Source organism: Bombina bombina, chromosome 5, assembly GCF_027579735.1.
Source record: "Bombina bombina isolate aBomBom1 chromosome 5, aBomBom1.pri, whole genome shotgun sequence".
Classification (NCBI taxonomy): Eukaryota; Metazoa; Chordata; class Amphibia; order Anura; family Bombinatoridae; genus Bombina; species Bombina bombina.
This window is the reverse complement of record NC_069503.1, coordinates 765,129,852-765,201,940: the sequence shown is the minus strand read 5'-3', so window position 1 is coordinate 765,201,940 and position 72,089 is coordinate 765,129,852.

The following is a 72,089-nucleotide window of genomic DNA, read 5'->3' as shown; positions in this document are numbered from 1 at the left end:
AAACGCACACGTGTGAAGGAAACTGACTGCTATTATTTAACACAGTCAAAAAGGTGTGTTTTTTTTTAAATCTACACTACTGTTACACCAGATATGAGTTGCACTGGGGTGACACTGTGCCCTGGCAGGCAGGCACTGAAACGCACACGTGTGAAGGAAACTGACTGCTATTATTTAACACAGTCAAAAAGGTGTGGTTTTTTTTAAATCTACACTACTGTTACACCAGATATGAGTTGCACTGGGGTGACACTGTGCCCTGGCAGGCAGGCAGGCAGGCACTGAAACGCACACGTGTGAAGGAAACTGACTGCTATTATTTAACACAGTCAAAAAGGTGTGGTTTTTTTTAAATCTACACTACTGTTACACCAGATATGAGTTGCACTGGGGTGACACTGTGCCCTGGCAGGCATGCAGGCAGGCACTGAAACGCACACGTGTGAAGGAAACTGACTGCTATTATTTAACACAGTCGAAAAAGTGTTTTTTTTTTTTTAAATCTACACTATTGTTACACAAGATATGAGTTGCACTGGGGTGACACTGTGCCCTGGCAGGCAGTCACTGAAACGCACACGTGTGAAGGAAACTGACTGCTATTATTTAACACAGTCAAAAAAGTGTTGTTTTTTTAAATCTACACTACTGTTACACCAGATATGAGTTGCACTGTGGTGACACTGTGCCCTGGCAGGCAGGCACTGAAACGCACACGTGTGAAGGAAACTGACTGCTATTATTTAACACAGTCAAAAAAGTTTTTTTTTTTTTTAAATCTACACTACTGTTACACCAGATATGAGTTGCTCTGGGGTGACACTGTGCCCTGGCAGGCACTGAAACGCACACGTGTGAAGGAAACTGACTGCTATTATTTAACACAGTCAAAAAAGTGTTTTTTTTTTTTTTTTTTTTTTAAATCTACACTACTGTTACACCAGATATGAGTGGTGGCACTGGGCTAGTGGGCACAGTATACGCTGTGAGCCTGACACACACGCTGGCAGGCAGGCAGAACACAGAAAAAAAAAAAAAAGCAGACTGATGTTCTAGCCCTAAAAAGGGCTTTTTGGGGTGCTGTCCTTACAGCAGAGATCAGATGATGAGTCCTTCAGGACTGTAGTGGACACTGAATACACTAGCCTAGCTATCGATTTCCCTATTAAATCAGCAGCAGCTACACTGTCCCTCCTCTCACTAAGAATGCAGCTTCCGAATGAATCTAAAATGGATGCTGTCCAGAAGGTAGGAGGGTCTGGGAGGGAGGGTCTGCTGCTGATTGGCTGGAATGTGTCTGCTGATTGTGAGGTACAGGGTCAAAGTATTACTCAATGATGACGAATAGGGGGCGGATCGAACATCGCATATGTTCACCCGCCGCGGCGAACACAAACAAGCAATGTTCGCCGGCAACTATTCGCCGGCGAACTATTCGCGACATCACTAAATATAAGTTGAATAAACTAGATAAACAGGCAGACTTAAGGAGAATAAAGCTCCAGCTTGGTGGTATAGGATACAAATATAAATATGTGTCAGTATAGTTCAGATGATACATACAAAATATACCCAGCCTATCTAAAACAAGATAGTCCTTAAATATTCACTTATGGAAAATTATACATCTCAGAAAATGTGGATTACTAAGTATTGCACATATTATAGTATGACTATAACCATAGACATACCAATAGTTGGTAAATACCCCCAAATATATAAGTAAAAGTATACATCACTACATTCTGATAATCCACATTTATTGACTATAAATCAAGTACATAATGATTACCATGGTAGAACAATAAATAAGAACCAAATGATGTGTGAATGGATTAAATAAAACCTGTTGATTAAAGTTATTTATGTTATCTCTTATTATAATAAGGCTATTGAGTTTAAAAATCCATTAGGTTTCCTGTCTACAAAGGATGGAGAACTTATCTCCCCCCCCCCCACCGGCGGTCTTTTAACTTGCTCTATCGCCTTCCATTTGAATGTATTTACATTTTTATTGTGAATCTCCAAAAAATGCCTGGGAAATGCAGAGCATGCCCTTTCACCCGAATTTTAAGATAAGTGTTCTCTGATGTGGGTAACCACCTCTCTGGTGGTCCTCCCTACATACACATTCTGGCACTTTGTACACTCTACTAGGTAAATAACAAAAGTGCTTTTCCAATTAACACAGCCCTTGGTAGGGAATTCTTCCCCTGATTGATTAAATGTGAATGTATTTCAGACCTGTACAAGTTTACATGAGATACAAGTCCTTCTGCCACACCTATAGGTGCCATTGCAGTGTAACCACAAGCACCCAGAGGAGTTATCTTTTAAAAGAATAGGAGATAACATATTCCCCAATGTGGCATTTCTCTTTGCAGTAAATGCACAGCCCTTTACCACATTCTGTCTTAGCTTTTTATCTCCCATCAATATGGGCAAGTTTTTGCTTATAATCTTGCAAATTTGATCATACTGGTTGGAAAAACAGGTCACAAATCTGGGTTGGGATTGGTCAATAGTCCTACTCGTCTGCGAACCCCTGGACACACGTTTATCATAGAATCCCTATTCATGTGTTATCCTTCAGTATAGGCTCTATTTACAGCTCTTCACGTATAATCTCTGTCTCTCAGTCTGCGGCTCAGATTTCTACTCACCTCCTGAAAAGAGCTATTCAGGGTACAGTTACATTTTGCCCTCATAAATTGATGCTGGGCTATGCCCCGAAAGACATGCTCGGGATGACTGCTCTGAGCATATAGTAAACTGTTCCCTGCAATAGGTTTCCTGAAGAGAATAGAAATCACCTTGCCAGCCGACGTCACATCCCTAAGGGACACATCAAAGAAGTTAGTACTCTTTTTATGCCATTCATATGCGAATTGAATGTCCAAATTGTTTAGATTCAGATTCCTCACAAAGCACTCTGCTTCTGTTAGGTCAGAGGACCAGACGATAAGCAGGTCATCAATGAACCTAACATATTTTACAATGTGTGTTGAGGGGGTACCACTACCTCCATAGACGTGGCACCTCTCCCACCAATCGATGAACAGGTTGGCGTAGGATGGGGCAAATTTTGCCCCCATTGCTGTGCCACATCTCTGGAGGTAGTAGCGTCCCTGAAACATGAAACAATTATGTTCCAACAGAAACTTGACAGTTTGGGTTAAAGTAAAATTAGTATACAGGTCAAGAAAATATCTAATTGCCGTTAGGCCATGTTCATGGGGGATAGAGGAGTACAATGAGACAACGTCTATCGTAAGTCAGCTATAGTCCTACCTCCATTCAATATCTTCCATGACCTGTAGTGTCTGGGTGGTGTCCCTAACATAGCTGGGCAGCTTAGGTACGAGTGGCTGTAGACAGGAGTCTACCTATTAAGTTAGGGGTTCCGGCAGAGAGCCAATGCCAGCCACTATTGGTCTCCCTTTCACATTGATGATACTTTTGTGCACCTTGGGGAGGTGGTGGAAGATCGGGTAACTGGATTAGTGACCAAAATATGGTCTGCAGTCTGGGAATCCATCAGTCCCTCCTCCACCGCCTCATTCACAAGATGCCTAAGCTCCCTTGAAAACTTCATGGTTGGATCACCTGACATCATAGCATAAGTGTCTGTATCACTCAATTATCTAGTTGCTTCATCAATATAACTGGCTCTGTCCATAACAACCACATTGCCGCCATTATCGGACTGCTTGATCACAATGTGGCTATTGTCACGCAAGGCAGTTAAAGCTTCCTTTTCCTTAATCATCAGATTTTGAGTTCCACCATGTGTGGTTCTTGATATCTCTGTTAGATCTTCTTCAACCCACTGGTGAAAAACCTCAAGTGATTTTCCTCTAGCTTGGATAGGGTAAAAGGTAGATTTAGACCTTAAAGTTGGTTTCGTTGTTTCTGAAATACGTTCAAAACTAGAGGCAAATCTATCTTCATCAGAGGCATCCACCTCTGAATCAGAAAATGTAACTTTCTTCGGGGATTCAGACGGGGGTCCTGTGATCTCAGTATGTTACTCCTTTTGTGGTGTCTTCTGTTATTGTGTTTAACCCCAGTAAAATTTTCCTGGGTTCCTGAATTAAACCAGGACTTATTTCTTTGGCGCCGACGCCATACATAGACAACACTATGGGGCATATTTTTCAAGCTCCTTATGGAGCTTGAGGCCCCTTGTTTCTGAGGCTGCGGAAAGAAATCAACTCGATTGGATATGATCATGTTGATTGACACCCCCTGCTAGCGGCCAATTGGCTGTCTGCAGAGGGCAACATTACACCAGCAGTTCACAAGAATGCGTATGCTGTTTGCATTTATCAATGTGTAGCAATGTGCAGCGGACATGATACGTTACTTCGTATCATGTCCGCTCGCACATTGATACATATGCCCCCAAGGGAGTAATCTTTTTGGTCTCTCAAAAACTTTGTATGCTTAATTTGAATCACTAATTTCTTAGACTCCTCTATATTTTTGTTTTGCCATCTCATTGAGTATTTGTATCTGAACTGTATGTATATATATATATATATATATATATATATAAAACACACAGAGAAAACCCAGCACTCACTTACAAGCTCTCAGCTAAGATTTAAAAGCAAAAATGGAAAGGTTAGTCACCGCATCTGGCCAAATGGGACAAGCTCAGGTACCACGTCAAGGTCCTCTCCAATACCTGAGACCCTAAAACAGCCACACAATGCAAGCTGAGCATGTTGCAGGGCTGAGCATGTTGCAGGGTCATGGGATGTGTACCCGGTCCGGTATGAGAGTGCAGTTCCCTTCCGTGTTTTGTATATGTCTAGGGTGATTACATATTCCTGTGCACCCTTTTTTTGTTTTCAGTTTGTTTGGATTTGAAAGCTTGCATTGTGTGGCTGTTTTAGGGTCTCAGGTATTGGAGAGGACCTTGACGTGGTACCTGAGCTTGTCCCATTTGGCCAGATGCGGTGACTAACCTTTCCATTTTTGCTTTTAAATCTTAGCTGAGAGCTTGTAAGTGAGTGCTGGGTTTTCTCTGTGTGTTGTATTAATTTGTTTTGTAATTTTCCCTATGGTTCTTGCACCCAGACCTGTCTGGGGTTAACTGCTTGTGGCTCTGGGGACAGCACAGCTTCCTGTGAGTGCCAGTGGCACCCAGGGCTGAGCATGTTGCAGGGTCATGGGATGTGTACCCGGTCCGGTATGAGAGTGCAGTTCCCTTCCGTGTTTTGTATATGTCTAGGGTGATTACATATTCCTGTGCACCCTTTTTTTGTTTTCAGTTTGTTTGGATTTGAAAGCTTGCATTGTGTGGCTGTTTTAGGGTCTCAGGTATTGGAGAGGACCTTGACGTGGTACCTGAGCTTGTCCCATTTGGCCAGATGCGGTGACTAACCTTTCCATTTTTGCTTTTAAATCTTAGCTGAGAGCTTGTAAGTGAGTGCTGGGTTTTCTCTGTGTGTTGTATTAATTTGTTTTGTAATTGTCCCTATGGTTCTTGCACCCAGACCTGTCTGGGGTTAACTGCTTGTGGCTCTGGGGACAGCACAGCTTCCTGTGAGTGCCAGTGGCACCCAGGGCTGAGCATGTTGCAGGGTCATGGGATGTGTACCCGGTCCGGTATGAGAGTGCAGTTCCCTTCCGTGTTTTGTATATGTCTAGGGTGATTACATATTCCTGTGCACCCTTTTTTTGTTTTCAGTTTGTTTGGATTTGAAAGCTTGCATTGTGTGGCTGTTTTAGGGTCTCAGGTATTGGAGAGGACCTTGACGTGGTACCTGAGCTTGTCCCATTTGGCCAGATGCGGTGACTAACCTTTCCATTTTTGCTTTTAAATCTTAGCTGAGAGCTTGTAAGTGAGTGCTGGGTTTTCTCTGTGTGTTGTATTAATTTGTTTTGTAATTGTCCCTATGGTTCTTGCACCCAGACCTGTCTGGGGTTAACTGCTTGTGGCTCTGGGGACAGCACAGCTTCCTGTGAGTGCCAGTGGCACCCAGGGCTGAGCATGTTGCAGGGTCATGGGATGTGTACCCGGTCCGGTATGAGAGTGCAGCTCCCTTCCGTGTTTTGTATATGTCTAGGGTGATTACATATTCCTGTGCACCCTTTTTTGTTTTCAGTTTGTTTGGATTTGAAAGCTTGCATTGTGTGGCTGTTTTAGGGTCTCAGGTATTGGAGAGGACCTTGACGTGGTACCTGAGCTTGTCCCATTTGGCCAGATGCGGTGACTAACCTTTCCATTTTTGCTTTTAAATCTTAGCTGAGAGCTTGTAAGTGAGTGCTGGGTTTTCTCTGTGTGTTGTATTAATTTGTTTTGTAATTTTCCCTATGGTTCTTGCACCCAGACCTGTCTGGGGTTAACTGCTTGTGGCTCTGGGGACAGCACAGCTTCCTGTGAGTGCCAGTGGTACCCAGGGCTGAGCATGTTGCAGGGTCATGGGATGTGTACCCGGTCCGGTATGAGAGTGCAGTTCCCTTCCGTGTTTTGTATATGTCTAGGGTGATTACATATTCCTGTGCACCCTTTTTTTGTTTTCAGTTTGTTTGGATTTGAAAGCTTGCATTGTGTGGCTGTTTTAGGGTCTCAGGTATTGGAGAGGACCTTGACGTGGTACCTGAGCTTGTCCCATTTGGCCAGATGCGGTGACTAACCTTTCCATTTTTGCTTTTAAATCTTAGCTGAGAGCTTGTAAGTGAGTGCTGGGTTTTCTCTGTGTGTTGTATTAATTTGTTTTGTAATTTTCCCTATGGTTCTTGCACCCAGACCTGTCTGGGGTTAACTGCTTGTGGCTCTGGGGACAGCACAGCTTCCTGTGAGTGCCAGTGGCACCCAGGGCTGAGCATGTTGCAGGGTCATAGGATGTGTACCCGGTCCGGTATGAGAGTGCAGTTCCCTTCCGTGTTTTGTATATATATATATATATATATATATATATATATACCGGCTTATATTTTCCACACTACCCTGTTCATCTATTGTATGATATTTCTCAGAAAGCAAGTTTGCCTTTTCAAATCTTCAACAAATAGATATAAGGACTCCAATCTGCCCCGCCACATGCCAAACACGTCACACCTAACAGTATTCTTGATACTCAACACAAGTATAGATGACCTGTTTCTCAAATTCACGCATACATAAATTTGGGTATACCAGGACCACATTGGAGCCCATTGCTGTCCCTTTCTTCTGTAAATAGAATGTATTCTGAACAAAAAATATTTAAGCTATAGTGCTATGCCTAAAAGATCCTGAATGAATGTGCACTGTAGTAAAGCTCTCCTCTTTTTTTATAATTTCAATCACAGAAAATGTAGCAAGATCTTTTGTTATTACTTTGCTATTTAATGCTTTCTCTATAACCCGTCAGCAAATAAGACCTCCAGATGCAAACCCCTTGTCATTGGTAGGTACCGATTTCACTTGCCCACCTATTAAACTGTGTAATCAGGATCACCCAATTATACAGAGTACAGATACTAATATGGATATAGACACCAGGACACTTGTTATTAATATCTCACAATATATACTCACAATGGCTGAACTTAATGTCTTAAGCAAAGGACTTTCCTATTGCCTTTCAAAGATATTAGATGCATTTTATGTTGATAAAGATCTATACCATTTATTCCGGTCTTTACATTTAAATACTGTCGCAGTTATCTGATGGGGTATATATCAAATCTTGGATAAGGATCTAATTAATAAGATTGAAAATGAGATTACATTGGTTGTACAGAATGCATTAAATAAATAAGTAATAACAAAAGCTCTTGCTACATTTTTTATTATGAAGTATCCAATTATGCCAGTGCTCTTTATGCTGTGCAAGGTACCAAAAAACCTGAGGTAACCCCACAGGGAGGTCAGTTGTTAAAGGCACTGGATCTGTCTTTGTAAACATAGTCACTTTCCTTGATAAAGTCCTTATCTCTTAGTCACAAAACAGATATTTTATATAAATGATATGGGGGATTTCCTGAAATATATCAGGGGCTATGAATGTGATACTGATTTATTTAATTTACTCTTGATGTGGTGAGTTTGTACACCTCTATCCCTCATGAGGTAGGTATACGATATGTGACTGAAATAATGAAAAAAGAGGAGAGGTTTACTACACAACAATGCACATTCATTGAGGATCTTTTAGGCATAGTATTACATCTTAATTATATTTGTTTCAAGACATGCACTATCTACAGAAAAAAAGAGACAGCAATGGGCTCCAATGTGGCTCTGGCATATGCCAATTTATGAATGAGTCAACTTGATAAACAGGTCATCTATACTTGTGTTGAGTATCAAGAACACTATAATGTGTGGCTTTGTTTTGTTGATGATGTGTTTGGCGTGTGGCAGGGTGCATTGGAGTCCTTATATCTATTTGTAGAAGTTTTGAACAGGCAAACTAGCTTTCAGAGATTCACACTTTCTACATCTATCAAACAAGTGAGTTTTTTAGACTCACTAGTGTATAAAAATGGTTCTAGTTTAATAACGGATCTCTATAGTAAACCTACAGATCATAATACTCTTCTACATTATGAGAGGTTTCACACAAATAGGGTATTTGATTCTATCCCCAAAAGTCAATTTATGAGTACTTTAAGAGTGTAAAAGAGGAAGAAAGATGCACTACTAGGTTAGGTCAAATGTCTACTAAATTTGTAAACCCCGTGCAATCTTCTGGGCTCTCCAGAGTTGACCCAACCACAGAAACAAATCTTTCTGAGATTCCAGATTCAGACAATGTCGCGGTTTTGGCTTATGTCAATAATCAGGAAGGAAATCAAAGTTCCTTAGTGATGAGGGAAGTTTCCTGCATCATCAGTTGGGCAGAGCGCCATCATTGCAGGATCCACATTTGGGTGTGAACAATTGAGTGGCAGTCTTTCTCAGTCTCCAGTCTCTCCAGCCAGGGGCCTCTAAATCAAAAAGCTTTCAACCAGATTGTGGAATTTGGGGTCTGCCAGAGATGGATTTTAACTTGAATCACAAATTGCCTCAGTTTTATGCCCTGTCTCCGGGACACTCAGGTGAGTCTGATAGATGCTCTAGAGGTATTTTGGTTGTTCAACTTGATTTAAATTTTTTCTTTGTGTTGATATCCAGAGTGATAGCCCAAATCAAGTAGGAACAATCCTTAGCAATTCTAGTTACTCTGTCATGGCCTCACAGGATTTGGTTTGCAGATCTGGTACAGATGTCCTCATGCCCACCTTGGAGGCTACCTCTAAGAAAGGATCTTCTGTCTCAAGGCCCTGCCCTCTCTTTTATCAATTTGACAAATTAATTATTGATTTAGGCTAGGAAACCTGTTACCAGATGTATTTATTGTAATGTCTGGAAAACTTTTTTTGCGGGGTGTTCTCACACAGGTTATCGTTATTTTAGAATTCCTAGAGTTCTTGAGTTCCTGCAGGAAGGTTTAGATAAGCGTTTATCATCCAGTTCTCGGAAGTTTAAGATTTTGATTCTTTCTGTTTTGTTTCATAAGAACATTTCTAAAATTCCTGACTTTCAGACCTTTGTTCAATTTCTTATCAGAATTAAACCAGCTATTTGTCCAGTTTTTCCTCCTTGGAATCTTAATTTGGTTTGAGGGTTCTTCAAACTCCTTTTGTGCCAATTTCATCAGGATAAGGCTGTTTTTTGCACTAGCCCACTCTTTCTTTTTGTTCAGGTGGCTGCAGTAATTGTTTTGCACTTCTTTGCCCCGCTTTATTTTTCTTGCTTTTCTGTTTTCCTCATCTACTTGGCTATATGCATGACTGTGGATCATGGGAAGCTAGAGGGATTTAAAGCAATGGTGTGTTGGAGTGTCTTTTGCCTCCTCCTAGTGGTCACAAGGGGAATATTTCCACATGTGATAACTCACAGATTCTGACATCACGAAAGAAATGTATTTATCGGGTAAACATAATTTGTTTAACGTTTTAAAATCATAAGTAATACTTTTTCTGAATAAAATATGTTTTTCTTATTCAAACTGTATAATCAATATACACATTTAAATGTATTCCCATTTTTTTAAAATGAAATTCACTATTATATTGCACATGTAACAAATATTTATTATGAAATTTTCAGGATTCAAATTATATTATAAAAAGCATTCTTTAGAGGGAAGACCATATTATGTAAGGTAACAGATAGGTGTAAGAAGAGACATGAAATACAAAAGCACATATAACTATAGGTGCTTGCAATAGTTGACAACAAAATAGGATATTAAAATAGATTTACTATTTTTTTTTAAGATTGCAAAGCCTAATGCACTAACTGCATTCTAAGCATTCAAGCAGGAAATATTATAATCCATATTGATTTATACAGAGCATTAGAACGTCATTATAAGCATACAAAAAGAGAACAATACCATTTTTTTATTTATGAATGTTTGAAAACCTAATTGTTCATTTGAGTCTTCATGACCCTGATTTAGTTAATTGGCAATAAGCATACACGAGAACAAACTATTTTCTCAAAAACTTAAATTTGTAAAAAAAAATGTATATAAAATGCAAAAGGTTTTTAATAGTTTGAAATAGGTTCAAATTCAATTGCCACAAAAAGTCATTCAATAAATTTACCATGAGGATTGGGATTAAATGCAATAGAGTGGTTATAAGCAAATTAGGTTTTCCTCTCTCTCTTTCCCTTTTTCTCCCTCTGTTTCTCTATTTCCCTGTTCCAAAACATGTTTTATAGTAATGCCAAAAGGGTCCACTGCCCAATTTGTAAATATTGTAAATTTATAACACTAATAATATACTAGCACTCACTATTGTTGCAGTAGTTTGGGTAATATAAATGATAATGCCAAACTTGCTATTTCACATCTCAAAAACTCAAAATATACCAAAAAGATTTTAATTGGGATTATAATTAATTTTAGTCCCAGGTTATTTGCCTAATTTCAGTATTTTATTGTATAATTTATATTTAATGCATATAATATGGCTGCCCTTAACTGTATAGTCAAAATATTGTTACCTCTTTATAATTAGTTTGTAATGAAAAAAGTTTGGTTAACAGAAACCTGTTCTTTTGCTCCTACTTTTAATCTTTCTATTTTGATGATCTTATTCTGAGCCGTGCAGACATCATTACAGCAGAGGTCAGTGTGCAAGAAGAGCTATTAGCAAGAGTGCACTGCTATTGGTGCTGTGGGTATTCATAGGGGGATATTTATCAAAGCTTCAACTGATAATACGCTTGAATCCCGCTTTGAATTTGATCCGCCATAGTTAACAAAGCATAAAGATCATCAAATGTTGAAATGTGTGACGTAATATACGCTCCCGCGCTCTCAATTTGTTGCAGATCGATGCTTGCGTCATCCCAGATGTTTCAAATTCACATTCGACTCTATTTGACCCTTTTCCCAATTTATCAAACATTCAACAGGTACGCTCGCGTCTATTCCGACGCAGGGCTCCTAACGTTCAAACCACCATCCTTGAGGCCGCGGATGCCATAGAAATCAATGGGTGTCTGAAAACACAGAAAGGTTATGTTCGTTGCTGCAAGACGATGAAGCATATTAGATAATAAAAGTAAATTAGAAACTTTATTAAAATTCTATACTCTTTCTAAATCAAACAATATTATTGCTCCAAATTTGGTGCAAAGTATTGCTTCAATTTTGATGCACTAGTAGATATAGGGATAAAAATGAAATACATTACTACTTATGGACTATGTTAAATCTTTGTCTATCATTACAAAGCAAGGGGATAATATTATTGCTCCAAACCTCGTGCATTAGTAGATATAGAGATAAAAATCAAATACAGGTGGCCCTCGTTTTACAACGGTTCAATTTACACCGTTTCAGAATAACAACTTTTTTTCCAGTCATGTGACTGCTATTGAAAAGCATTGAGAAGCAGTGCATTTATTAAAATAGCCAGTAGGTGGAGTTGTCCTCTTGTGTTGCAGCAAAGCCAAGCAAGCTGAAATTAATCAATTTAACCAGACCTGAGCTATCGAGCAGATTTCAAAGGAACAAGATCTTCCTGTCTATAAATCAGTCCAGATTGAAATGCATAGAAAGAACTGTTTGCAGAAAAATACAAGTGAAGTCTGTGTTGTGTGATTATTTTATTAGGTTTATAATGCTGTTTAGCAAATGTTTTTGTTCATTTAACTTAGTTTAATTATATATTCTGTGTTGTGTGATTATTTTATTAGGTTTATAATGCTGTTTAGCATTTAAAGTTTCAAAGCTTTAAAAATAATGTATTAAGTGTTACTTATGACAATTTTGAGAGGGGCCTGGAACCTAACTCCCTCACTTCCCATTGACTTACATTATAAACTGGGTTTCAATTTACAACTATTTCGATTTACAACCATTCCTTCTGGAACCTAACCCCGGCGTAAACTGAGGGCTAGCTGTAAATACATAACATAATATAGCTAACTTCCTTTTTTATTTTTTTATTTTTTTATTTTTGGATAAATCTATATGCACCATGTCTAAGGCATGTAATACAAGTCCCTCTCTCCACTTCACACAAAGTTTGACACAACACTTTAAGCACCAAATATGACGCAATACTTCTAGACAACCCACACACTAGTGAATTTTTCCACCACTTTTGATTGGGATATGCATAATCACATGATTTATGACATCAGCCCAAATATGACGCAATACTCCTAGACAACCCACACACTCCCAATACTCCTAGACAATCCACACACTAGTGAATTTTTCCACAACTTTTGATTGGGATATGCATAATCACATGATTTATGACATCAGCCAATCAAATTTAAATATACATTTTATACTATCACTAACAAATCAAATTGCTCGATACTTGTGTTATTGATCACTCATCAGAACTTGTAAGTGCCATTTGTTACATTGTGTATTATACTTTGATAGTATGTATATGTGTAATTAGTATTAAAGATAAACATTGATGATGACATTTGGACACATGGGGTCAATTTACTAATGTGCGAGTGGACTTATCATGTCCGCTGCACAACGATAAATGCCGACAGCATATGCTGTCGGCATTTATCATTGCACCAGCAGTTCTTGTGAACTGCTGGTGCAATACTGTCCCCTGCAGATTTGCGGCCAATTGGCCGCTAGCAGTGGGTGTCAATCAACCTGATTGTATCCGATCGGGTTGATTTCTGTCCGCCGCCTCAGAGCAGGTGGACAGGTTATGGAGCAGTGGTAAGGAGCTTGATAAATTGACCCCATAGAGTGATATTTTAGAAAATGATTTTAAAAATTGAATGATGTTTGATTCAATATAATCTTAAGATGATAGCTCAAAGGGATAGCTACCTAACATTAAACTGTCATGAATCAGATACAGCAGAAATTTAAATCACCTCTTTACTGTCATGCTATATCCATTGTTTTTCTTCCTTCTCTTCAATTTAATTTTCATTAAGAAATGTCATCTTATATGCAGGCCATTTTGTATCACCTGTGTAGGGGGTGGTGTTTAAAAATACACTGCAATCAGAAAGGGTTACACAGGTGCAGAAAGAAAACTGGCCCAGCTATTAATATATCAATTGATTGCAAATAAACACATATGATACCCTAAAGACATGATTAGTTGTATAAATAAACACAGAGATATGAAAGACAATATTGTTTAGAACAAAAAAAAATAATTTTTTGACCTGTATATATGTTTGCAAAAGATTTCTGACAATACTCATCAGGGCCAGACTGGGACCAAAAATAGGCCCGGGCATTTTCAGGCAAAGCAACCCATGCCCCCACCCCGGCACTGTTTGTTATTTAACCATATACCAAACATAAGAAGTATAATGTGCTTGTTTAAAGGGACAGTCTACTCCAGAATTTTTATTATAAAAAGATAGCTATTCCCTTTATTACCCACTCCCCAGTTTTGCTAACGAGTGAAACACTTAAATGCTGTATAGTTATTTTAATCATATGTATTTTAAGTGTATTTTGTCCGACAGACTTTTGCATTTTAAGTGTTATTTTATCCTATATTCATGCACTTCTGTCTCTTGGAGAATGAGAGTATTCAATGTACTCACTGCTCCCTTATATTTTGATTCATATACAGTATATTATATTTATATTGAATTGCCCCCTCTTAAAGCTTGTAGTTAATAGGATGAACAGTGCTACGGTCATGTATCCATGGTAATGTATGAAATATAAAGCAATTTTAATGATCCTACCCAAAGCCTGTGGACCATTTTGATACTGTCAGACGTATTCACAACCATCTGAGTATGACACAACCATATGAGCAGGACACAAATATCTGAGCATGACACAATAAATGTAGTTTACTAGCAAGTAAAGCTTAGTAAGGACAGTGATAGTCTCTCAAGGAAGAGTACAGCAGGTGCTAGGCAGGGAGGGTGCTCTGGCTCACGGCTTACTCAGATTTACTTGATATAGAGATTACCACCATGGACCAGGCTGCAACATACCCCGGTGTCCTCCTTCCTTGAGAGACTGTCACTGCCCTTACTAAGCTTTACTTGCTAGCGCGGAGGCTATTTAATGAAATATTTGGCTTACATTTAGCACAGCAGGTTACCCAGGGTCCGTGGCCCAGCCGACGTCATCACAGTAACTACTGAAATTAGTCTCCAGTTATCAGTTAATAAATACCTAACAACATATGGTTTTTCACAGTTATTTTGTTACCCCAGCACCGGATGCACCCACCTGAGCTCACAGTAAGTAGTTTATAACACAGTGACGAGTGGAACAGACAAGAATGACTGAGAGTAGACAGAGCTTCCATCAGCGCTCCCACCGCATGCAAAGAGACTCGCTTTTAGCTAGCTTGCGTCACATGATTGACTAAGCTGGAGGACCCAATAGGATTTTTTTTTCTTTTAAAAATACTAAATAGTACAGCGGCGTGGGGGTCTGGGGCAAGGCGGAACAGACAGCAGCACTGCAGCCGCACCGCTCCGCACCGCAACACTGACAGTCACTGTGTGCTTGGCCTACTACAACTTAAGATAGAGCCACAGTGACAGCAGTCGGTGTCGTGAGTGTGGTATTGGTGTGCAAAGATATATGTACAAATTCTAGCATTAATAATCAATTTAAGAAATAAAAAACACGAGATAGGCATATCATGATTTCTAGAAATACAAATACACATTAACGTATGTGAAAATATCATATATCAGATTTTGTATAACAAATACATTGAAAATAACTTTCTATGAGATATTATAGTTTGTTCGGGTAAACATCTAGCTATTTCTTGGACATTAACAGATGAAAAATAAGATTAGCTTTAGAGAAATGTGCTTGTTCATGGACAGTAATGAAATGGTATTAAGAAAAAGCTGGAAAAAACAGAATATCCGCAACATCGATGACTCTTATTTCTCAACAGTCCGATGCTCATTGCGCTGTACTGGCTGAATTTTTTATAATTAAGGGCATCGTATGCAGATCCGCAGCAGCGATGTCTGGCGAGCGTATTGACACCAGTGAATGCACCGAGAGTGATGCTTTGATAAATATCCCCCATAATATCAAAGGGGAACTAAAGTTGATTGAAAGCCTTGGCGCAGTTTATATTTTGTGTTGAGAGTCTCTGGTCAGGAAATTTTAAATTATTTAATAAAAGGAATAGTGTATATGATTCAATGAAATTCATAATAAAAAGCAATATTTGTCTGCTCTAGAGGTTATTTTGGTCAACATTAAAGGAACAATAGATTTATGAATGTTATTATAGTAATAAATGGAAATTAATTTGCATGCAAATGATATCTGAGCTGCTACCACCTGTTGTCCTCATTCCCTTGCTGCTCATTATTTGTTTCACACATGACTAAGGACCTAATGAGGGTCTGAAACTTTGTTTTTTTGTGGACCATGGTACAATAAAGGTCAGTTTATGATATCTGCCAAGGCTGGAGTACCTTTTTCAAATTTACTGATACGGAGGGGGTGGCTGACTCCTTGCTCCTGTGCCTGATTGTTTGGTTGCTGTTCCCCACTCTCTGTCTTTCAATATTTGTTTCAGCCTTGCATAGAATTTAAAGTCCCACTGTCCACAAGCAAGGAGGTACAATTCCATATTTAGGGCTAGATTACGAGTGGTGCGCTAAATGTAGCGATACATAGAGTGAAAGGGGGTATTTAGTATCTCTTTGTGCATAACAGAAATAGCTTGCGTATTATGAGTTGAAAGAAAACATGTTCGCTTGAGCGCAATCTAATTTATTGAGAGTTGGGTTACCCTGACTTCAGAGCTCTGGTTAACTCTTACATGAGACAAAAAAGTTGCACACATCAAAAATACATTTAACAGTACAGTTATACTCATATTAGCACTGTCTGATAAACATTATATTAAAAAAAATGGCATTAAAAAGTTATAAGAGCTCTAAGTTATGAAAAAAGTGGTATGCAAAGGGTTTTAACATAGAGATACATACTGTACATAAAAATGTCTAAATATGTAAATGGGAGTAAATTGGAAAGTTGTTTAAAATTGCATGCTCTATCTGAATAAAATGTAATTTTGACTTGAGTGTCCCTTTAATAAGTGTTATTAAAAGGTGAAAAATACATTAAATTCACAAATAAAACATCAAATAATGTGTTAATAACGTGTTAATAATGTGTTTTCAATATAGTACAGGGTAAATTGAATTTTCAAATGACTTTTTTTGTTTGTTTTTTTGCATTTTCCATACTGTCCCAAAGTTTTCGGAATTGAGGTTTTAATATATACAGGTGAAACTCAAAAAATTAGAATATTGTGCAAAAGTTCATTTATTTCACTAATGCAACTTAAAAGGTGAAACTAATATATGAGCTAGACTCATTACATGCAAAGCAAGATAGTTCAAGCCGTGATTTGTCATAATTGTGATGATTATGGCTTACAGCTCATGAAAACCCTAAATCCACAATCTCAGAAAATTAGAATATTACATGCAATCAATAAAACAAGGATTGTACATACCTGTAGAACAATATCGGACCTCTGAAAAGTATAAGCATGCATACTGTATGTACTCAGTACTTGGTTTGGGCCCCTTTTGCAGCAATTACTGCCTCAATGTGGCATGGCATGGAAGCTATCAGCCTGTGGCACTGCTGAGGTGTTATGGAAGACCAGGATGCTTCAATAGCGGCCTTCAGCTGTTCTGCATTGTTCGGTCTCATGTCTCTCATCTTTTTCTTGGCAATGCCCCATAGATTCTCTATGGGGTTCAGGTCAGGCGAGTTTGCTGGCCAATCAAGCACAGTAATCCCACAGTCATTGAACCAGGTTTTGGTGCTTTTGGCAGTGTGGGCACGTGCCAAGTCCTGCTGGAATATGAAGTCAGCATCTCCATAGAGCTCGTCTGCCGAAGGAAGCATGAAGTGCTCCAAAATCTCCTTGTAGATGGCTGCGTTGACCCTGGACTTAATGAAGCACAGTGGACCAACACCAGCAGATGACATGGCTCCCCAAATCAACACAGACTGTGGAAACTTCACACTGGACTTCAAGCATCTTGCAGTGTGTGCCTCTCCATTCTTCCTCCATATTCTGGGTCCTTGGTTTCCAAATGAGATACAAAATTTGCTCTCATCAGAAAAGAAGACTTTGGACCACTGAGCAACAGACCAGGTCTGTTTTTCTTTAGCCCAGGTAAGACAATTCTGACGTTGTTTGTTGTTCAGGAGTGGCTTGACAAGAGGAATACGACATTTGAAGCCCATGTCCAGGATCCGTCTGTGTGTGGTGGCTCTTGTGAAAGTCCCCAACACTTTTGAATGGCCTTTTCCTGACAATCCTCTCCAGGCTGCGGCCATTCCTGCTGCTTGTGCACATTTTTCTTCCACACATTTCCCTTCCACATAACTTTCTATTAATGTGCTTTGATACAGCACTTTGGGAACATTCAACTTCTTTTGCAATTATATTTTGAGGCTTTCCCTCCTTATGGAGGGTGTCAATGATGGTTTTCTGCACAACTGTCAGGTCAGCAATCTTTCCCATGATTGTGATTCCTACTGAACCAGACTGAGAGACCATTTAAAGGCTCAGGAACCCTTTGCAGGTGTTATGGCTTAATTAGCTGATTAGAGTGGGACACTTTGAGCCTAGAATATTGCACCTTTTCACAATATTCTAATTTTCTGAGATTGTGGATTTGGGGTTTTCATGAGCTGTAAGCCATAATCATCACAATTATGTCAAATCACGGCTTGAAATATCTTGCGTTGCATGTAATGAGTCTATCTCATATATTAGTTTCACCTTTTAAGTTGCATTAGTGAAATAAATGAACTTTTGCACGATATTCTAATTTTTCGAGTTTCACCTGTAGAAGGACATTATATAAAGTGTTTCTGAGAGTGCTATACCATCACGGATTACTATATATATATATATATATATATATATATATATATATATATATATATATATATATATACACACATCGTATATATATATATATATATATATATACATATATATATATACATATATATATATATATATATAGGTACTGCATAGATATAAATTTTACCAAAATAATTAGATATATGTAGAAATATTTATTTAAGACTAAATAGAACATATTCTTCTATGTGAAGAACATTAAAATATGAAATATTCATAATTCATATCGGGTTTAGCGCACTTGAATAAATGTGATTAGGTTAGCGAGTGAGTATGGGTGTTGTTTTTTTTGCAATTTGTGCGCTCCATTACAAATGGCAAACTGCACTGTGTACAGGAAATCATCAGATAGATGCAGCAACCTTCACAGCTCCGGCTCCCACTGCAGCCACATTAAAAAAATCCATAATCTACAGCAAGGCTATCAGATATCTCAGAATTTGCCCAGACACCAAGGACCGTGACAAACACCTCATCACTCTGTCCCAATCAATCAAACAAAAAGGCTATGAAACAAGGATTTTACATAAAACATTGACTCAGCCCTCAATACCCCTTGTGAACACTTATTACAATACAGGGAGAAGATAAATATATCACGTATCCCACTAGTGGTCAAATACAAGCCTTCTCTGGAGGGAATATGAGAAATAATAAAAGTCTTACAGCCACCAGTTACAGAGGATCCCACACTCAAAAAATCTTTCCACAACCCTTAATCCTGGCATTCACACAACCACCTAACCTAAGACAGAAACGGGTGCACAGGAAACTACCCCTTGAGAAAGAGAACACTTAGAATGGAACCAAGTGCTGCAATAAACCCCTATGCAAACTATGTAAACACATTTGTGAAAGCAGCACAGCAAATCACAAGAGTAAATCCTATAACATTAAAGGGGCATATTGCGTGCAACACCACCCCCTGCCCGTGCACAGCCAATCACGCACCCAAGCACAAATTAGCACCTAAGAGGTGGAGAAGAGGTTAGAAAGCAATGGTCATCTCTTGTGAGAACCTGCAGTCGTGTGGGGGCAAACACCTTAATAAATCGAGCCTTATGTATAATGATATCTCTCCTCTGTCTTGTCTTCTTACACTGGATATTGTCAGCCTCTATACAACTTTCACCTCAACCCCCCCCCCATAATATTATGACACCACCTACTCTCCCTGCACTCAGACCTCTGTAACACTCTGTCCTTTTAACCATCCTGTGCTCAAGTATTGCTTGAGACTTGAGAAAGGGAGGAATATCCCGATAGCTTGTCTACTTATAATTATATAGTTAGTCCAATAAAAAAGTATCATTTTAATCACTGGACTAACATGGCTACTCCAATCAATGTATGTATATTTTATAAATGTATATATGAAAAATTAAGGTTTTTTTATTGAAATAAATGTTTTATCAGTGATTTAAAGGGATATGATATATGACAAGGTGTTGGACTGGATAGGACTCAAGGTGTATATGTATGTCTGTAACTGTATGCGTGTAGATATATGTGTGTATGAATAAATGTGTATGTGTTTGCATATGTATTTGCATGTATGTGTGCAGTGTTTTAAACTTATATCTCAATAGAAAAACTTCATCTTTTTTTTATCTTTCTTTTTTTTCATTGTTGGTAAGGTGAATCATAACACAAACACCTGAATATTATGCAGAATACAAAATGCTGTCATGAACATAAAATACAACATAATTACCATGTAACAAATAATGCAATAAATGTACAAAAAGAAAAAACAAGATTCTAGGTCTGAGCCACATTTTTTGATACCTTTTGCATATGACAGCTGCATTCAGCAAAATTATTAATATATATATACTTGAACAAAAGATTGCACTCACAGGACTTTTTTCAAAATAATCAAATCGCTTTAATGGAACTTTTCGGGGATGATATCCTCTTTATCAGCATAACATATTTGAAAAAAACACTCAATATATAGTGACAATACAAAATCAATTCTCATACCTGCTTATCGTGTCTGTGGCGCCAAACAATAGTGCCGGAACGCGGATTTGCGTTCAACTGTCCCGTGTAACCAGAAGTGTGTTTACATCACTTCCGGGTGTGTGTCATACAACATGTATATCGTATAATTTCTCAATCATCAAACATAAAAGGCAAAAAGAACAAAGAAAAAATAGCCTATACCTTGGCTTCATACTTGTGTATAACTAATTGTAGTGGTGATTCTATTTTCCCAAACGATTCTGTGTATTATCTTGTATAGGCTATTTTTTCTTTGTTCTTTTTTCCTTTGATGTTTGACAATTGAGAAATGATATGATATACACGTTGTATGACACACACCAGGAAGTGATGTAAACGCACTTCCTGTTACACGGGACAGTGGAACGCAAATCTGCGTTCCAGCACTATTGTTTGGTGCCACAGTCACAATAGGTAGGTATGAGATTTGATTTTGTATTGTCACTATATATTGAGTGTTTTTTTCACATATGTCATGCTGATGAAGGGGATATCATCCCTGAAAACATTCCATTAAAGCAATTTGATTATTTTGAAAAAAGTCCTGTGAGTGCAATCTTTTGTTCAAGTATAGCTCTGTATCATTGCACCCAGGCAGTTGGCCACAGGTGGGTCTGGCTGAAGAGTGGTTTAATATATATATATATATATATATATATATATATATTGTATTATTATTGGAATAAATCAACAATGAACAAATGCTGGAAGGATATTTTTATCTAGTATACATACAGGGAGTGCTGAATTATTAGGCAAATGAGTATTTTGACCACATCATCCTCTTTATGCATGTTGTCTTACTCCAAGCTGTATAGGCTCGAAAGCCTACTACCAATTAAGCATATTAGGTGATGTGCATCTCTGTAATGAGAAGGGGTGTGGTCTAATGACATCAACACCCTATATCAGGTGTGCATAATTATTAGGCAACTTCCATTCCTTTGGCAAAATGGGTCAAAAGAAAGACTTGACAGGCTCACAAAAGTCAAAAATAGTGAGATATCTTGCAGAGGGATGCAGCACTCTTAAAATTGCAAAGCTTCTGAAGCGTGATCATCGAACAATCAAGCATTTCATTCAAAATAGTCAACAGGGTCGCAAGAAGCATGTGGAAAAACCAAGGCGCAAAATAACTGCCCATGAACTGAGAAAAGTCAAGCGTGCAGCTGCCAAGATGCCACTTGCCACCAGTTTGGCCATATTTCAGAGCTGCAACATCACTGGAGTGCCCAAAAGCACAAGGTGTGCAATACTCAGAGACATGGCCAAGGTAAGAAAGGCTGAAAGACGACCACCACTGAACAAGACACACAAGCTGAAACGTCAAGACTGGGCCAAGAAATATCTCAAGACTTATTTTTCTAAGGTTTTATGGACTGATGAAATGAGAGTGAGTCTTGATGGGCCAGATGGATGGGCCCGTGGCTGGATTGGTAAAGGGCAGAGAGCTCCAGTCCGACTCAGACGCCAGCAAGGTGGAGGTGGAGTACTGGTTTGGGCTGGTATCATCAAAGATGAGCTTGTGGGGCCTTTTCGGGTTGAGGATGAAGTCAAGCTCAACTCCCAGTCCTACTGCCAGTTTCTGGAAGACACCTTCTTCAAGCAGTGGTACAGGAAGAAGTCTGCATCCTTCAAGAAAAACATGATTTTCATGCAGGACAATGCTCCATCACACGCGTCCAAGTACTCCACAGCGTGGCTGGCAAGAAAGGGTATAAAAGAAGAAAATCTAATGACATGGCCTCCTTGTTCACCTGATCTGAACCCCATTGAGAACCTGTGGTCCATCATCAAATGTGAGATTTACAAGGAGGGAAAACAGTACACCTCTCTGAACAGTGTCTGGGAGGCTGTGGATGCTGCTGCACGCAATGTTGATGGTGAACAGATCAAAACACTGACAGAATCCATGGATGGCAGGCTTTTGAGTGTCCTTGCAAAGAAAGGTGGCTATATTGGTCACTGATTTGTTTTTGTTTTGTTTTTGAATGTCAGAAATTTATATTTGTGAATGTTGAGATGTTATATTGGTTTCACTGGTAAAAATAAATAATTGAAATGGGTATATATTAGTTTTTTGTTAAGTTGCCTAATAATTATGCACAGTAATAGTCACCTGCACACACAGATATCCCCCTAAAATAGCTATAACTAAAAACAAACTAAAAACTACTTTCAAAACTATTCAGCTTTGATATTAATGAGTTTTTTGGGTTCATTGAGAACATGGTTGTTGTTCAATAATAAAATTAATCCTCAAAAATACAACTTGCCTAATAATTCTGCACTCCCTGTAGAATCTAGTATACATATACATTGTGTAGTGCTAATTATACAAAAGAGAGCAAACAAAATACATTACATAATCTAAAAACGTATTTCTTTCTTTTTACCTTCATTCCTCTACAACTGAAGATATGATAACTTAAGTTTATATTTATCAAATTCAAATCGACCGCAGTGAACAACATGGCTTAAAAAAAAAAAAAAATAACAGGGGTACACTCCTCCAGCGATGCTGTTGCTCCTCCCAGCCAGACTGCCTCTTACTACTCCATCCAAGATCTTGGGAACATGCCAGTTAAAATTACCATACAGAAGTAATCTGATTTATGGAATGTTGCCACCAATTGTTTCTGAATATTTTCTGGAAGTGTAAGAATAACTCTCCTCCATTTAACAAAAAAAAATCTGCACTCTATTCTCTCTATCCAGCAACGGATAAAATTATTCTATGTTTATTTGAATTAAAATTCTATTTGTGAATTATTTTATGCTTATACTACTACTGGATTTCCATGTTCTAAGGATAACATTCCTCCCTAGTAAAATCACAGTGTTTATTACTAGTTCATCATTTGTCTTATTTATCTTATCTGTATATAAGAATATACTATCTCTGCCATTTAACACTATTTCTATATCTAAAAATTTGTTCAACTAAAAATTAACTTTTTCCCAGAAATCCCTGACCTTAACACAAGCCCAAAAACAGTGTATTATTAAATCTTCATCTTAGCGCACCTTTGTCTTAGCACTCAAGCAATAGCCAACATTAGTTTTTGAGCATGCCCCATAGAAGTCTATTTTGTGACTGATTTAGCTAACCCACATTATTTTAAATCTTGATGTTGGTGCCCTAGGCTTTTCCTCAAGCGTTAACATGCTACTTTTAACTTGTAATATGACAACAAAAATAAAACCGATATTAACTTAACTTGAGCTGAGTTAACGCACAATAGTGCTAATATTTTTTCACTCTTCTTAATAATTAATTCTGGATAGTAAAAAAAAACTTTGCAAAAAAAAATTATGGGCCAGATTACAAGTGCCATGCTGACTCCCCCTCACAAAAATAGCTCAAAGTAAACTTTTAATGCGAGTTTAAAGTAAATTATTTGCATGTGAGCAAAAGGGTTTAGGCCAGCTAACTGCACAGGTATTGCTCACACGCAAACTTCTACCTTTGACTTTTATGGGGCGTGTTAAAAAAAACCTAATAGTTATGCCTCATGTGAGCAATTTTTTTGCCTTTTTTTTTTTTTACTTTTCTTGAACTCTTTATCCATTTTGGGGTCATTTAAATGGTATATCTTGGTTGTTGGCACTGGCAGGTTATAGGATAGTGCATAGGATAGTGCTGGGGATGCTATCCATCTTGATTAATTTCTGTAGCACCTTCAAACATTATAAATTGCTTATTGCTAGACATGCATACACTTTTTACTAGGTTAAATGGGACATTATATTCCATATTATGCTTAGGCTGCACGCTCAGCAATGTCTGCTTTAATTAACAACATAAAAAAGAGAGTAGAAACCTAAAATACAGGATTCTAAAAGTCTAGGCAAAAAAAGCACAACTGTATGTAGAAAAATAAAGAAAATACAGCAGGTTCTTAAAGTACAAAATAATTGCTTGATAATTCGGCCCTATGAACTTAAAAAGGCTAAACTATTTTTTTTTCTAAAATACATTTTGTGTTACAAGTGGTATTGCAGTAGTACACGGGGGCACAGTTATGTCCCTTTAAGAAACAAATGGATTTATCCTTTTGCAGTTTTGCAGTTGAAAAACTTTTGAAGACTTTTCTTTTCTGAAAAATTCACCATGCGGGAATTTTTGGATATTAGTAATTTTATAAATGCTTCAACAGGGACAGAAAATACTCCAATGACAAATGAAAATATCATAGAAATATGGCAAAAGCTGTACTAATTTCCTCCTTTTTCCAAACCCACAATCAATATTTCTATTTGAAAGCAGCATGTCCTATACCAAACCTCTTGACCACAGTCGTCTTAATAGATATTTTCAGTCTGTATTGTACTAGTAGGAGATTGGTTTGACAACAAAAAAGGATCTGTGATAATAGTATATCACTCTAGAATGAAGCAGAGAGAAAACACCATTCAGATTTGATGTTGTGTTTTCAGCTTGCTTTGTATCAAGACGGTTTTATTCAAAAAATTTTAAAAAAAAATGCTAATTAGATTTTATTGAATTCAGATGATATAATATAATACTGAGACACATACATTGATATGTACATATAATTTAAAGAACATAAATATATAAAGAATACAAAATGCACTTTTTGAATACTGCTCAAATTTTTAATGATCTTGGTATAACAAAAACAAACATGTAAACCCCCTCGCCCTCTGTACTTTAACCTCCCTTCTCTCTTCCCTTTCCCTAGTGGCCCTCCACATTGATTTCAGTGGCAGAGTCTACGCTTGTGGCTCACCCTATACCTGAATACCAATTAGCATTCTAACTCTAACCTACTCATAACTTACCTTTTTGGTTTAATTGTTTCCCAATAGTCCAAGAGTGACTATTCTATACTCTAGAGGAGGAGCACACAATTCTATAACTATATTCACTCTATTATCTTTTTCATAGTGTGAAAGGTTTTTGGGCTCACCATATTAATGGCCTATTTACAAAAATAAACAGTAAAATAAACAGTAAAATAAACCCACCCACCAAACCCATTGCCCTTTAAGAGCATTCAGTTCTTTTACTGCCCTGAAAAGGGCATCCAGCTCTTTTACAGCCCATTAAATCCATAATCTTAAAAAAAAAAAAAAATAATCCTAAAACTAAGCCCCAAATAGGTACTCACCATTCCTGAAGTCAGGCAGAGGTCTTCTTCCAGGTGGCTCCATCATCTTCTATCTTCATCCGGGGCGAAGGCGACGCAGAGCGGAGATGCAGAGCTAGCTTCCCCGATGCACGGGTCCTCAGTGGCGGTTATCAACGGCGGTCCTCAGCAGCGGTCTTCAGTGGTGGCAGTCCTCAGCGGCAGCAGTCCTCAGCGGCATGGAGGCTCCTCTTCATGCGATTGTCCATCGCACACTGAAGATTGAATGCAAGGTACCCCATATTTATTGGTTAGAGTAGCTAACAAAAAAAAAAATTAAAAGGCTGGACATTCTGATACTATTGTTTTCATTCGGGTGTTTTTTGTATTTTTATTTTTATTGAGGTAAAAGAAGCATGCTTACAGAAATAAATGTACATTGCTTACAAACACAAAGAATCGTCAAAGAGTACATAAATGACATCACACCTGTGACATCTAGCACTTATATCAACAGAGAAATAGTAAAAACATGTTTGTGAATACATGTTATGTATGTTACCACTTTTTACTAATAATTAGAATGTAAAAATCTCCAAAACCTAAACAGGGTCCTTTCAGACCTAGTGATATAACACTGTGTGATAACAAGCTATAAATATATTACGTGCTAAAGGTTTCATGGTAAAAGAAATGCAAGGTGCACTAGAATGCACACTTAGGGGCATATGTATCAAAGTGTCAACTGAAAATATGCTTGAATTCCCCATTGCATTTGTTGCAAGATTGATCCGCCGTAGTATCAAAGCGGCAAAATCGGCAAACGTTGAAATTTGGTACGATCTCGTGATCTCAATCAGACGCAGATCTATGCGAGTTGAAAACAGTGGTATTCGAGCGGAATTCTGTTCATTCGCCCTCCTAATCGACACTATTTGAACCTCTCACTAAGTTATCAAATATTCTACATTTGCGCTCATGTCTTTTCCGACTCAGGGTACCGAGTTTTCAATCCGCCACCCTTGAAGTCGCGGATGCCATAGAACTCAATGGGAGTCTGAAAACACAGAAAGCTTATGTTCGATGCAGCAAGAGAATGAAACATATTACATATTTAAAAGTAAATAAGAAACTTTTGATTGGAATATGCATAATCACATGTTTTATGACATCAGCCAATCTGATTCAAATACAGATTATAAATTATCACTAACAAATCAAATTGTTCGATAGATTGCAATCAGGAGGGGTTAGACAAGTGCAGAGAGAAAACTGTCCCGGCTCTTAAAATATCCATTGATTGCAAATAAATACATATGATACCCTGATTACATGTTAAATTTGCAATAATTCCTGCTCAGAATAATAATACATTTACAAAATATACATATAGTGGTATAAATAAACACAGAGCTATGACATAAAACATTATTTAGAACAAAAAAAGGAACTTAGGGATATGTAAATATGTTTTCTGACATAACACACACACATATATATATATATATATATATATATATACTGTCTATATATATATATATATATATATATAATATATATATATATATATATATATATATACACACAAGTATGTGCAAGGATATATGTACATATGTTATTAACCCCTATTCCATCGCACCCCAACATCGCACACACTATAATAAATCTATTAACGCCTATTCCGCTGCTCCCCGACATTGCTGCCACTACATAAAGCTATTAACCCCTAAACCTCTGGCCTCCCACATCACTACCACTAAATAAACCTATTAACCCCTAAACCGCCAGCCCCCCACATCGCAACAACCTAAATTAAACTATTAACCCCTAAACCTAACCCGAAACCTAACCGTAACCCTAACCCTAAACCTAACACCCCCTAACTTTAACATAATTAAAATAGAGTTAAATTAAAGTTACAATTATTAACTAAATAATACCTATTTAAAACTAAATACTACTTACCTGTAAAATAAAACCTAAGCTAGCTACAACATAACAAATAGTTATATTGTAGCTAGCTTAGGTTTTATTTTATTTTTCACAGGTAAGTTTGTATTTATTTTAACTAGGTAGAATAGTTATTAACTATTTACTAACTACCTAGTTAAAATAAATACAAACTTACCTGTGAAATAAAACCTAAGCTGCCTTACACTAAAACCTAACATTACAAAAAATAAAAAAACACTACAATTACAAAAAATAAAAAAACCTACCATTACAAAAAATAACAGACAAACGGCTAGATTACGAGTCTTGCATTAGGCTTAAAAAGCAGCGTTGGCTGGTCCCAACGCTGCTTTTTAACGCCCACTGGTATTACGAGTCTTGCAGGTACAGGTGTACCGCTCACTTTTTTGGCCAGACTCGGAAATACCGCAAATCCACTTAAGTCAATTGCGTATCCTATATTTTCAACGGGACTTGCATAGCGCTGGTATTATGAGTCTGACAAAAAGTGAGCGGTAGACCCTCTCCTGTCAAGACTGGTACCGCAGTAGTTAAGAGTTTTACACTACAACGCCGTAGCATAAAACTCCGTAGCATTAAACTAAAGTGCTAAAAAGTACACTAACACCCATAAACTACCTATTAACCCCTAAACCGAGGCCCTCCTACATCGCAAACACTAAAATAATTTTTTTAACCCCTAATCTGCCGAACCACACATTGCTGCCATTATAATAAATATATTAACCCCTAAACCGCCGCACTCCCGCATCGCAAACATTAGTTAAATATTATTAACCCCTAATCTGCTGTCCCTAACATCGCCGACACCTACCTACATTTATTACCCCCAATCTGCCGAACCCAACGTCGCCGCCACTGTATTAAAGTTATTAACCCCTAAATCTAAGTCTAACCCTAACCCTAACACCCCCTAACTTAAATATAATTTAAATAAATCTAAATAAAATTACTATCATTAACTAAATAATTCCTATTTAAAACGAAATACTTACCTATAAAATAAACCCTAAGCTAGCTACAATATAACTAATAGTTACATTGTAGCTATCTTAGGGTTTATTTTTATTTTACAGGCAACTTTGTATTTATTTTAACTAGGTACAATAGTTATTAAATCGTTATTAACTATTTAATAACTACCTAGTTAAAATAAAGACAAATTTACATGTAAAATAAAAATAAACCCTAAGATAGCTACAATGTAAAATACAATTAATTACAATTAAATAAAATTATCTAAAGTACAACCCCCCCCACTAAATTACAGAAAATAATAAAATAATTACAAGATTTTTAAACTAAATTACAAATAGCCCTTAAAAGGGCCTTTTGCGGGGCATTACCCCAAAGTAATCAGCTCTTTTACCTGAAAAAAAATTACAAATCCGCCCCCAACATTAAAACCCACCACCCACACAACCAACCCTACTCTAAAACTCACCCAATACCCCCTTAAAAAAACCTAACACTAACCACTTGAAGATCACCTTACCGGGAAAAGTCTTCATCCAAGCCGGGCGAAGTGGTCCTCCAGACAGGCAGAAGTCTTCATCCAGACGGGATCTTCTATATTCATCTATCCAGCGCGGAGTGGCTCCATCTTCTAGACATCTGATGCGGAGCATCCTCTTCATCTGACGTCTTCTTGAACAATGACGGTTTCTTTAAGTGACGTCATCCAAGATGGCACTCCTTCAATTCTGATTGGCTGATAGAATTCTATCAGCCAATCGGAATTAAGGTAGGAAAAATACTATTGGCTGATGCAATCAGCCAATAGAATTGAAGTTCAATCATATTGGCTGATCCAATCAGCCAATAGAATGCCAGCTTAGAGTAGGGTTGGTTGTGTGGGTGGTGGGTTTTAATGTTGGGGGGGGGGATTTTAAGGGCTATTTGTAATTTAGTGTAGGGTAGGGCTTTTTTATTTTTGGGGGGGGGTTATTTTGTTAGGGGGATTAGATTAGGTGTAATTAGTTTAAAAATCTTGTTATTATTTTATTATTTTCTGTAATTTAGTGTTTGTTTTTTTGTTCTTTAGATAATTTTATTTAATTGTAATTAATTGTATTTAATTTAGGTAATTAATTTGATAGTAGTGTAGTGTTAGGTTAGCTTTTATTTTACAGGTAAATTTGTCTTTATTTTAACTAGGTAGTTATTAAATAGTTAATAACTATTTAATAACTATTGTACCTAGTTAAAATAAATACAAAGTTGCCTGTAAAATAAAAATAAACCCTAAGATAGCTACAATGTAACTATTAGTTATAATGTAGCTAGCTTACGGTTTATTTTATAGATAAGAATTTAGTTTTAAATAGGAATAATTTAGTTAATGTTAGTAATTTTATTTAGATTTATTTAAATTATATTTAAGGTAGGGGGGTTAGGATTAGACTTAGGTTTAGCGATTAATACATTTATTATAGTGGTGGCGACGTTGTGGGCAGCAGATTAGGGGTTAATAAATATAGTTAGGTTGCGGTGACATTGGGGCGGCAGATTAGGGGTTAATAAATATAATGTAGGTGGCGGCGATGTTGGGGGCAGCAGATTAGGGGTTCATAAGTATAATATAGGTGGCGGCAGTGTTGGGGGCGGCAGATTAGGGGTTAATAAGTGTAAGATTAGGGGTGTTTAGACTCGGGGTTCATGTTAGGGTGTTCGGTGTAGACATAAATTTTATTTCCCCATAGGAATCAATGGGGCTGCGTTATGAGCTAAAATAATAGAAATTATTGCTATTCTAATACCCATTTAAAAAAAACAGCCCAAAATAAAAGAAACCTAATCTAGAATAAACTACGAATAGCCCTTAAAAGGGCCTTTTGTAGGGCATTGCCCTAAAGAAATCAACTCTTTTTCTTAAAAAAATACAAAGACCCACTAACATTACAAACTTTCACCCCCCCCCCAAACCCACAAGATAAAAAACTATCTAAAAAAACTAATCTACCCATGGCCCTGAAAAGGGCATTTGTATGGGCATTGCCCTGAAAAGGGCATTCAGCTCTTTTAAGAGTGCCCATTCTAATCTAAAAAAAAACACCCCAAAAAACCTTAATAAACCCTAACACTAACCCCTCTGTAGGTTCTCTGTAAGCAGCTCTCATTCTATTGGCTGATTCGAATCTTGCATTTCAATCCTCAGTGTGCAGCGGACGATCGCATTGGACCTCCTTGGACCTCCATCCTGGACCTCTGTGCATCGACTGCTCCACCTTCGCAGGGGATGAAGAAGATGCCGGTCCTGCGATGAATCAAGATGGAGCCTTCTGGATGAAGACCTCTCGCCGCCTGGATGTCCAGACTTCAGGAACTGTAAGTGGATCTTTGGTGGTTAGTGTTAGGATTTTTTAAACTTTTTTGGGTGTTTTTTTTTTTTTTTTTTTTTTTTAGTTTAGGGTTTGGGCTTTTCCAAAAAGAGCTAAATGCCCTTTCAGGGTAATGGGTAGCTTAGTATTTTGTTAGAGTTAGGTTTTTTTATTTTGGGGGGTTGGTTGGGTGGTGGGTTTTACTGTTGGGGGGTCTTTGTGTTTTTTTACAGGTAAAAGAGCTGTTTAACTTAGGGCAATGCCCTACAAAAGGCCCTTTTAAAGGCTATTGGTAGTTTATTGTAGGCTAGGGTTTTTTTTATTTTGGGTGGGCTTTTTATTTTTTATAGGGCTATTAGATTAGGTGTAATTCTTTTTTATTTTTGATCATTTTGTTTGTTATTTTTCGTTATGTAGTGTTTGTTATTTTTTGTAATTTAGTATTTTTTATTTTTTGTAATTAGATAATTTGTAATTTTTATAGTAGCATAAGGATTTTTTAATGTGTATTTTAGTTTTCTTTAATTGGTAGTTAGTTTAATTTTAGTATAATAGTTATATTAGTTTATTTGTTAGTTTTAACTTCGTTTTTTTTAATTTGACAGGTAAGTTTTAATTTAATTTAAGATAGGAAAAACATAATTTATGTAAGAACTTACCTGATAAATTCATTTCTTTCATATTAGCAAGAGTCCATGAGCTAGTGACGTATGGGATACACATTCCCACCAGGAGGGGCAAAGTTTCCCAAACCTCAAAATGCCTATAAATACACCCCTCACCACACCCACAAATCAGTTTAACGCATAGCCAATAAGTGGGGTGATAAGACAAAAGTGCGAAAGCATAAAAAAATAAGGAATTGGAATAATTGTGCTTTATACAAAAAAATCATAACCACCACAAAAAGGGTGGGCCTCATGGACTCTTGCTAATATAAAATAAATGAATTTATCAGGTAAGTTCTTACATAAATTATTTTTTCTTTCATGTAATTAGCAAGAGTCCATGAGCTAGTGACGTATGGGATAATGACTACCCAAGATGTGGATCTTCCACGCAAGAGTCACTAGAGAGGGAGGGATAAAATAAAGACAGCCAATTCAGCTGAAAATAATCCACACCCAAAATAAAGTTTAAATCTTATAATGAAAAAAACTGAAATTATAAGCAGAAGAATCAAACTGAAACAGCTGCCTGAAGTACTTTTCTACCAAAAACTGCTTCAGAAGAAGAAAACACATCAAAATGGTAGAATTTAGTAAAAGTATGCAAAGAAGACCAAGTTGCTGCTTTGCAAATCTGATCAACCGAAGCTTCATTCCTAAACGCCCAGGAAGTAGAAACTGACCTAGTAGAATGAGCTGTAATCCTTTGAGGCGGAGTTTTACCCGACACGACATAAGCATGATGAATTAAAGATTTCAACCAAGATGCCAAAGAAATGGCAGAGGCCTTCTGACCTTTCCTAGAACCGGAAAAGATAACAAATAGACTAGAAGTCTTTCAGAAATTCTTAGTAGCTTCAACATAATATTTCAAAGCTCTAACTACATCCAAAGAATGCAATGATCTCTCCTTAGAATTCTTAGGATTAGGACACAATGAAGGAACCACAATTTCTCTACTAATGTTGTTAGAATTCACAACCTTAGGTAAAAATTTAAAAGAAGTTCGCAACACCGCCTTATCCTGATGAAAAATCAGAAAAGGAGACTCACAAGAAAGAGCAGATAATTCAGAAACTCTTCTAGCAGAAGAGATGGCCAAAAGAAACAAAACTTTTCAAGAAAGTAATTTAATGTCCAGTGAATGCATAGGTTCAAACAGAGGAGCTTGAAGAGCCCCCAGAACCAAATTCAAACTCCAAGGAGGAGAAATTGACTTAATAACAGGTTTTATACGAACCAAAGCTTGTACAAAACAATGAATATCAGGAAGATTAGCAATCTTTCTGTGAAAAAGAACAGAAAGAGCAGAGATTTGTCCTTTCAAGGAACTTGCAGACAAACCTTTATCCACACCATCCTGAAGAAACTGTAAAATTCTCGGAATTCTAAAAGAATGTCAGGAAAAATGATGAGAAAGACACCAAGAAATGTAAATCTTCCAGACTCGATAATATATCTTCCTAGATACAGATTTACGAGCCTGTAACATAGTATTAATCACAGAGTCAGAGAAACCTCTTTGACTAAGAATCAAGCGTTCAATCTCCATACCTTCAAATTTAAGGATTTGAGATCCTGATGGAAAAAAGGACCTTGTGACAGAAGGTCTGGTCTTAACGGAAGAGTCCACGGTTGGCAAGAGGCCATCTGGACAAGATCCGCATACCAAAACCTGTGAGGCCATGCTGGAGCCACCAGCAGAACAAACGAGCATTCCTTCAGAATCTTGGAGATTACTCTTGGAAGAAGAACTAGAGGCGGAAAGATATAGGCAGGATGATACTTCCAAGGAAGTGACAATGCATCCACTGCTTCCGCCTGAGGATCCCTGGATCTGGACAGATACCTGGCAAGTTTCTTGTTTAGATGAGAAGCCATCAGATCTATTTCTGGAAGTCCCCACATTTGAACAATCTGAAGAAATACCTCTGTGTGAAGAGACCATTCGCCCGGATGTAACGTTTGGCGACTGAGATAATCCGCTTCCCAATTGTCTATACCTGGGATATGAACCGCAGAAATTAGACAGGAGCTGGATTCCGCCCATACCAGTTTTCAAGATACTTCTTTCATAGCCAGAGGACTGTGAGTCCCTCCTTGATGATTGATATATGCCACAGTTGTGACATTGTCTGTCTGAAAACAAATGAACGATTCTCTCTTTAGAAGAGGCCATGACTGAAGAGCTCTGAAAATTGCACGGAGTTCCAAAATATTGATTGGTAATCTCACCTCCTGATATTCCCAAACCCCTTGTGCTGTCAGAGACCCCCAAACAGCTCCCCAACCTGTCAGACTTGCATCTGTTGAAATCACAGTCCAGGTCGGAAGAACAAAAGAAGCCCCCTGAACTAAACAATGGTGATCAGTCCACCACGTCAGAGAGTGTCGTACAATCGGTTTTAAAGATATCAATTGAGATATCTTTGTGTAATCCCTGCACCACTGGTTCAGCATACAGAGCTGAAGAGGTCGCATGTGAAAACGAGCAAAGGGGATCGGGTCCGATGCAGCAGTCATAAGACCTAGAATTTCCATGCATAAGGCTACCGAAGGGAATGATTGAGACTGAAGGTTTCGACAAGCTGAAATCAATTTTAGACGTCTCTTGTCCGTTAGTGACAGAGTCATGGACACTGAATCTATCTGGAAACCTAAAAAGGTTACCCTTGTCTGAGGAATCAATGAACTTTTCGGTAAATTGATCCTCCAACCATGATCTTGAAGAAACAATACAAGTCGATTCGTATGAGATTCTGCTAAATGTGAAGACTGAGCAAGTACCAAGATATCGTCCAAATAAGGAAATACCACAATACCCTGTTCTCTGATTACAGACAGAAGGGCACCGAGAACCTTTGTAAAAATCCTTGGAGCTGTTGCTAGGCCAAACGGCAGAGCCACAAACTGGTAATGCTTGTCTAGGAAAGAGAATCTCAGAAACTGAAAGTGATCTGGATGAATCGGAATATGCAGATATGCATCCTGTAAAACTATTGTGGACCTATAATGCCCTTGCTGAACAAAAGGCAGGATAGTCCTTATAGTTACCATTTTGAATATTGGTATCCTTACATAACGATTCAATATTTTTAAATCCAGAACTGATCTGAAGGAATTCTCCTTCTTTGGTACAATGAAGAGATTTGAATAAATCCCCAGTCCCTGTTCCAGAACTGGAACTGGCATAATTACTCCAGCCAACTCTAGATCTGAAACACATTTCAGAAATGCTTGAGCCTTCGCTGGATTTACTGGGACACGGGAAAGAAAAAATCTTTTTGCAGGAGGCCTTATCTTGAAGCCAATTCTGTACCCTTCTGAAACAATGTTCTGAATCCAAAGATTGTGAATTGAATTGATCCAAATTTCTTTGAAAAATCGTAATCTGCCCCCTACCAGCTGGGCTGGAATGAGGGCCGCACCTTCATGTGGACTTTGGAGCTGGCTTTGGTTTTCTAAAAGGCTTGGATTTATTCCAGACTGGAGATGGTTTCCAAACTGATACCGCTCCTGCGGGTGAAGGATCAGGCTTTTGTTCCTTATTGTGATGAAAGGAACGAAAACGATTATTAGACCTAAATTTACCTTTAGATTTTTTATCCTGTGGTAAAAAAGTTCCTTTCCCTCCAGTAACAGTTGAGATAATAGAATCCAACTGTGAACCAAATAATTTATTACCCTGGAAAGAAAGGGAAAGCAAAGTTGACTTAGAAGACATATCAGCATTCCAAGTTTTAAGCCATAAAGCTCTTCTAGCTAAAATGGCTAGAGACATATACCTGACATCAATCCTAATGATATCAAAGATGGCATCACAAATAAAGTTATTAGCATGTTGAAGAAGATTAACAATGCTATGAGAATTATGATCTGTTACTTGTTGCGCTAAAGCTTCTAACCAAAAAGTTGAAGCTGCAGCAACATCCGCTAAAGATATAGCAGGTCTAAGAAGATTACCTGAACATAAGTAAGCTTTTCTTAGAAAGGATTCAATTTTCCTATCTAAAGGATCCTTAAAGGAAGTACTATCTGCCGTAGGAATAGTAGTACGTTTAGCAAGAGTAGAGATAGCCCCATCAACCTTAGGGATTTTGTCCCAAAACTCTAATCTGTCAGATGGCACAGGATATAATTGCTTAAAACGTTTAGAAGGAGTAAATGAATTACCCAAATTATTCCATTCCCTGGAGATTACTTCAGAAATAGCATCAGGGACAGGAAAAACTTCTGGAATAACTACAGGAGATTTAAAAACCTTATTTAAACGTTTAGATTTAGTATCAAGAGGACCAGAATCCTCTATTTCTAATGCAATTAAGACTTCTTTAAGTAAAGAACGAATAAATTCCATTTTGAATAAATATGAAGATTTATCAGCATCAACCTCTGAAACAGAATCCTCTGAACCAGAGGAATCATTATCAGAATCAGAATGATGATGTTCATTTAAAAATTCATCTGAAAAATGAGAAGTTTTAAAAGACCTTTTACGTTTACTAGAAGGAGGAATAACAGACATAGCCTTCTTAATGGATTTAGAAACAAAATCTCTTATGTTAACAGGAACACTCTGAGTATTAGATGTTGATGGAACAACAACAGGTAATGTAACATTACTAAAGGAAATATTATCTGCATTAACAAGTTTGTCATGACATTCATTACAAACAACAGCTGGAGGAACAGATACCACAAGTTTACAGCAAATACACTTAACTTTGGTAGATCCAGCACTAGGCAGCGATTTTCCAGAAGTATCTTCTGACTCAGGGTCAATCTGGGACATCTTGCAATATGTAATAGAAAAAACAACATATAAAGCAAAATTGATCAAATTCCTTAAATGACAGTTTCAGGAATGGGAAAAAATGCCAGTGAACAAGCTTCTAGCAACCAGAAGCAATAAACAAAGAGACTTAAATAATGTGGAGACAATAGTGACGCCCATATTTTTTAGCGCCAAAAAAGATGCCCACATTATTTGGCGCCAAAATGCTTTTGGCGCCAAAAATGACGCCACATCCGGAACGCTGACACTTTTGGCGCAAAAAAACGTCAAAAATGACGCAACTTCCGGTGACACGTATGACGCCGGAAACAAAGAAAAAAATTTTGCGCCAAAAAAGTCTCCGCCAAGAATGACGCAATAAAATGAAGCATTTTCAGCCCCCACGAGCCTAACAGCCCACAGGGAAAAAGTCAAATTTTAAGGTAAGAAAAAAATTGATTTATTCATATGCATTATCCCAAATATGAAACTGACTGTCTGAAATAAGGAACGTTGAACATCCTGAATCAAGGCAAATAAATGTTTGAACACATATATTTAGAACTTTATATAAAAGTGCCCAACCATAGCTTAGAGTGTCACAGAAAATAAGACTTACTTACCCCAGGACACTCATCTACATGTAGTAGAAAGCCAAACCAGTACTGAAACGAGAATCAGTAGAGGTAATGGTATATATAAGAGTATATCGTCGATCTGAAAAGGGAGGTAAGAGATGAATCTCTACGACCGATAACAGAGAACCTATGAAATAGACCCCGTAGAAGGAGATCATTGAATTCAAATAGGCAATACTCTCTTCACATCCCTCTGACATTCAATGCACGCTGAGAGGAAAACCGGGCTCCAACCTGCTGCGGAGCGCATATCAACGTAGAATCTAGCACAAACTTACTTCACCACCTCCATAGGAGGCAAAGTTTGTAAAACTGATTTGTGGGTGTGGTGAGGGGTGTATTTATAGGCATTTTGAGGTTTGGGAAACTTTGCCCCTCCTGGTGGGAATGTGTATCCCATACGTCACTAGCTCATGGACTCTTGCTAATTACATGAAAGAAATTATAATTTTAATATAAAGTTAGGGGGCGTTAGGTTTAGGGGTTACTAGTTTAAATTAGTTTATTGCAATGTGGGGGCTTTCGGTTTAGGGGTTAATAGTTTAATTTAGTATATTTCATTGTGGGGGCGATGTTGGAGTGTGGGGGAATAGGGGTTAATAACTTTAGTATAGTGGCAGCGATGTCAGGGAGCGGCAGAATAGGGGTTAATAAATTGTATTTGTGCCAGCGATGTCGGGAGCATCAGATTAGGGGTTAATAAGTTTAATATAGTGTTTGCGATGTGGGATGGCCTCGTTTTAGGGGTTAATTGGTAGTTTTAGGGTGTTAGTGTACTCTGTAGCACTTTAGTAGCGTACAACTCATAACTACTGCTCTCAGATTGCAAAACAGATCGTTTCGGTATAGGCTGGAACGCAAGCTTTTTAGCCTCACCGCAAAACTCGTAATGGCAGCGCTGTGGGAATTCCATGAAAAAATGTCATTTTTACGAGTGCAGGACTGAAGTTGCGTTACAGGCTAAAAGGCTTGCGGTACAGCTATACCGACAAGACTTGTAATGGCTGCAGTACTGTTTAAACGCTGAAATTAACATTTTTTTCAGCGTTAAAACCCGAACGCAAAACTTGTAATCTAGGTGTCTGTTCATAATGCTCTCTCAGGTACATACTTAGAACTTGCTGGTATAATTTCTACACCTACAATGTGCCTAGGGCCAATGTATGTCAATCACATAGCCAGCATACAGAGTTGCATAGTCAGTTTCCTCAAGGTATACATGGGGGAAACAGATTGTAGAAATGCTACCTTAACATTTAACATGGAACCGAACAAAGCACCATATGATACAGTAACTGCTGATTGTAACAGTGTATGTTTTTGTTCAACGTTAAAAGACTTGTGTGTCCCCAGGTGTGCCTGTCCTGAACAGACAGACAATGATGACTGGAGCTGTCAAACTCAGTTATGTCACAATATTATATGGTTTTAACTATGGCTGGGAAAACATGGTAAGAGAGTTGTACCAGCCATTAGAACATGCTCCAATATTTCAGTGTTTAAAACATCCCTAGGGGAAACAAGGTATACGCAAGAATTATTCTCATCTGCAGATAAAGCATGGATGTGGTTCACTGCCTGGACAGGTTGGGGAATTGAGCTAGCAAATAGAATAAATAAATATGATAGGTTAAACAATATGCTTACAAATCTTTTAAAACCCATAGTGGTAGTGATATCATTCATTTTGATGTGCCTAATTGTCTTGAAATTGTTAATGATTTCTGTTCTGTTCTGTTCTCTTTGCAGAAAAAAGCCGAACATACCTATTGTTTTGGGAGATGATACAACAGCCACAGAGACGACTGTCTGATAACCTAGCTCAGCTACCTGCCTCCCCTGCAGTCCCTCCAGTCCTTTTAAGAGACAGGTGGAAGATCTCATCTCTGCGAGGGGTCCCACAATTGCACCTCATCAGCTTTGGGCCTACTACAGGATTTGAACCTAGGCCTGTGATGGGATGCAGTTCTGGCTGCTGTTGTTCTCTGACTAGATAGAGATGGCATATTTTGGGGGGTAGTTATCAAGCCGTCAACCTCAAATACGCTGGAATTCCGCAGCGTATTTGTGGCGAGACTGATTCGCCTTAGTTATCAAAGGCTAGACACCGGCAAAAGTAGAATTTTGTGACGTAAGCTTTGATCCGCCGGACTCAGTCCGACACAGATCGATTCTTACGTCACTCCAGATGTTCAGCACACAAGTGCGGCACAATCTGACTACTTTTGCTAGTTATCAAAAAACTAGCAGGTACGCTCGGCACTTTTCCGGCCCAGCGTACCTGGTTTTCAATCTGCCGCCCTGGAGGCGGCGGATCCTATAGGAATCAATGGGAGTCTGACCATAGCGAAAGTACAAGTTCGCTGCTGCCAGACATCCCATTGATTCCTATGGGAGATGTCTACACCTAAAACCCTAACATGTACCCCGAGTCTAAACACCCCTAATCTGTGTCCCCCTACACCGCCGCAACTAAATAAAGTTATTACCCCCTAAACCGCCGCTCCCGGAGCCCACCGCAAGCTACTCTATACATATTAACCCCTAAACCGCCGCTCCCTGACCCCGCCGCAACTATAATAAATGTATTAACCCCTAAACCGCCACTCCCGGACACCGCCGCCACCTACATTATACCTAGTAACCCCTATCCTGCTCCCCCCTATACCGCCGCCCTCTATAATAAAGTTATTAACCCCTATCCTGCTGATCCCGCACCTCGCCGCAACTAAATAAATAGTTTAACCCCTAAACCGCCGGTCCCGGACCCTGCCGCAACCTATATTAAATTTATTAACCCCTAATCTGCCCCCCCTATACCGTCGCCACCTATAATACATTTATTAACCCCTATCCTGCCCCCCACTACACCGCCGCCACTGTAATACATTTATTAACCCCTAAACCTAAGTCTAACACTAACCCTAACACCCCCCTAACTTAATTATTAATTAAATAAATCTAAATAATATTTCTATTATTAACTAAATTAATCCTATTTAAAACTAAATACTTACCTTTAAAATAAACCCTAATATAGCTACAATATAAATAATAATTATATTGTAGCTATCTTACGGTTAGATTTAGAGTTTTGTCGGTAACGACCCGCGTATCTAACGCTGGCTTTTTTCTGGCCGCACCTTTAAAATAACTCTGGTATTGAGAGTCCACAGAATGGCTGCGTTAGGCTCCAAAAAAGGAGCGTAGAGCATATTTAACGCCACTGCAACTCTCGATACCAGAGTTGCTTACGGACGCGGCCAGCCTCAAAAACGTGCTCGTGCATGATTCCCCCATAGGAAACAATGGGGCTGTTTGAGCTGAAAAAAAACCTAACACCTGCAAAAAAGCCGCGTTCAGCTCCTAACGCAGCCCCATTGTTTGCTATGGGGAAACACTTCCTACGTCTGCACCTAACACTCTAACATGTACCCCGAGTCTAAACACCCCTAACCTTACACTTATTAACCCCTAATCTGCCGCCCCCGCTATCGCTGACCCCTGCATATTATTATTAACCCCTAATCTGCCGCTCCGTAAACCGTCGCTACTTACATTATCCCTATGTACCGCTAATCTGCTGCCCCTAACACCGCCGACCCCTATATTATATTTATTAACCCCTAATCTGCCCCCACAACGTCGCCTCCACCTGCCTACACTTATTAACCCCTAATCTGCCGAGCGGACCGCACCGCTATTATTATAAAGTTATTAACCCCTAATCCGCCTCACTAACCCTATAATAAATAGTATTAACCCCTAATCTGCCCTCCCTAACATCGCCGACACCTAACTTCAATTATTAACCCCTAATCTGCCGACTGGAGCTCACAGCTATTCTAATACATGTATTAACCCCTAAAGCTAATTTTACCCCAACACTAACACCCCCCTAAATTAAATATAATTTTAATCTAACGAAATTAATTAACTCTTATTAAATAAATTATTCCTATTTAAAGCTAAATACTTACCTGTAAAATAAATCCTAATATAGCTACAATATAAATTATAATTATATTATAGCTATTTTAGGATTTATATTTATTTTACAGGTAACTTTGCATTTATTTTAACCAGGTACAATAGCTATTAAATAGTTAAGAACTATTTAATAGCTAAAATAGTTAAAATAATTACACATTTACCTGTAAAATAAATCCTAACCTAAGTTACAATTAAACCTAACACTACACTATCAATAAATTAATTAAATAAAATACCTATAATTATCTACAATTAAACCTAACACTACACTATCAATAAATAAATTAAATACAATTCCTACAAATAAATACAATGAAATAAACTAACTAAAGTACAAAAAATAAAAAAGAACTAAGTTACAAAAAATAAAAAAATATTTACAAACATTAGAAATATATTACAACAATTTTAAAATAATTACACCTACTCTAAGCCCCCTAATAAAATAACAAAGCCCCCCAAAATAAAAAAAATGCCCTACCCTATTCTAAATGACTAAAGTTAAACGCTCTTTTACCTTACCAGCCCTGAACAGGGCCCTTTGCGGGGCATGCCCCAAGAAGTTCAGCTCTTTTGCCTGTAAAAAAAAAACATACAATACCCCCCCCAACATTACAACCCACCACCCACATACCCCTAATCTAACCCAAACCCCCCTTAAATAAACCTAACACTAAGCCCCTGAAGATCTCCCTACCTTGAGTCGTCTTCACCCAGCCAAGCCAAATTCTTCATCCAAGCGGAGCAAGAAGAGGTCCTCCATCCGGTAGAAGTCTTCATCCAAGCGGGGCAGAAGAGGTCTTCCATCCGGAGCGGAGCGGCAGCATCCTGAAGACCTCCGACGCGGAACATCCATCCTGGCCGACGACTGAACGACGAATGACGGTTCCTTTAAATGACGTCATCCAAGATGGCGTCACTCGAATTCCGATTGGATTCTATCAGCCAATCGGAATTAAGGTAGGAATATCAGCCAATCAGAATCAAGTTCAATCCGATTGGCTGATCCAATCAGCCAATCAGATTGAGCTCGCATTCTATTTGCTGTTCCTATCAGCCAATAGAATGCGAGCTCAATCTGATTGGCTGATTGGATCAGCCAATCGGATTGAACTTGATTCTTTAGTTAGTTTATTTCATTGTATTTATTTGTAGGAATTGTGTTTAATTTATTTATTGATAGTGTAGTGTTAGGTTAATTGTAGATAATTATAGGTATTTTATTTAATTAATTTATTGATAGTGTAGTGTTAGGTTTAATTGTAACTTAGGTTAGGATTTATTTTACAGGTAAATTTGTAATTATTTTAACTATTTTAGCTATTAAATAGTTCTTAACTATTTAATAGCTATTGTACCTGGTTAAAATAAATACAAAGTTACCTGTAAAATAAATATAAATCCTAAAATAGCTATAATATAATTATAATTTATATTGTAGCTATATTAGGGTTTATTTTACAGGTAAGTATTTAGCTTTAAATAGGAATAATTTATTTAATAAGAGTTAATTAATTTCGCTAGATTCAAATTATATTTAACTTAGGGGGGTGTTAGTGTTAGGGTTAGACTTAGCTTTAGGGGTTAATACATTTATTAGAATAGCGGTGAGCTCCAGTCGGCAGATTAGGGGTTAATAATTGAAGTTAGGTGTCAGCGATGTTAGGGAGGGCAGATTAGGGGTTAATACTATTTATTATATGGTTAGTGAGGCGGATTAGGGGTTAATAACTTTATTATAGTAGCGGTGCGGTCCGCTCGGCAGATTAGGGGTTAATAAGTGTAGGCAGGTGGAGGCGACGTTGAGGGGGCAGATTAAGGGTTAATAAATATAATATAGGGGTCGGCGGTGTTAGGGGCAGCAGATTAGGGGTACATAGCTATAATGTAGGTGGCGGCTCTTTGCGGTCGGCAGATTAGGGGTTAATTATTGTAGGTAGCTGGCTGCGACGTTGTGGGGGGCAGGTTAGGGGTTAATAAATATAATATAGCGGTCGGCGGTGTTAGGGGCAGCAGATTAGGGGTACATAGCTATAATATAGGTGGCGGCTCTTTGCGGTCGGCAGATTAGGGGGTAATTATTGTAGGTAGCTGGCTGCGACGTTGTGGGGGGCAGGTTAGGGGTTAATAAATATAATATAGGGGTCGGCGGTGTTAGGGGCAGCAGATTAGGGGTACATAGCTATAATGTAGGTGGCGGCTCTTTGCGGTCAGCAGATTAAGGGTTAATTATTGTAGGTAGCTGGCTGCGATGTTGTGGGGGGCAGGTTAGGGGTTAATAAATATAATATAGGGGTCGGCGGTGTTAAGAGCAGCAGATTAGGGGTACATAAGTATAATGTAGGTGGTGGTCGGCAGATTAGGGGTTAAAAAAATGTAATCGAGTGGCAGCGATGTGGGGGGACCTCGGTTTAGGGGTACATAGGTAGTTTATGGGTGTTAGTGTACTTTAGAGCACAGTAGTTAAGAGCTTTATGAACCGGCGTTAGCCCAGAAAGCTCTTAACTCCTGACTATTTTGTGCGGCTGGAGTTTTGTCGTTAGATTTCTAACGTTCACTTCAGACACGACTCTAAATACCGGAGTTAGAAAGATCCCATTGAAAAGATAGGATACACAAATGATGTAAGGGGATCTGCAGTATGGAAAAGTCACGGCTGAAAAGTGAGCGTTAGACCCTTTTTTTAATGACTACAAATACCGGCGGTAGCCTAAAACCAGCGTTCGGAGCCTCTAACGCTGGTTTTCACGGCTACCGCCAAACTCCAAATCTAGGCCTTAGGATTTATTTTTATTTTACAGGTAACTTTCAATTTATTTTAACTAGGTACAATAGCTATTAAATAGTTATTAACTATTTAATAGCTTACCTAGCTAAAATAAAGAGAAATTAACCTGTAAAATAAAAACTAACCTAAGTTACAATTACACCTAACACTACACTATACTTAAATAAATTATTCCTATTTAAAACTAAATAATTACCTGTAAAATAAACCCTAAGATAGCTACAATATAATTAATAATTACATTGTAGCTATTTTAGGATTTATTTTTATTTTACAGGCAACTTTGTATTTATTTTAGCTAGTTAGAATAGTTATTAAATAGTTATTAACTATTTAATAACTACCTAGCTAAAAGAAATACAAAATTACCTGTAAAATAAATCCTAACCTAAGTTACAATTAAACCTAACATTACACTATCATTAAATAAATTAAATACAAATAACTACAATTAAGTACAATTACATAAACTAACTAAAGTACAAAAAATAAAAAAATAGGTTACAAACATTTAAAAAATATTACAACAATTTTAAGCTAATTACACCTAATCTAAGCCCCCTAATAAAATAACAAAGCCCCCCAAAATAAAAAAAAAATCCCTACCCTATTCTACATTAAAAAAGTTCAAAGCTCTTTTACCTTACCAGCCCTTAAAAGGGCTTTTTGTTGGGCATACCCCAAAGAAAACAGCTCTTTTGCCTGTAAAAGAAAATTACAACCCCCCCCAACATTAAAACCCACCACCCACATACCCCTAATCTAACCCAAACCCCCCTTAAAATAACCTAACACTAATCCCCTGAAAATCATCCTACCTTTAGTCGTCTTCACTCAGCCGAGCCACCGATGGAACTGAAGAGGAGATCCGGAGCGGCAGAAGTGATCCTCCAAGGGGTGCTGAAGAAATCTTCCATCCGATGAAGTGATCCTCCAGGCAGCGCTGAAGAAATCTTCCATCCGATGAAGTGATCCTCCAGGCGGCGCTGAAGAAGTCTTCCATCCGGGCGATGTCATCTTCCAAGCGGCGCTGAAGAAGTCTTCTATCCGGGCGATGTCATCTTCCAAGCGGGGTCTTCAATCTTCATCCCACCGACGCGGAACATCCTTCTTTCCCGACGGACTACCGACGAATGAAGGCTCCTTTAAGGGACGTCATCCAAGATGGCGTCCCTTCAATTCTGAATGGCTGATAGGATTCTATCAGACAATTGGAATTAAGGTAGGAAAAATCTGATTGGCTGATTGAATCAGCCAATCAGATTGAAGTTCCCCGCTTGGAAGATGACATTGCCCGGAACGAAGACTTCTTCAGCGCCGCTTGGAAGATGACGTCGCCCGGATGGAAGACTTCTTCAGCGCCGCCTGGAGGATCACTTCATCGGATGGAAGATTTCTTCAGCGCCGCCTGGAGGATCACTTCATCGGATGGAAGATTTCTTCAGCGCCCCTTGGAGGATCACTTCTGCCACTCCGGATCTCCTCTTCAGTTCCATCGGTGGCTCGGCTGAGTGAAGACGACTAAAGGTAGGATGATCTTCAGGGGATTAGTGTTAGGTTATTTTAAGGGGGGTTTGGGTTAGATTAGGGGTATGTGGGTGGTGGGTTTTAATGTTGGGGGGGGTTGTATTTTTCTTTTACAGGCAAAAGAGCTGAATTTTTTGGGGCATGCCCCACAAAAGGCCCTTTTAAGGGCTGGTAAGGTAAAAGAGCTTTGAACTTTTTTAATGTAGAATAGGGTAGGGAATTTTTTTATTTTTGGGGGTTTTGTTATTTTATTAGGGGGCTTAGATTAGGTGTAATTAGCTTAAAATTGTTGTAATATTTTTTAAATGTTTGTAACCTATTTTTTTATTTTTTGTAACTTAGCTTTTTTTATTTTTTGTACTTTAGTTAGTTTATGTAATTGTATTTAATTGTAGTTATTTGTATTTAATTTATTTAATTAATTTAATGATAGTGTAGTGTTAGGTTTAATTGTAACTTAGGTTAGGATTTATTTTACAGGTAATTTTGTATTTCTTTTAGCTAGGTAGTTATTAAATAGTTAATAACTATTTAATAACTATTCTAACTAGCTAAAATAAATACAAACGGCTAGATTTGGAGTTTTGTCGGTAACGACCCGAAAAACTAACGCCGGCTTTTTTCTGGCCGCACCATAAAAATAACTCTGGTATTGAGAGTCCACATAAAGGCTGCGTTAGGCTCCAAAAAAGGAGCGTAGAGCATTTTTAACGCAGCTTCAACTCTCGATACCAGAGTTGCTTACGGACGCGGCCAGCCTCAAAAACGTGCTCATGCACGATTCCCCCATAGGAAACAATGGGGCTGTTTGAGATGAAAAAAAATCAAACACCTGCAAAAAAGCCGCGTTCAGCTCCTAACGCAGCCCCATTGTTTGCTATGCGGTAACCCTTCCTACGTCTGCACTTAACACTCTAACATGTACCCTGAGCCTAAACACCCCTAACCTTACACTTATTAACCCCTAATCTGCCGCCCCCGCTATCGCTGACCCCTGCATATTATTATTAACCCCTAATCTGCCGCTCCGTAAACCGCCGCTACTTACATTATACCTATGTACCCCTAATCTGCTGCCCTAACATCGCCGACCCCTATATTATATTTATTAACCCCTAAACTGCCCCCCACAATGTCGCCTCCACCTGCCTACACTTATTAACCCCTAATCTGCCGACCGGACCTGAGCGCTACTATAATAAAGTTATTAACCCCTAATCCGCCTCACTAACCCTATCATAAATAGTATTAACCCCTAATCTGCCCTCCCTAACATCGCCGACACCTAACTTCAAACATTAACCCCTAATCTGCTGACTTGAGCTCACCGCTATTCTAATAAATGTATTAACCCCTAAAGCTAAGTCTAACCCTAACACTAACACCCCCCTAAATTAAGTATAATTTAAATCTAACGAAATTAATTAACTCTTATTAAATAAATTATTCCTATTTAAAGCTAAATACTTACCTGTAAAATAAATCCTAATATAGCTACAATATAAATTATAATTATATTATAGCTATTTTTGGATTTATATTTATTTTACAGGTAACTTTGTATTTATTTTAACCAGGTACAATAGCTATTAAATACTTGAGAACTATTTAATAGCTAAAATAGTTAAAATAATTACAAATTTACCTGTAAAAGAAATCCTAACCTAAGTTACAATTAAACCTAACACTAGACTATCAATAAATTAATTAAATAAACTACCTACGATTACCTACAATTAACCTAACACTACACTATCAATAAATTAATTAAATGCAATTGCTACAAATAAATACAATTAAATAAACTAGCTAAAGTACAAAAAATAAAAAAGAACTAAGTTACAAAAAATAAAAAAATATTTACAAACATAAGAAAAATATGACAACAATTTTAAACTAATTACACCTACTCTAAGCCCCCTAATAAAATAACAAAGCCCCCCAAAATAAAAAAATGCCCTACCCTATTCTAAATTACTAAAGTTCAAAGCTCTTTTACCTTACCAGCCCGAACAGGGCCCTTTGCGGGGCATGCCCCAAGAAATACAGCTCTTTTGCCTGTAAAAAAAACATACAATACCCAAGCCCCCCAACATTACAACCCACCACCCACATACCCCTAATCTAACCCAAACCCCCCTTAAATAAACCTAACACTAAGCCCCTGAAGATCATCCTACCTTGTCTTCACCTCACCGGGTATCACACCGATCCGTCCAGAAGAGCTCCTCCGATGTCCTGATCCAAGCCCAAGCGGTCTTCCATCTGATTGAAGTCTTCATCCAAGCGGCATCCATCCGATTGGATGAAGCCAATCGGAATTCGAGGGACGCCATCTTGGATGACGTCATTTAAAGGAACCGTCATTCGTCGTTCAGTCGTCGGCCAGGATGGATGTTCCGCGGTGGAGGTCTTCAGGATGCTGCCGCTTCGCTCCGGATGGATGCCACTTGGATGAAGACTTCAATCGGATGGAAGACCTCTTCTGCCCTGCTTGGATGAAGACTTCAGCCGGATCATGGACCTCTTCAGCCCCCCGCTTGGGCTTGGATCAGGACATCGGAGGAGCTCTTCTGGATGGATCGGTGTGATACCCGGTGAGGTGAAGACAAGGTAGGATGATCTTCAGGGGCTTAGTGTTAGGTTTATTTAAGGGGGGTTTGGGTTAGATTAGGGGTATGTGGGTGGTGGGTTGTAATGTTGGGGGGCTTGGGTATTGTATGTTTTTTTTTACAGGCAAAAGAGCTGTATTTCTTGGGGCATGCCCCGCAAAGGGCCCTGTTCAGGGCTGGTAAGGTAAAAGAGCTTTGAACTTTAGTAATTTAGAATAGGGTAGGGCATTTTTTTATTTTGGGGGGCTTTGTTATATTATTAGGGGGCTTAGAGTAGGTGTAATTAGTTTAAAATTGTTGTAATATTTTTCTTATGTTTGTAAATATTTTTTTATTTTTTGTAACTTAGTTCTTTTTTATTTTTTGTACTTTAGCTAGTTTATTTAATTGTATTTATTTGTAGCAATTGTATTTAATTAATTTATTGATAGTGTAGTGTTAGGTTAATTGTAGATAATTTTAGGTAGTTTATTTAATTAATTTATTGATAGTCTAGTGTTAGGTTTAATTGTAACTTAGGATAGGATTTCTTTTACAGGTAAATTTGTATGTATTTTAACTATTTTAGCTATTAAATAGTTCTTAACTATTTAATAGCTATTGTACCTGGTTAAAATAAATACAAAGTTACCTGTAAAATAAATATAAATCCTAAAATAGCTATAATATAATTATAATTTATATTGTAGCTATATTAGGGTTTATTTTACAGGTAAGTATTTAGCTTTAAATAGGAATAATTTATTTAATAAGAGTTAATTAATTTCGTTAGATTTAAATTATATTTAACTTAGGGGGGTGTTAGTGTTAGGGTTAGACTTAGCTTTAGGGGTTAATACATTTATTAGAATAGCAGTGAGCTCCGGTCGGCAGATTAGGGGTTAATGTTTGAAGTTAGGTGTCGGCGATGTTAGGGAGGGCAGATTAGGGGTTAATACTATTTATTATAGGGTTAGTGAGGCGGATTAGGGGTTAATAACTTTATTATAGTAGCGCTCAGGTCAGGTCGGCAGATTAGGGGTTAATAAGTGTAGGCAGGTGGAGGCGACGTTGAGGGGGGCAGATTAGGGGTTAATAAATATAATACAGGGGTCGGCGGTGTTAGGGGCAGCAGATTAGGGGTACATAAGGATAACGTAGGTGACGGCGCTTTGCGGTCGGCAGATTAGGGGTTAATAAGTGTAGGTAGGTGGAGGCAACGTTGTGGGGGACAGGTTAGGGGTTAATAAATATAATACAGGGGTCGGCGGTGTTAGGGGCAGCAGATTAGGGGTACATAAGGATAACGTAGGTGGCGGTCGGCAGATTAGGGGTTAAAAAAAATTATTCGAGTGTCGGCGATGTGGGGGGACCTCGGTTTAGGGGTACATAGGTAGTTTATGGGTGTTAGTGTACTTTAGAGCACAGTAGTTAAGAGCTTTATAAACCAGCGTTAGCCAGAAAGCTCTTAACTACTGACTTTTTTCCTGCGGCTGGAGTTTTGTCGTTACGCTCACTTCAGAAACGACTCTAAATACCGGAGTTAGAAAAATCCCATTGAAAAGATAGGATACGCAATTGACGTAAGGGGATCTGCGGTATGGAAAATTCGCGGCTGAAAAGTGAGCGTTAGACCCTATTTTGAGTGCGTCCAAATACCGGCGGTAGCCTAAAACCAGCGTTAGGAGCCTCTAACGCTGGTTTTCACGGCTAACGCCAAACTCCAAATCTAGGCCAAAGTTACCTGTAAAATAAATATAAATCCTAAAATAGCTACAATGTAATTGTTAATTATATTGTAGCTATCTTAGGGTTTATTTTACAGGTAAGTATTTAGTTTTAAATAGGAATAATTTATTTAAGTATAGTGTAGTGTTAGGTGTAATTGTAACTTAGGTTAGTTTTTATTTTACAGGTTAATTTCTCTTTATTTTAGCTAGGTAAGCTATTAAATAGTTAATAACTATTTAATAGCTATTGTACCTAGTTAAAATAAATTGAAAGTTACCTGTAAAATAAAAATAAATCCTAAGGCCTAGATTTGGAGTTTGGCGGTAGCCGTGAAAACCAGCGTTAGAGGCTCCGAACGCTGGTTTTAGGCTACCGCCGGTATTTGTAGTCATTAAAAAAAGGGTCTAACGCTCACTTTTCAGCCGTGACTTTTCCATACCGCAGATCCCCTTACGTCATTTGTGTATCCTATCTTTTCAATGGGATCTTTCTAACTCCGGTATTTAGAGTCGTGTCTGAAGTGAACGTTAGAAATCTAACGACAAAACTCCAGCCGCACAAAAAAGTCAGGAGTTAAGAGCTTTCTGGGCTAACGCCGGTTCATAAAGCTCTTAACTACTGTGCTCTAAAGTACACTAACACCCATAAACTACCTATGTACCCCTAAACCGAGGTCCCCCCACATCGCTGCCACTCGATTAAATTTTTTTAACCCCTAATCTGCCGACCGCCACCTACATTATACTTATGTACCCCTAATCTGCTGCTCTTAACACCGCCGACCCCTATATTATATTTATTAACCCCTAACCTGCCCCCCACAACGTCGCAGCCAGCTACCTACAATAATTAACCCTTAATCTGCCGACCGCAAAGAGCCGCCACCTACATTATAGCTATGTACCCCTAATCTGCTGCCCCTAACACCGCCGACCCCTATATTATATTTATTAACCCCTAACCTGCCCCCCACAACGTCGCAGCCAGCTACCTACAATAATTAACCCCTAATCTGCCGACCGCAAAGAGCCGCCACCTATATTATAGCTATGTACCCCTAATCTGCTGCCCCTAACACCGCCGACCGCTATATTATATTTAGTAACCCCTAATCTGCCCCCCACAACGTCGCCTCCACCTGCCTACACTTATTAACCCCTAATCTGCCGAGCGGACCTGAGTGCTACTATAATACATTTATTAACCCCTAATCCGCCTCACTAACCCTATAATAAATAGTATTAACCCCTAATCTGCCCTCCCTAACATCGCCGACACCTAACTTCAATTATTAACCCCTAATCTGCCGACCGAATCTCGCCGCTATTCTAATAAATGTATTAACCCCTAAAGCTAAGTCTAACCCTAATACTAACACCCCCCTAAATTAAATATAATTTAAATCTAACGAAATTAATTAACTCTTATTAAATAAATTATTCCTATTTAAAGCTAAATACTTACCTGTAAAATAAATCCTAATATAGCTACAATATAAATTATAATTATATTATAGCTATTTTAGGATTTATATTTATTTTACAGGTAACTTTGTATTTATTTTAACCAGGTACAATAGCTATTAAATAGTTAAGAACTATTTAATAGCTAAAATAGTTAAAATAATTAAAAATTTACCTGTAAAAGAAATCCTAACCTAAGTTACAAATAAACCTAACACTAGACTATCAATAAATTAATTAAATAAACTACCTACAATTACCTACAATTAACCTAACACTACACTATCAATAAATTAATTAAATACAATTGCTACAAATAAATACAATTAAATAAACTAGCTAAAGTACAAAAAATAAAAAAGAACTAAGTTACAAAAAATAAAAAAATATCTACAAACATAAGAAAAATATTACAACAATTTTAAACTAATTACACCTACTCTAAGCCCCCTAATAAAACAACAAAGCCCCCCAAAATAAAAAATGCCCTACCCTATTCTAAATTACTAAAGTTAAAAGCTCTTTTACCTTACAAGCCCTGAACAGGGCCCTTTGCGGGGCATGCCCCAAGAAGTTCAGCTCTTTTCCCTCGAATTCCGATTGGCTGATAGGATTCTATCAGCCAATCGGAATTAAGGTAGGAATATTCTGATTGGCTGATGGAATCAGCCAATCAGAATCAAGTTCAATCCGATTGGCTGATCCAATCAGCCAATCAGATTGAGCTCGCATTCTATTGGCTGATCGGAACAGCCAATAGAATGCGAGCTCAATCTGATTTTGGAGCCAGGACGGATCGGTGATACCTGGTGAGGTGAAGACAAGGTAGGATGATCTTCAGGGGCTTAGTGTTAGGTTTATTTAAGGGGGGTTTGGGTTAGATTAGGGGTATGTGGGTGGTGGGTTGTAATGTTGGGGGGGGTATTGTATGTTTTTTTTTTACAGGCAAAAGAGCTGAACTTCTTGGGGCATGCCCTGCAACGGGCCCTGTTCAGGGCTGGTAAGGTAAAAGAGCTTTTAACTTTAGTAATTTAGAATAGGGTAGGGCATTTTTTATTTTGGGGGGCTTTGTTGTTTTATTAGGGGGCTTAGAGTAGGTGTAATTAGTTTAAAATTGTTGTAATATTTTTCTTATGTTTGTAGATATTTTTTTATTTTTTGTAACTTAGTTCTTTTTTATTTTTTGTACTTTAGCTAGTTTATTTAATTGTATTTATTTGTAGCAATTGTATTTAATTAATTTATTGATAGTGTAGTGTTAGGTTAATTGTAGGTAATTGTAGGTAGTTTATTTAATTAATTTATTGATAGTCTAGTGTTAGGTTTATTTGTAACTTAGGTTAGGATTTATTTTACAGGTAAATTTGTAATTATTTTAACTATTTTAGCTATTAAATAGTTCTTAACTATTTAATAGCTATTGTACCTGGTTAAAATAAATACAAAGTTACCTGTAAAATAAATATAAATCCTAAAATAGCTATAATATAATTATGATTTATATTGTAGCTATATTAGGGTTTATTTTACAGGTAAGTATTTAGCTTTAAATAGGAATAATTTATTTAATAAGAGTTAATTAATTTCATTAGATTTAAATTATATTTAAGTTAGGGGGGTGTTAGTGTTAGGGTTAGACTTAGCTTTAGGGGTTAATACATTTATTAGAATAGCGGTGAGCTCCAGTCGGCAGATTAGTGGTTAATGTTTGAAGTTAGGTGTCGGCGATGTTAGGGTGGGCAGATTAGGGGTTAATACTATTTATTATAGGGTTAGTGAGGCGGATTAGGGGTTAATAACTTTATTATAATAGCGGTGCGGTCCGGTTGGCAGATTAGGGGTTAATAAGTGTAGGCAGGTGGAGGCAAGGTGTGGGCGGCAGATTAGGGGTTAATAATTATAATATAGGGGTCGGCGGTGTTAGGGACAGCAGATTAGGGGTACATAGGGATAGTGTAGGTTGCGGCGGTGTACGGAGCGGCAGATTAGGGGTTAAAAAAAATATGCAGGTGTCAGCAATAACGGGGGCTGCAGATTAGGGGTTATTAGGGGAGATCTTCAGGGGCTTAGTGTTAGGTTTATTTAAGGGGGGTTGGGGTTAGATTAGGGGTATTTGGGTGGTGGGTTGTAATGTTGGGGGGGTATTGTATGTTTTTTTTTACAGGCAAAAGAGCTGAATTCTTTGGGGCATGCCCAGCAAAGGGCCCTTTTCAGGGCTGGTAAGGTAAAAGAGCTTTTCTATTTTAATTTTAGAATAGGGTAGGGTATTTTTTTATTTTGGGGGTCTTTCTTATTTTATTAGGGGGCTTAGAGTAGGTGTAATTAGTTTAACATTGTTGTAATATTTTTCTAATGTTTATAAATATTCTTTTATTTTTTGTAACTTAGTTCTTTTTTATTTTTTGTACTTTAGATAGTTTATTTCATTGTAGTTATTTGTAGATATTTTATTTAAATAATTTATTGATAGTGTAGTGTTAGGTTTAATTGTAGATAATTGTAGGTATTTTATTTAATTAATTTATTGATAGTGTAGTGTTAGGTTTATTTGTAACTTAGGTTAGGATTTATTTTACAGGTAAATGTGTAATTATTTTAACTATTTTAGCTATTAAATAGTTCTTAACTATTTAATAGCTATTGTACCTGGTTAAAATAAATACAAAGTTACCTGTAAAATAAATATAAATCCTAAGATAGCTACAATGTAATTATTAATTACATTGTAGCTATCTTAGGGTTTATTTTACAGGTAAGTATTTAGTTTTAAATAAGAATAATTTATTAAAGTATAGTGTAGTGTTAGGTGTAATTGTAACTTAGGTTAGTTTTTATTTTACAGGTTAATTTCTCTTTATTTTAGCTAGGTAGCTATTAAATAGTTAATAAGTATTTAATAGCTATTGTAACTAGTTAAAATAAATTGAAAGTTATCTATAAAATAACAATAAATCCTAAAATAGCTACAATAAAATTATTATTTATATTGTAGCTATATTAGGGTTTATTTTAAAGGTAAGTATTTAATTTTAAATAGGATTAATTTAGTTAATAATAGAAATATTATTTTGATTTATTTAATTAATATTTAAGTTAGGGGGGTGTTAGGGTTAGTGTAAGACTTAGGTTTAGGGGTTAATAAATTTATTACAGTGGCGGCGGTGTAGTGGGGGGCAGGATAGGGGTTAATAAATGTATTATAGGTGGCGACGGTGTAGGGGGGGCAGATTAGGGGTTAATACATTTAATATAGGTTGCAGCAGGGTCCGGGAGCAGCGGTTTAGGGGTTAAACGATTTATTTAGTTGCGGCGAGGTGCGGGATCAGCAGGATAGGGGTTAATAACTTTATTATAGAGTGCGGCGGTATAGGGGGGGCAGGATAGGGGTTACTAGGTATAATGTAGGTTGCGGCGGTGTCCGGGAGCGGCGGTTTAGGGGTTAATACATTTATAAGAGTTGCGGCGGGGTCTCGGAGCGGCGGTTTAGGGGTTAGTAACTTTATTGAGTTGCGGGAGGCTCTGGGGGCGCCGGTATAGGGGGTAGAACAGTGTAGTTTAGTGTGGGTGCTTAGTGACAGGCTAGCAATAAAGCTGTAAAAAAGCTGAAGAGCAGCGAAATCGGATGAGTGATAACTCTCACAATCCGCTGCTCATCGCCCCGTACTTGGTGAGCGGCTTTTTGACAGACTTATTGATAACTTAGGCAAAGTTTTTCAGGTCTGCGGCGGCGAAGGTAGGCGAGCTTAGGCGGGCGTATTGGGCCGGCGAAGGCAGGAAAGTTGACGCGTTGATAACTACCCCCCTATGTGTTTGTGTGTTGCCAATAAAGATGTGTGAATGCTTAGAGGAAATGGTCACTAGGTAGGCAGTCTGAAATGGATGCCCGACATCCCACTGTCTATGCAGCTTATCTGTATACTCAGTGATATACGGTCTGTCTAAGGGGTCATTACCATGTAGAAATGCTGTTAGTTGGTCAAACGATAAACACAAAGTAATAAAGGTGTTATAATAAATGCAAGGTAATAGATAAATATTTGTAATAATAAAATTATCAAAAGGGTGAGAAATGTTAGAGAAAAATATTTACCTCTGCCATTTTGCCCTGTGCTTTATATTAAAGCGATGCTTATAGCGTTAAGAAAAAATACACTTTCTTGTCAGTTCAGCTATTTTTGTTGTGCTCGCAAAAATATAAACTTTTAGCTAAGTAAAAACCACCCAAGTCTGTATGGACGAGATAAGAAGACCACAAGTTGCCTACGTGTGAAGATTCTGGATTGGCCTAAAGCACAAGGAGACTATAAAAGAGACACTATTCTTATCTGATTTTACGCACCAGCTTGTATTACTGTATAGTGATTACATGCTGTCACTCTGTTGTAATCTTGCTTAATTGTACAATTATAACTTTTTGAATTTGGACCAATTCTTTCAAGTTGTATTTATTTTCTTCAACAAGGGGTTAATATGCTAATTAGGTTTATTGCGATGTGGGTGTTTGTCGGTTTAGGGGTTGATATGTTAATTAGGTTTATTGTGATGTGGGGGGTTTTCTTGCGGGCAGTTTTGTGTTTTTTCATTGTTTCGTGCAGGTAGTTGCGTATGTTTTTTTTTTTAAGGCTTCTTTTGCCTTCACTGCATCCAGGTGGATCCTTTTGGCAACTGGTGATGGACGTGTTACAAACGCGATTATAGTATAGATGGAGGAAATGTTGTGTTTATATTCTTAAAGGGAAATGCTAGGATTTACCAGTGCTATAAATAAAGGGGACTTTCAGTCATGGTGTATAAAAAAAATTCATGCTGAAGTTTGAATATGAGTTGCCCTTATATAGGGGCACCCTTGCATTCCTTTTGGCTGATTTTAAAATCCAATTCAAATCAAGCAATAGAATAAAAGCTTTTTCTATTGGCTGAATTGAATTTGGATTTAAAAATCAGCAATCAGCATTGTAAGGGCACCCCTATATAAAGGGAAACTCTAAATCAAGCTTCAGTGTGCAGTGGTGGCTGCATGAAGAGGAATCGTGTGGAAGATAAGAAGAAACGTTGGATAAAATATTAAAAGCATCAGATGGAAGATAGAAGAAAGACTGGCCTAGTTGAGCGCCGCCATGGATGAAGAAAGAAGTGGAGCACTGACGGAGGCGATCACCTAGGAGCCAGATTCAAGTTTAGTGAGTACCAATTTCGGGATTTAGCTTAAGGATTTTTTTTTGTGGGGGGGGGGGTAGGGTTTTCCTTGGTTTTAAAATAGAGTTTTGTTCACCAAAAGAGTTGATTACTTCACCTAGGGCATTGCTAGACGAAGGCTTTTTGCGCGCTTCAAGTTCTGCTCGCACAAAAACATTTGCATTTGAATTCATTATACAAGTGCAACCCAACATGCACAAAAAGTCTGCATCTATCAAAGTTACGCTCGAGTGGGAGTGCAAAATAGCACTCCACTCGTAATCTAGACCATAATGTTTTGTTAATACACCAGAGTCTGCTATTGTATAAAATGTACTTATTAAATGTAAACAAAATATATTAATCGAGTTCTGTGAGGTTCTGTATTTGCTTTGTAATTGGGTAGACAAAATTATAAATTTACATATTCGTGCCAGCTGTATTTCTTAAGGGTTAATCAACGTCCCATGCACCCGGCAGCTGTCATCAGGCGAACGTAATAAAAAGGAAAGACCAGACTCAGGCAATTTTTTGCGTATGCACTCGTATATTGTAAAGAAGTATAAGGCAAATACAGGTAACAGACTAACACCAATTCACAGGTCAAACGCGTTTCATATGAGCTGTATTAACTTCTTCAGTGACCATGCCTAATAGTAATTACCCATAATGCTAAACTATTTAAGGAGTCTTAAAAACACCCCCCTTATTTTCCACCAATTATTTTCTTTGGTGTCATTATGGGCATGTATTAAGGGGACATGTGCTAACTAAGAAGTGAAAATAGAGATCAACTTTTTAACTCCTTCTATTCCAAAAGTAAAACACTTACGGCTAGATTTAGAGTTTTGCGGCCAAAGGGGTGCGTTAGCTATGCATGTTTTTTTCCCCCCGCTGCGTTAGGCTCCAAAAAGGGAGCGTACAGGCATATTTACCGCCACTTCAACTCTCAATACCAGCGTTGCTTACGGTAGCGGCTAGTTTGAAAAACCTGCTCGTGCACGATATCCCCATAGGAAACAATGGGGCAGTTTGGGCTGAAAAAACACCTGCAAAAAAGCAGCATTCAGTTCCTAACGCAGCCCCATTGTTTCCTATGGTGAAACACCTTCTAAGTCTGCACCTAACACTCTAACATGTACCCCGAGTCTAAACACCCCTAACCTTACACTTATTAACCCATAATCTGCCGACCCCGCAATCGCTGACACCTGCATATTATTATTAACCCCTAATCTGCCGCTCCGGACACAGCTGCAACCTACATTATCCCTATGTACCCCTAATCTGCTGCCCACAACATTGCCGACACCTATATTATATTTATTAACCCTTAATCTGCCCCCCCAACGTCGCCGCTACTTTACCTACACTTATTAACCCCTAATCTGCCGACCGGACCTCGCCGCTACTCTAATAAATGTATTAATCCCTAAAGCTAAGTCTAACCCTAACCCTAACCCTAACACCCCCCTAAGTTAAATATAATTTTATTCTAACTAAATAAATTATTTCTTATTAAAAAAATTAATCCTATTTAAAGCTAAATACTTACCTGTGAAATAAACCCTAATATAGCTACAATATAAATAATAATTACATTGTTGCTATTTTAGGATTTATATTTATTTTACAGGGAACTTTGTATTTATTTTAACCAGGTACAATAGCTATTAAATAGTTATTTACTATTTAATAGCTACCTAGTTAAATTAATTACAAAATTACCTGTAAAATAAATCCTAACCTAAGTTACAATTAAACCTAACACTACACTATCAATAAATTAATTAACTAAACTACCTACAATTACTTACAATTAAATCAACTAAACTAAATTACAAAAAAACAAACACTAAATTACAAAAAATAACAAAAGATTACAAGAATTTTAAACTAATTACACCTACTCTAAGCCCCCTAAAAAAATAACAAAGCCCCCCAAAATAAAAGAATGCCCTACCCTATTCTAACATAAAAAGTTAACAGCTCTATTACCTTACCAGCCCTTAAAAGGGCTTTTTGCAGGGCATGCCCCAAAGAAATCAGCTCTTTTGCCTGTAAAAAAACACATAAAATACCCCCCAAACATTACAACCCACCACCCACATACCCCTAATCTAACCCACCCAAACCCCCCTTAAAAAACCTAACACTAAGCCCCTGAAGATCTTCCTACCTTGTCTTCACCCAGCCGGGTACCATCCGATCCGTCCAGAAGAGGGTCCGAAGTCTTCATCCTATCCAGCCAGAAGAGGTCCTCCAGAGGGTCGGAAGTCTTCATCCAGACGGCATCTTCTATCTTCTTCCATCCGGAGCGGTCCATCTTGAAGCAGCCGGCGCGAATCCATCCTCTTCTAACAACGTCCTAGCTTTAGGGGTTAATACATTTATTAGAGTAGCTGCGAGGTCCGGTCGGCAGATTAGGGGTTAATACTTGAAGTTAGGTGTCGCAGATGTTAGGGAGGGCAGATTAGGGGTTAATAAGTGTAGGTAGGTAGCGGCGACATTGGGGGGAAAGATTAGGGGTTAATAAATATTATGTAGGTGTCGGCGGTGTTAGGGGCAGCAGATTAGGGGTTTATAGGGATAATGTAGGTGGCGGCGGTGTCCGGTTGGCAGATTAGGGGTTAAAAAAATTTATTAGAGTGGCAGCGATGTGGGTGGACCTCGGTTTAGGGGTACATAGGTAGTTTATGGGTGTTAGTGTACTTTAGAGTACAGTAGTTAAGAGTTTATAAACCGGCGTTAGTCCATAAAGCTCTTAACTACTGACTTTTTTCTGCGGCTGGAGTCTTGTCGGTAGAGGGTCTACCGCTCACTTCAGCCAAGACTCTAAATACCAGCGTTAGGAAGATCCCATTGAAAAGATAGGATACACAATTGGCGTAAGGGGATCTGTGGTATGGAAAAGTTGCGGCTGGAAAGTGAGCCTTAGACCCTTTCCTGACTGACTCTAAATACCAGCGGGCGGAAAAAAGCAGCGTTAGGACCCCATAACGCTGGTTTTGACGGCTAACGCAGAACTCTAAATCTAGGCGTTAATATTTAATTGATAATACTTCATCTTGCAGTAATTTACTAAAAAATAAATTATACCTGTTTTAACAGAATAGATATATGGTTATGTTAAGTATAGATAACTTCAACATAAACAATCTTATTTGTATCAAAATTAGAATCAATCTTTAATGGGTGTCAACAAACAATTTGACATCCCATTCAGAATTTAAACCTGCTGGCATCCTGGTATCCAGCTGAAATATCCAGAATATTTCTCTTTTACTAAGAGTTATATCTCTATTACCACATCTAGGGTGTCTGGAGATCAGCTGGATACCCTGAAATGTCAGCAGGGAACTGTCTGAGTTGTGTTCCTTTTTAAAGTGCAAGGAGACAGGCGTGGTTGATTCAGGGACCTCAATTGAACGTAGATGTTCTAAAAACCTGTCTTTTAAGGCCCTTGTCGTCTGACCAACATATTGCCTGTAGCACCCCCTGCAGGTCAAAAGGTATATGACATAGCATGAAATACACGTTATGTGTTCCTGTATTTTAAATCCTTTTTTCTTAAATGAAGATACAAAATTGGTTCCAAATATGGCATAGGAGCACGATTTGCATCTCCTACTGCCACATTTGAAAAAACCTGGTTTTATGGACAACCAATTAGTGCTTTTAACCCCTGTCAACATTGAAGGTGACAAAATGTTGCCTAGGGTCTTAGCCTTGCGTGAAACAAAGTGAATCCCTTCCTTTAATACAGGTAGTAGAGCTTCATCAGTTTCCAGAATTGGAAGTGCTTTGCAAATAATGTTGCAAATAGTACCATATTCCTCACTGTAAGTGGTTATAAATTTCGGCTGATTAAAGGGACACTGTACCCAAAAATTTTCTTTCGTGATTCAGATTGAGCATGAAATTTTAAGCAACTTTCTAATTTACTCCTATTATCCAATTTTCTTCATTCTCTTGATATCTTTATTTGAAATGCAAGAATGTAAGTTTAGATGCCGGCCCATTTTTGGTGAACAACCTGGGTTGTCCTTGCTGATTGGTGGCTAAATTCATCCACCAATAAAAAATTGCTGTCCAGAGTACTGAAACCAAAAAAAGCTTAGATGCCTTCTTTTTCAAATAATGATAGCAAGAGAACGAAGAAAAATTGATAATAGGAGTAAATTAGAAAGTTGCTTAAAATTGCATGCTCTTTCTGAATTACAAAAGAAAAAATTTGGGTACAGTGTCCCTTTAAGCCTTTTAGTATCTTTGTATGAAACAAGGTAGACCTTTCAATCTTATCAACCTCTTCTTTAGTTCTCATTAGTATTTCTCTCCAATAGCCTCTATCAACTAATCTGTTAGTTAATTCTTCTGAATGTGTGTTGTAAACCTGAGTTTTGGTACAATTCATTTTGACTCTAATGTACTTTGGTATTGATTTTATGATGTGTTTTGGATAGAAAAAATTGAGCATTTAATATTGTGTTTCCTGCTATCTCTTTGTGGAATAATTCCACAACAATGTTCGAGTCAACCACGTTAGACAGAAGTCTAATGTCCAAAAAGGATTTTGAAGTTTTACTCATTTCCATAGTGAATTTCAAATTCATAGAATTATCATGAAGGTACTCCAAAAACAGTTCAACCAAATCTTCTGGACCTCTCCAAATTAATAACATGTCGTCAATAAAGCAACCAAAAAATAAGATATGTTCTCTGAAGGGGTTTCCATCTCCATAGACGTGGGACAGCTCCCACCAACCCATATACAGGTTGGCATAGGAGGGGGCAAACTTAGCCCCCATAGCCGTCCCACGTCTCTGGAGATAGAAACCTCCCTCAAAAAGAAAAAAATTATGCTACAACAAGTAATCCACAGAATTTATTATGAACTGTTTTAGAGACTCATCATATTGGGAAAATGTGTTAAGAAAAAATTCAATGGCCCTGACACCCTGATCATGTGGGATGCATGTATATAACAAAATCACATCTATGGTCACAAAAATATATTCTTCTTTCCATACAATATGTTCCATACGTGTGACAATATCAGTGGTATCCTTTATATAGCTCATCAGACTTAAGACTAATGGTTGTAAATAACCATCTATCATTTGAGATAGTGGCTCATTTTAGGAACCTATTCCAGCCACAATAGGTCTACCTGGTGGGTTATACCTGTCCTTGTGGACCTTAGGTAAATAATGAAAAATGGCTGTTATGGGATGTTCAGTGAATAGAAAATCAAAATTTGACTCTGTTATCAAACCTTCATGTAATGCCCAATTTAAAATATTTTTTAACTCAGATTTGTAAAAATGTACAGGGTTAAACTTCAACCTTTCATACACTGATTCATCTGTGAGTTGTTTAAATGCTTCTTTGACATAATCCTTACAATCTAAAACGACCACTTTTCCACCTTTGTCAGAATTGGTAAGGAGGTACAAAATATTACCAGACTAAAGAAAAAATCCCAATTTTACCCAGTTAAGGCAAGATCTAGTGCTATAGAGGTATTTCAAAAGACAGTTGAGAATTCTCTAAAGAAACTCAGTGTAGATAAATCATTAAAGGATCACAAAAGAGATAATCTGTCAAAAGAACAATATTTGTCAATCAAGGAGTTAGCCGACAATAAAGAGTTGATAATTTGTAATTCTGACAAAGGTGGAAAAGTGGTCATTTTAGATCGTAAGGATTATGTCAAAGAAGCATTTAAACAACTCACGGATGAATTAGTGTATGAAAGGTTGAAGTTTAACCCTGTACATTTTTACAAATCTGAGTTAAAAAATATTTTAAATTGGACATTACATGAAGGTTTGATAACAGAGTCAAATTTTGATTTTCTATTCACTGAACATCCCATAACAGCCATTTTTCATTATTTACCTAAGGTCCACAAGGACAGGTATAACCCAGCCGGTAGTCGTAGACCTATTGTGGCTGGAATAGGTTCTTTAAATGAGCCACTATCTCAAATGATAGATGGTTATTTACAACCATTAGTCTTAAGTCTGATTAGCTATATAAAGGATACCACTGATATTGTCACACGTATGGAACATATTGTATGGAAAGAAGAATATATTTTTGTGACCATAGATGTGGTTTCGTTATATACATGCATCCCACATGATCAGGGTATCAGGGCCATTGAATTTTTTCTTAACACATTTTCCCAATATGATGAGTCTCTAAAACAGTTCATAATAAATTCTGTGGATTACTTGTTGAAGCATATTTTTTTTCTTTTTGAGGGAGGTTTCTATCTCCAGAGACGTGGGACGGTTATGGGGGCTAAGTTTGCCCCCTCCTATGCCAACCTGTTTATATGGGTTGGTGGGAGCTGTCCCACGTCTATGGAGATAGAAACCCCTTCAGAGAACATATCTTATTTTTTGGTCGCTTTATTGACGACATGTTATTAATTTGGAGAGCTCCAGAAGATTTGGTTGAACTGTTTTTGGAGTACCTTCATGATAATTCTATGAATTTGAAATTCACTATGTAAATGAGTAAAACTTCAATATCATTTTTGGACATTAGACTTCTGTCTAACGTGGTTGACTTGAGCATTGTTGTGGAATTATTCCGCAAATAGATGGCAGGAAACACAATATTAAATGCTCAATTTTGTCATCCAAAACACATCATAAAATCAATACCAAAGAGCCAGTACATTAGAGTCAAAAGGAATTGTACCAAAACTCAGGTTTACAACACACATTCAGAAGAATTAACTAACAGATTAGTTGAGAGAGGCTATTGTAGAGAAATACTAATGAGAACTAAAGAAGAGGTTGACAAGATTGAAAGGTCTACCTTGTTTCATACAAGGAGAGCCAAAGATACTAAAAGGCTTAATCAGCCAAAATTTATAACCACTTACAGTGAGGAATATGGTACTATTTGCAACATTATTCGCAAAGCACTTCCAATTCTGAAACTGATGAAGCTCTACTACCTGTATTAAAGGAAGGAATTCACTTTGTTTCATGCAAGGCTAAGACCCTAGGCAACATTTTGTCACCTTCAATGTTGGCAGGGGTTAAAAGCACTAATTGGTTGTCCATAAAACCAGATTTTTTTCAAATGTGGCAGTAGGAGATGCAAATCGTGCTCCTATGCCAAATTTGGAACCAATTTTGTATCTTCATTTAATAAAAAAGAATTTAAAATACAGGAACACATAACGTGTAATTCATGCTATGTCATATACCTTTTGACCTGCAGGGGGTGCTACAGGCAATATGTTGGTCAGACGACAAGGGCCCTAAAAGACAGGTTTTTAGAACATCTACGTTCAATCGAGGACCCTGAATCAACCACGTCTGTCTCCTTGCACTTTAAAAAGGAACACAACTCAGACAGTTCCCTGCTGACATTTCAGGGTATCCAGCTGATATCCAGACACCCTAGAGGTGGTAATAGAGGTATAACTCTTAGTAAAATAGAAATATTCTGGATATTTCAGCTGGATACCAGGATGCCAGCAGGTTTAAATTCTGAATGGGATGTCAAATTGTTTGTTGACACCCATTAAGATTGATTTTAATTTTGATACAAATAAGATTGTTTATGTTGAAGTTATCTATACTTAACATAAACATATATCTATTCTGTTAAAACAGGTATAATTTATTTTTGAGTAAATTACTGCAAGATGAAGTATTATCAATTAAATATTAAGTGTTTTACTTTTGGAATAGAAGGAGTTAAAAAGTTGATCTCTATTTTCACTTCTTAGTTAGCACATGTCCCCTTAATACATGCCCATAATGACGCCAAAGAAAATAATTGGTGGGAAATAAGGGGTGTGTTTTTAAGACTCCTTAAATAGTTTAGCATTATGGGTAATTAGGCATGGTCACTGAATAAGTTAATATAGCTCATATGAAATGCGTTTGACCTGTGAATTGATGCCAGTCTGTTACCTGTATTTGCCTTATACTTCTTTACAATATACGAGTGCATACGCAAAAAATTGCCTGAGTCTGGTCTTTCCTTTTTATTACGTTCACCTGATGACAGCTGCTGGGTGCATGGGACGTTGCTTAACTGTTGTTTAACAAAGCGGTGGTGGATCGCTTTACATATTGCACCGGCACAGCTGTTTTCTTAGAGGTGCGTCATCGCGACGTCAAAGAGAGGGTGTGTCGCCTACGTGAAGCAGGCAACAGAGTACACGGCCACACACAGTGGATATCTGAGCGCTCCCTGGATGCTACAATTGTATTTCTTAAAGGGACAGTCTACTCCAGAATTTTTATTGTTTAAAAAAGAATAGATAATCCCTTTATTACCCATTCCCCAGTTTTGCATAATCAACACTGTTATATTAAAGAGACATTGTACACTCATTTTTTCTTTGCATAAATGTTTTGTAGATGATCTATTTATAAAGCCCATAAAGTTGTTTTTTTAAAAAAAATGTATAGTTTTGCTTATTTTTAAGTAACATTGCTCTGATTTTCAGACTCCTAACCAAGCCCCAAAGTTTTATGTGAATACTGACGTATACCTACTCCAGCTTGCTCCTGTTTGTGTAAAGGGTCTTTTCATATGCAAAAGAAGGGGGAGGGGGGGAGTGTCTTATTTCCCACTTGCAGTGGGCTTTCCAGCCACCTTTTCAACAGAGCTAAACTTAGAACTTCTAAGTAAGTTTTTAAACAGTTTTATACTGGATTTTTATATCAATATCTGTGCATCTTATTCTTTATAGTAGTGTGTGTTACATGCAGTTATATGAAAATGAGTGTATACTGTCCCTTTAATATACGTTTTACCTCTGTTATTACCTTGTATCTAAGCCTCTGCAGACTGCCCCCTTATCTTAGTTCTTTTGACAGACTTGCATTTTAGCCAATCACTGCTGACTCATAAACAACTCCACGGAAGTGCACAATGTTCTCTATATGGCACACATGAACTGTCTAGCTGGGAAAAACTGTAAAAATGCACTGAGATAAGAGGTGGCCTTCAAGTGCTTAGAAATTAGAATATGAGCCTACCTAGGCTTAGCTTTCTACAAAATTAAAGTTGAATTTTGCTTTGACTGTCCCTTTAAGTTAACAACCATTTGCTGGACTTCGCCTCAAATTTAACAGGGTAAGTTATGACTGTTTTTTTTTTATTTATAAATTTGATTGTCGGAGGAGCAATAGTGACTTCTTTTATTTTCTGTGTGTCAAATAAGTAGACGGCTTAGTAAATGGGGCCCATAGGCTCTGTGGTTATAAAACCCCAACACGCTTATCAGCGAAGAAGTCATTACTTTCAACAGCTCCATTCTTCAGTTATCAATAATAATGTATTTAAAAATATGTTTGTTTGCATTTAAAATTTCTAGGCATAGTATGAAAGCCTGATTAATATTCTTGAAGTCAAAATTAAACTTTAAGGGTTTAGAACTTTTCAATTTTCCAATTTCCTTTTATGATGAAATTTGCTTTTTTATCTTGGTATCATTTGTTAAATTATAAATCTAGATAGGCTCATAGTAGCTCAGGAGCGTGCACATGGCTTTAGCACACTGATACAAACAATTTTGCAAAACACTGCTGCCATAGAGTACTAAAATTGTATGCACATTGCTAAGCAAAAATGAGCCTACCTAGATTTGCTTTTCAACAAATAATATCAAGTGAACAAAGCAATTTTGATAATAGAAATAAAAAGGAAAGTTGTTTAAAATGATATGCTTTATCTGAATCATAAAAGTTTATTTTTTACTATACTATCACTTTAATTACAATGTAATTGTTGTCACTAAAATACACTCATTATATGTACAAAATTCTCATAAATAATAAATGTCAGACCATGTCCTCTGGGTGTATTTTTTTTTCTTTAGGAAAAACATCGCCATTCATCTTAATCTCTCTGCTTATTTTGTTGTTCATTGCTATCACATATCTATGCAGTATTTCTGCCCTTGTGCTAGACAAAAAGAGATACTAGGTTGATACTAGGTTGCTGAATTAAAATATCATGCTGTTTTCTTGTACTTGGTAATTAATAAATATGTAATATATTTTTGTATGCACATTGAAACAAGTAAATAATTATATATTTTGAAGTATGACTAATTGCACCAATATTTCATAAACATGACAAGATATCAGTGTTGCAAAAAGGGAATTCATTTTTTCAGTATATTCATAGAAGTGATAAAAGCTTTTGCAATGTCAAAAATGGAAAATAAATTATGATGTAAAAGTGCAGAAGGGATGGCATTTTTCAAAATGTATATTTTCACAAATAATACAAAGTAAACAAGATGACAGAAGATGTATTATTTTTCCTTGCTGACATATTTACAGTAGTATTGGGGATTTATGATGGATAAAAAGAAAGATTAGTTCCTGAGGATCAATTTTAATTACTTGGTATTTATTTAGAAAACTTCCTCTGAAAAGGTTGTTGCCTTAATATTAAAGGGACATGCTAGTGAAATAAAATATGAAAGTGTTGTACTTTGCTGAAGCATTAATATTTTTACCAAATAATTTACCGCAAATATGACCCCTATCTGGGGCCCCATTACATATGCAGTGTCGCCCGCAAAAGCCGGCGACGTCGGTTTTTGCACGTTTTTGGTATTACATATACGGCGTAGCATACAAGTTACGCCCGTATATTTCACTCGTCGCTCGCAATTTTTACTCTCATAAGCTAACATGGGACTGCGTCGTAAATCGCTATCCAATATCCAGCGCAAGGCCATACAAGGCGAAAATGGAGAAATCTTACTCCATTTTCACCTCGCCATAAAAAGCAGCCATAGCAGGCCTTGCGCTGAGTATGGGAGCACCGTAACTCCCTAAAATGCCTGCAAAAATAAACTAACACCTAATGCATGCGCAATGTCTATCTACCTGTCAACCACAATCCCCCACCGCAATAACTAATAAACTGTATTAACCCCTAAACCGCCATAGCCCACACCACAATAAACCTATCCTAGTATTAACCTCTAAACCGCCGTAGCCCACATAGCCTATTAAATGTATTAACCCCTAAACTGCCGCCGCCAACGTCGCCGCCACTATAATAAAGTTATTAACCCCTAAACCTAAGTCTAACCCTAACCCTAACCCCCCTAACTTAATTATTATTTAAATAAATCTAAATAATATTACGATTATTAACTAAATTATTCCTATTTAAAACTAAATACTTACCTATAAAATAAACCCTAGCAAGCTACAATATAATTAATAATTACATCGTAGCTATTTTAGGATTTATTTTTATTTTACAGGCAACTTTGTATTTATTTTAACTAGGTACAATAGCTATTAAATAGTTAATAACTATTTAATAACTACCTAGTTAAAATAATTACAAATATACCTGTAAAATAAAACCTAACCTAAGTTACAATTACACCTAACACTACACTATCATTAAATTAATTAAATAAATTAACTACAATAAGCTAAAATTAAATACAATAAAATAAAATAAACTATAGTACAAAAAAAACAAACACTAAATTACAGAAAATAAAAAAATTACAAGAAGTTTAAACTAATTACACCTAATCTAAGCCCCCTAATAAAATAAAAAAGCCCCCAAAATAATAAAATGCCCTACCCAATACTAAATTACAATAAGCCCTTAAAAGGGCTTTTTGCGGGGCATTGCCCCAAAGTAATCAGCTCTTTTACCTGTAAAAAAAGAAATACACCCCCAACATTACAACCCACCACCCACACACCCCTACTCTATCAGCCAATCAGAATTAAAGGGACATTATACACTCATTTTTTCTTTGCATAAATGTTTTGTAGATGATCTATTTATATAGCCCATAAAGGTTTTTTTTTTTTAATAAATGTATAGTTTTACTTATTTTTAAATAACATTGCTCTAATTTTCAGACTCCTAACCAAGCCCAAAAGTTTTATGTGAATACGCTCAGCTACCTACTCCAGCTTGCTCCTGTTTGTGTAAAAGGTCTTTTCATATGCAAAAGAAGGGGGAGGGGGGAGTGTCTTATTTGCCACTTGCAGTGGGCTTTCCAGCTGCCATTTCAACAGAGCCAAACTGACAGCTTCTAAGTAAGTTTTTAAACAGTTTTATACTGGATTTTTATATCAGTATCTGTGCATCCTATTCATTATAGTAGTGTCTATTACATGCAGTTATATGAAAATGAGTGTATACTGTCCTTTTAAGGTAGGAAAAATCCAATTGGCTGATTGGATCAGCCAATAGAATGCAAGGTCAATCTCTAATCAGTTAACACCCCCACAGTAAACAAAGAATTCCACAAATTATTACTTTAATATAGCTGTCACACACTTTCCCTCCAGGGCTAGAGTGAGGTCAGTGAGTGGCCCTAATTTTGAGCCTTCCTTGGAACACTCACCGGTCTGGTACCTCAATGTCCTCTTGTCAAGACAGTCTATCAGCATTTCTGTGGGCTCTACCCTGCCATTATTGAATCGTAAAACAGTAAGGTTTCAGGGCCAAACTACACCAGAAAAATCATCCATTATCCACCTGATACCCAGTTTAACTGGTGGTCACAGTACAGTAATTTTGTCTCTTGTAGTCTACACCAAAACATGTGTTCCTGTCCCTTTTGCTGACCAGGACCACTGGAGAAGCCCACGGGGCTACATGAAGGTCAAATCACTCCCAAGTTGTGCATCTCATTTATCTCGACCTTCATACTGGGGTGCAGAGACTCTGGTACTCTATAGGAGGGCTGTTGGAGCACATGGGTCTGTACCCTATGCTTTGTCAGGTTTGTATGCCAAGGTTGAGAATAGAAAACCTTTGCTTGCCTGGCTCTTACCTCTTGAACCTAAGTTATCTGTTCCTCAGTTAAATGATCACTGACAACTATCTGGAGAGTATCATTAGGTAGCCTGAGGTCCACAATCATCTTCCCGGTATCTTCCAAATGGAGTATGCATAACCAGTACCACTTCTTCAAGTTCAAAATATTGCTTTAACATATTAAAGAGGGAGGATCACTGCACTCATTTGGGGGGCCTAACAGCATCAAATAAGTTGTGGCATGAATACTCTGGGCATTGGCATGGGGTAAGGACTAAACAGCCTGCAGGTTCTGCTGGGTTGGGACCAGAACCAGTGCCTTCTGTCCCACTTGGTACTCTTGGGATCTTGCCTATCAGTCATATCAGACATATTGGTTGGTCTGAGCTGCCCAAAGGATTGACTTAGCTAATCCCATCATGGTCTCAAGCTTGAGTTACAAAACATATGGTACTACTGGGTGGTCTTACTGAGGCATCTCTTTTTCAGCAGATCCAGTGCTCGCAAAGCAGCTCAAGAGGAGGGAACCCATGGGACTCCTGTGACACCTCTTTATAAGCAAACAAGAAATGCATAAGGAACTGCTCACAATCAGGCTCATTGCTTACAAATACACACAGCATGATTTTCAAGATGCCATTGCATTGTTCACAGAGACTGTTCATTTTAAGGTGATAAGGGGTAGACAGTTAGCACCCAACTCTTGCAAAAATAGTAGTAATAGGCTCTGCTACTGTCTCTGGCATGACATTGTACAATGCTACAGCGATTGAGTGTCATAATTTACAACCATAAGGAATATACCTTTTTCCATTACAACTGGGCATAGCAATAGGCCAACAGTGTCTAGTAGAGATGTCGCGAATAGTTTGCCGGCGAATAGTTCCCGGCGAACATAGCTTGTTTACGTTCACCGCGGCGGGCGAACATATGCGATGTTCGATCCGCCCCCTATTCATCATCATTGAGTACACTTTGACCCTGTACCTGACAGTCAGCAGACAAATTCCAGCCAATCAGCAGCAGACCTCTCCCTTCCAGACCCTAGTGTATTCAGTGTCCACTACAGTCCTGAAGGACTCATCTGATCTCTGCTGGAAGGACAGCACCCCAAAAAGCCCTTTTTAGGGCTAGAACATCAGTCTGCTTTTTATTTTTTCCCTGTGTAATCTAATTGCAGTTGCCTGCCTGCCAGCGTGTGTGTCAGGCTCACAGCGTATACTGTGCCCACTTGCCCAGTGCCACCTCTCATATCTGTTGTAACAGTAGTGTACATTTAAAAAAAACAACACTTTTTTGACTGTGAAATAATAGCAGTCAGTTTCCTCCACACGTGTGCGTTTCAGTGCCTGCCAGGGCACAGTGTCACCCCAGTTCCACCACTCATATCTGTTGTAACAGTAGTGTACATTTAAAAAAAAAAAACACTTTTTTGACTGTGAAATAATAGCAGTCAGTTTCCTTCACACGTGTGCGTTTCAGTGCCTGCCAGGGCACAGTGTCACCCCAGTGCCACCACTCATATCTGTTGTAACAGTAGTGTACATTTAAAAAAACAACAACACTTTTTTGACTGTGAAATAATAGCAGTCAGTTTCCTTCACACGTGTGCGTTTCAGTGCCTGCCAGGGCACAGTGTCACCCCAGTGCCACCACTCATATCTGTTGAAACAGTAGTGTACATTTAAAAAAAACAAAAAAATTTTGACTGTGAAATAATAGCAGTCAGTTTCTTTCACACGTGTGCGTTTCAGTGCCTGCCAGGGCACAGTGTCACCCCAGTGCCACCACTCATATCTGTTGAAACAGTAGTGTACATTTAAAAAAAACAAACACTTTTTTGACTGTGAAATAATAGCAGTCAGTTTCCTTCACGCGTGTGCGTTTCAGTGCCTGTCAGGGCACAGTGTCACCCCAGTGCCACAATTCAAATCTGTTGTAACAGTAGTGTACATTTAAAAAAAACAACACTTTTTTGACTGTGAAATAATAGCAGTCAGTTTCCTTCACGCGTGTGCGTTTCAGTGCCTGTCAGGGCACAGTGTCACCCCAGAGCCACCACTCATATCTGTTGTAACAGTAGTGTACATTTAAAAAAACAAAACTTTTTTGACTGTGAAATAATAGCAGTCAGTTTCCTTCACGCGTGTGCGTTTCAGTGCCTGCCAGGGCACAGTGTCACCCCAGTGCACCACTCATATCTGTTGTAACAGTATTGTACATTTAAAAAAAACAACACTTTTTTGACTGTGAAATAATAGCAGTCAGTTTCCTTCACACGTGTGCGTTTCAGTGCCTTCCAGGGCACAGTGTCACCCCAATGCCACCACTCATATCTGTTGTAACAGTAGTGTACATTTAAAAAAAAAAAAACACTTTTTTGACTGTGAAATAATAGCAGTCAGTTTCCTTCACACATGTGCATTTCAGTGCCTGCCAGGGCACAGTGTCACCCCAGTGCCACCACTCATATCTGTTGTAACAGTAGTGTACATTTAAAAAAAAAACAACACTTTTTTGACTGTGAAATAATAGCAGTCAGTTTCCTTCACACGCGTGCATTTCAGTGCCTGCTAGGGCACAGTGTCACCCAAGTGCACCACTCATATCTGTTGTAACAGTATTGTACATTTAAAAAAACAACACTTTTTTGACTGTGAAATAATAGCAGTCAGTTTCCTTCACACGTGTGCGTTTCAGTGCCTGCCAGGGAACAGTGTCACCCCAGTGCCACCACTCATATCTGTTGTAACAGTAGTGTACATTTAAATAAAACAACACTTTTTTGACTGTGAAATAATAGCAGTCAGTTTCCTTCACACGTGTGCGTTTCAGTGCCTGCCAGGGCACAGTGTCACCCCAGTGCCACCACTCATATATGTTGTAACAGTAGTGCACATTTAAAAAAACAACAACACTTTTTTGACTGTGTTAAATAATAGCAGTCAGTTTCCTTCACAAGTGTGCGTTTCAGTGCCTGCCAGGGCACAGTTTCACCCCAGTGCCACCACTCATATCTGTTGTAACAGTAATGTACATTTAAAAAAAAAAACAACACTTTTTTGACTGTAAAATAATAGCAGTCAGTTTCCTTCACACATGTGCATTTCAGTGCCTGCCAGGGCACAGTGT